The following is a 60,276-nucleotide window of genomic DNA, read 5'->3' as shown; positions in this document are numbered from 1 at the left end:
TTAAAAGAATGGATTGTATAGGATTTATAGGTACTAGGCTATAAATAACACATATATTTTTAATTTATTTTAAACCAGTTATCTTTATTAATTATTATTCTTAGTAATTATACTATTGATATACATCCTCGTTTGAATCACGCGATTTAGATACCTACATCAACATATTCAAAAATCATCTGACTATAAAAACGTACAGTAAAAAAGGTTGGTTCTCATATTTTAAAAAATGAAGTATGTATCACCATAGATGGCACCGAACACTAAACATCTAAGTGGTATAAACAAATCTTAGTAGGCAGGCATTCGAAAACATGACAGTCTACTTAGAAATACGAAAAAATCAGAATTTGAATAAGTGCATTTATAATAGAAAAATAGAGGTGGGTATGCTTGCTAATTGCTTGGTGAATTATTCGTCAGGATATAGTATATGTAGGTAGTATAAATGTATAATTATGTAATATTACTGTACCTACGTTGAATGTAAAACAAAAAATCTACAATAATATAATATAGATATGCTAAAAAGTATGTAGGAACACTGCATAAAACAATTAACCGTTACCTATTATGATATGAAAACGATGATAGTGATATGCTAACACACATGGAATGAACTAATCTAATTAAAAACAATATCCAAGTCTTATACTCTTATATAGCTACAGGTATTCGAAAGAATCAAGTGAATACAGTATTCGAATGAGAAACGAATTGATATACCTTACACGCAATTATTTTAATAATGTTTCAACGTTCACAGTTTCACACATAGGTATGTATAGAACCATAAAATATAATATATCTAATAATTTAATTTTTCTATTATTACCATAATATGTATTTTTTTTTAAATTTAAAACTTTAATAATGGTGTAAATTCTATATACAATACAATACTATACGCCGCTATAACTGCAGCGTGTGCGAATAATATTGTACTGCTAATATTGTTATTTGTTTTATATATACGTATTTAAAAGGAAATGCTTCATGTTATATTTTTAGTTTGTAAAAAATGTAGAACTGAAGTTTTGGTCTTGGTTTAGGTATGGTATTTATTCTAAATTTTTCGAATAATATTATATTATCAATAAAAAAACACGTGAGATAAATATTTATATGTATATACCTACATAGTATAATATTATACACATTTTGTTTCTGCAAAAATAACATGGAGGTATATTTTATTTGTATAGTCAATTAGTATTAATTATTTATTTAGAAAAATGTATTGATTTTACAGCCATTTATATTAATTTATTATTTATTTTCAATGTATATATGCAGTATAGATTTACCTATAGTGTCCTAGTTAATGCCAAGTTTTATCTAGGGATAATCCTGAGGCGATGATCAAGGCACCTTGCGATTTGGATGACCCTCTCCAAAAATGTTAAATATCATGTTTGAGTTTCAAAATCTCCTAAAAATGAAAAATATTTAAACAAATGTTGAATAATATCTCATATTGGTATTAGCCATTAGGTACACAAAAATAAGGTTTAATTAATTTAATTATAATTCTCGTTGAAATTAAACAAATCAAATCATAACCCCATAATATATTTTACAACCACATTGACTCTTTAAAGATATATGCATAACAATTATTATTGTATTTGTATAATATAAATGTGGCCTTGTAGAGAAATTACAATTTCAGAAAATAAAAATACACAATATAGTAATTCAATCAATTATTGCGTGCTCCTGTTAACATTGAGGCCAGCAACAAAATACACACTGCTATCAGAAGCTACGTGGTGGATTGGTCAAAATTCATCATTGATCGCGAGATTACTGTAACATATTATAATTTATAATATATATACCTACTAATGGTTTATTGATGAGTAGATAATCATATTTAACGGCAATTAAAATTATTATTCATTGAAAACCAATATAATATAATACAGCCTGGTTATAATATGTATAATGTGTATAATGTTTCGAATATCTTATACTATGGAGACTGAAACATCGAGTCATACTCTCATTCAGAAATTATTGCAGTGACGAATTGATAAAGTATGCATGAATATTAAAAATAATTGCAAACACCTTTAGTAATATATTAAATGTTCTACAATTAATTTAAATAAACACAGTTTTCGATTTATTTGCCATGTAGGGTAATACAATATAATATCGAGTTATTCGTTTCTCAGTTTCTATAATATTAATAACAATTTTTAATTTATGTACTTACAACTATTAGGCACCTATAATTTTTCAAATTAACTGGAAATAGTTCAATTCTTCAATGGATTCTTAGTTGAGTTGAATAGAAAAATATGAACTAACTAGTTAAGTAAAACAATTTTAAAAAGATTTACTTTTTTTAAATTTTTTGGATTCAGATTTCATAGCGCTAGACATCTTATATCGTTCGACGCTTATAGGTTATTCGGTAACAATTTACCATACTATCATATTCTTAAAAAGAGTTCAGGAGTCACCATATATTAAAGGAATTTTTTTTGAGAGAGAGAAGTATTATACATGTACGATGTATAGGCAACAATTTCTAAAAAATATTTTAGGTTTTTTTACGGGGAATGGCTCGTAGGTATCTACCATTAAATTTTTGTTGGCCACATCTGTAATAACTTTTAGAAACGCCACGCGCCTATGCACATGAATATTTATCATATCGTAAGTACCGATAAAACGAAAGTGTTTATTATAGATATGCAGTGTATTACGCTGTAAATAAATAATATATCAATGAAGAACGCAAATTGTATTATACTTTTAGTTCAGTAATTTTTAAATTTCCAGCATTGGCTGCAGAGTAAAACACAGGAGGTTAAAACCTTCCCCTATATTATGTGTCTCGTGGGGGGGGGGGGGGTTATGGGTTTAAAAAACTCCATAGTTAAACCATTTATATTTTTGGCCGCACATGTGAAAAATAGTTCTCACGCCTTTATACATATATCTATAATTATTATAGTAATTATTTACAATAGAGACAACTGCTCTTGCTGTCTCCCGCTATGTTTTGGCATTACTGGGAATATTACATAATATAGATATCATTTAATCAAGAATATTTCTTGATATATAGTGCGTCGAATAAATCATATTTCTATGTGTTACTGTAATAACTATTGTATTTTATCAAATAAATATTGTATTATTAAAAAAAATATCTTATATTTGAAAAGTATTGAAATACTTTTTGAAGTATTTGAATGATTTGAATGCCTATTCTAAATAACGTTAAAATATTTATATGTATCTTTATATATATATACCAATATGTGTGTGTGCACGTAATCAATTTATAGCCATATAGTCTATTGCACTCATGGTTCTGAAATTTGGTACATCGTACATAGGTAATCATAACCCGGGGGCATGGATGGGCCTTTGAAGCCAATTTTCTAATTATATTTTTTAAAGAGGAGCTCACACAGGGATTGGTTGGCTCACGAAAATTGAATATTTTTTGGTTTTATAGGGTTGCCATCGGAGAAAATAAAATAGAAGGAATATATGATTGGATATAGTTTTAGTTTTATATTTTGTACTTGGTTAAAACCACCCAAATTAATGTGTTAAAAATATGCGTAGCTTACATCTAACGGAGTTTAAAAATACTAATTCACGGGCAACGCCGTATAGGGTCAGCTAATGTTAAATATTTTATATTTCATATTCGCGACCAATAGTTTGGGAACCTCTGCTCTAGAAGATTGCATATAGATATACATTATACATTGATGCAGGGACTGCTGGGAGATTAGTGATGCTAAATATTTATATTCTTTATGCACTTATGACCTATAAAGCAATAGGCTATAATATATATATATATAGGCTATGGTGGCAAAACAACATAAGCGTATATAGCGTACTCTGCAGTATACTATAATATATATTATATATTTAATATTAGTTTCATCTTGGCGAGATTTATGACTATATTATATATAGTTTTAGTAGTTTAGAGTCTGTTTTTCAATGCCAAGATTTGGTAATAAATATTAAAACGCAATAGTATAATATGTACTTCAGTACTTCACCAACAATACTCTCAAATGTTATCGAATAATTTATTTTGCAATACAATATTTGACATTTGGAGACGTAGGTATTATAGACAGTTATGAGTTATGACCATTTTCCCGTTACAACTATCGCAAATATTTCCCTACGAACTATTATACTATACTTATATAGTTATATATCTATAGGTATATTACTTATGTGTTGAATATAATTCAATTAATACGAAACGAAAATATTTCATAAACTCTGCAAAATGCATAATTTTTATTATGGTGTTTAATTAAGGGGATTCCGTACCGTGATTTTCTGTATTTGTTTAACACACGCGTGACATAGGATTTCTGACGGATTCTTTGCCAAACATATCAATCGATCTAATGAAGTGATGAGAATTCTGAAAACAGATTTGAATTCGTCGTCAAGTCTACTTGAAATCGACTTTCCCATAATTTTGATTTTTTGATTTTAGCTTCTCCAAAAATTGAAACACAAAAATGTTTAAATACTCTTTTTTAATATGACGTTTTCTGGAATTTGGGGGATATTATCAAAAATGTGGGAAAGTCGATTTCAAGTAGACTTGACGACGAATTCAAGTCTGTTTTCAGAATTTGTATCGCTTCAATAGATCAATTGGAATGTTTGGCAAAAAAGACGTCTAAAATACTATGTCGCGCGTGTGTTAGACAAAAACAGAAAATCACTGTATCGAATCCCCTTAAGGTTACACAATATTATTTGTTCGTTATTTGGATATACGAACAGAACTACAGGGGTATATTTAGTCTTTTTTCTGGGGCCAATGGGGAGGGGGGCTTAATTTTTCTCTACCACTTACCCAGAGATAGTTAGAATATATTAAAGATTTTCAGAATATTTGAGCCATAATATAAACAGTAAACACACATTATATTGTATAGCCTAGCACCCACATTTATACTTTATAAACAACGGTTAAATTGTTTCGATTTTCATGATATAAATATAAGCAAATAGCACAAATAAATCAGACAGAAATAGAAATACAAACTTACAACGAAATCAAAAAACAAATAAAAATATAAGTAAATTAGAATGGGATAAAATATGGAAAAAACAAAACCAAAAACTCAGCGAAATTAAAAGATCAATTTGCAAATGGCCCTTAAACAATCAAAACAGGAAAAATGAAACAGTCTTAAACAAACTAAGTATTGGACACACAAAATTCACCCACGGGTTTTTATTGGCTAAAGAAAGCCCCTCAATTTTTACCACATGTGGAACACGCACAACAGTAAAACACATACTCACTGATTGTCTAAAATACGAAGACCTCAGGAAAAAAAATTATGATAAACAGATAAATCATACTTTTCAGTATTATTATAATATCACGCCAAAATACAAATCCATGAAAGGAGGTGATTGCTCCCATCACCACCACCCCACGACCTCTTTAAATATGCCCCTGCATACGATTTATTTATATTATAATTTTGTACTTAAATATAACTTATGCCTATATAGGTATATTATTATTTAATAGTCCATATCATATTATAATATTACTATAAATAACTAGGTAAGTACATAGGAAATAAGAAAAGTTTTTTATATAAAATCATATTTATATACATTCAACATGCTATTTTAAATTTTCGTATTAACAAAATAAATGATCACACTCTATGCAATTGTATTTTATTGATTTTGTGAATGTGTATTGTAGTACCTATGTGTTTATTAGGATTTTGTTCGTGACTCAACTAGTCAACTGCGTACTATAATAGCGTGCCATATACTCCTCATACTGCGTACTAATAAGTGCTTATACACCTGCCGTTGCTCATATTTATATATATATTATGTATAATTATTGTGTGTAGGTATACAATTCGGTATGTCGTGGTGAATCAACTCAATACTTTTTCACTTGCACCGTCTGACGATTACCGACCGGTGGCAGCAGACTGCATAATATAGCCAATTGCCAATATAGATAGGTATATCATAAAATATAATATTATAAAACTGCTGCAGTTCGCAACATAATAGCGGCTGAGAGACAATGTGCAGGTAACTGCATAATTGGAATTTATTACACATAGTATTATGTTATTAATTATTATAGTAGGTATCTATTCTCGTTTTTGTAAAGAACATTCGTAAACATTTTTTGTTTTAATTTTTTTTATAATAATAATGACACTATATAGTCATAATAATTACCTACATGTAATTACTAATTACCTACTTACATATTATTATTAACTATACGTGTAGGTACAGAGGTAGGTACCTACTAAAAAATAGAAAACAATTTTATTTTGACAATAACGTCCAACTGTTTTTAAATATTACAATATATTTTATTATTAATGCATCAATAGTCTTTGTCTTTTACAGTATTAACACAAACATATGGCTATGGACAAAAAAATAAAACCATTGAATCCACAAACAACACAATATTTAATTTATAATTATACGGTTAATATATATTGGCGTAGCCAGGGAACAAATATAGAGTTTGAGGTGAGTTTTTAAAAATGTCAGCAAACTAGTAAATTTATGTGCAACCAACCTTCAATTTTCATTATTTTTTTTCGGGTTCAAAACGACCTCTATAAAGTAAAAACTATACTTGTACTTAATTTGCTTAATATTATAATATAATGGGTTATACTGTTATAGATAAAATAATTGTAATGAGCGAAGCGATAAAATATTTTTTGACCATTATACAAAAAAAAAAACGTCGGTAGCATAGAATAAATTGATAGTATAAGTTATATACCGGACACCCATAATTTTTTTTAGCAATACGTCACTGACTGTTCACAGTACCTACACGGCTAAACTATTTATTATAGAATAATATAGTTTGATTACTCATTATTCATTAATGCTAATCGCCGATAGACGATATAGTAGATAATATTATGATTTACAATATTAACTCGTATATTTATATTATATTTTTCTACATTATGCATTTATGCCTATGGTAGGTAATTTAACTTATTAATTAATTAATTAATTAACTTATTATTAATGACGTATTGGACCGTATTTCGTAAACAGTTTTTTGTATTTTATCAAAATATTATGATTTTGATACCATTTCTTGTGGAATTTGTAATTTATTGCGGAAATAAACAGAATTATTGTTAAAAAAAAGTAACCAACACAAAAACTCTCCCTTTAAAAACCACCCATTTTCCTAACAACCAAACACATATAAACGTTAATAGATAAAATAACAAAACAAATACAAAGGTTTACATAACTCATGGCAGTTAAATAATATTAAGTATGTACATAGTTGATTGGTTGACCCCCCCCCCCCTGTTTGTACACCAATGAGTTGCCCCCATAGGCGCAAATAGCGTTTAGGATTTGGAGGGGGGCTAAAGCCTTACTTTGATAATATTAAATAAGCTTAAGACACAATGTAGGAAATGGTTGGGGGGCTATGGACATTTTTGGGAGGGCTTAGCCCCGAAGCTTCCCCCCCTGCTAGCGCTAATTTACAAAATACTTATCGTACCGTAGTAACTTTTGTTTACGTACGATGTGTAAAAACTTATTTTATTTTATAACCGTACAATTATTTAATAATTCACGTCGTAAAGATATTTTCAGATTATTCCGTTGTTGGCAGAGCTTTTACAGTTCTACATCGTAAACGTCACAAATAGTCACACGGGAAAACACATTTAAAGCTTTTAAAATAGGTACCATTGTAGAAAAATTCAAAAATATACCCTTTACCCATCAGTTTAGTGGGATCAATTTTTTTTTAAACATTATGGTTTATTTTTGAAATGTATACTATGGAACTGATCAGCCGCCTCTCGAGAAAAAAAAATTCCTGGACACCACTGATACACATCACCCAATATCATTACCTACTGCAATAGCATAATGCCATAAAATTTTCAATATTATATTCTGTGGCAATCAATGGCGAGAATATGTGCACGGCTAGGGACCATAATATTATAATAATAATAATAATTATTATTGTATCGCACGCTTATCGAGTCGAGTCACACGTATGTCGTATTGGCTGCACTGATCGAAAAGATGATGGATTTTATGGCAACTAGTAAGTTAAGGTGGGGATAAAAGATAGAACCGATAGATGTGCGAAATTGTTTTTTTTTTTCGTGGTTTCGTTCTTCAAATGATTTCGCGATATAATCTGCAAATTATTTTTCATAATATTATCATGTCGAGCGTCGACGCGTTTAATTAAACCGAACCGAATGGTCGTCGACGGCTGAAAATTGCGATTCCGAGTGAATTACGTCGGTCGTGGCATTTTAATGGCAATATTTATGATGACACAAAAGCTTGTGATAATGGTAAGACGTTTCGAGCGAACTTGAGTCAATTAGGTACACCGTTTATGTGATATTGTAATATTGAGTGGGCATTCCTCGACTAAACTATGTTTTTTCAGCAGTAAATTAATTAACAATCAATTACGTTACATCATCCGACGAGTTACATTTGGTAACATGGATGAAGTGTATTATTTTGTTTTTTATTGTTAAACGAAAATAAATACCTAAACGTTGACTTATTTTTGTTACGAATTTGTTTTATTTATTATAATTATATTTTTTTCTGTGTAGGATGTTCTCTGCTAGAATAAATAGTCGTGGTTCTCAATAATGGACGAGAAGTTATTAAACGATTTGCTCGAGTGTTCGGTATGCCTGGAACGGTTGAATACATCAAGCAAAGTGCTGTCTTGTCAGCATACATTTTGCAAAAAATGCCTAGATGAAATTGTAGCTACCCATAAAGAGCTACGATGTCCAGAATGTCGAACACTTGTCGATTGTCGGGTGGATGAACTGCCACCCAATGTATTACTCATGAGGATATTGGAAGGTATGAAGAGTAAAAATGCAACAATATCACCGCCTAAAAAACCTTCAGCTGTTGCATGTTCCGATCAAAGACCACCAAAAACATCGAAACAAGTTAATATTATTATGATTATTTTTGTTATTTTTTTTATTTATTTATTCTTTCCTAACCTTCAACTTTCAACCTGCCTATAACAATAAATAATTGTATGATTTCTTTATTATTGTAAATTTCTTTATCTATTTAAATTATAAAAAAATCAATCAATCTCATAAATGTTGAAAAGTAAAATAATTAACTAAAATTTCACAATTTAAACTTTCTTATAATTAAATCATTAAGTTTAATTATCATAAAGTTCTAACATTGGATGGATTCTTCATTCTTCTACAGTCCAATTACTACCCCTACATCTTTTATACTTATTTTAAAAAACATATTTTTAAATTAAATGATAAATATTTGAAATACGAAAAAAAAAGTTTCATTATAATTTAATTTTCTAGGTATATAAACTTATTGTCTAATGCCTAAATGTTTCTTAAACAAACCTAAACAGTTTATTTATATAAAAACATTATCAAACAAATAATTTTTTGGAGTTACACAAATTACAAAGAAAATATTTAATTTAAATTCTGGTATAGGTATTTCTATAATTTTGTACTTAAATTCCAAGAGTTAAAAGTATACTACATTTGTATTATTGTCTATGTCTTACTTACAAACACAAAACATAGGTACTAAATGTAAGTTCATCAGAAATATTTAAGGTATGTTAGTTTAATTATAAATACAAGTACCTAGATCTGTTATCAAATTTAAGGATAAAAACAATTGGTTTATTGATGATTTTTTAAATCTATATTCTAATTTTAAAATAAGTTTATAAAATAATACAAGAGAACACAGAGAATATTCTTACTATTTTCTTATCTTTAAATTGTGTAATAGGTCAATTTAATATAGTATTAAAATGAACAAAACGTTAGGTTTAGCTGCATTTATATTTATTATTTTCTGTGTTGTGCATATGTAATATTGAGATAACAAATATAGGTAAGACATCCCCTTAAATAAGTCCTAAATCATACTTCAAATATAATTTTATTTTTATTAAATTATGGATCAAAATTATTTTAAATACCTATTTATAATATTATATTTAATTTGAAGGTGCCATATCAACGTAATATGTTTGCAAGAGCATTATATGATTATTCTTCCAAAGAACCTGGGTAAATATTAAAGTTTATTGATTTTAAAATTTTTAAACTTTGTAAAATATTACTTTAATTCAATTCAGTATTTAAAAAAAATACTTGTGGATGATTAAAATATTAATACTTATTTCAGGGATTTAAGTTTCAAAAAAGGAGATATGATTATATTACGTCAAAAAGTTGATTGTAATTGGTATCAAGGAGAAGCTAATGGAGTAATTGGTATATTTCCTTTATCATATGTACAGGTTAGTTTCATTTAAAGAACCTATAGCTGCTCTAAAATTATAATAAAAATTAGTATTTACTGCATTGTTTATTGATAACATTTTTAAAAATGCTTAAGTACCATTGTTATGCAACTAGCATTTGACTCCTTTTTAAAGCCATTTTTATTCACTTAATAGTTTCAAATAAAATTTATAACAAAACTTAGTTATCTTAAAAACAATATCCTTACTGTGTATTACCTACATACAAATAAAATATTTCATTCATATTGATAATACAACTTATTGATCTCTTTAAGTGAATATAGCATAAAAAGTTCATTATAATATTTCAGGTTTATTGAATGCCTGATAATATAAAAGCATACTTAAGGAGTAAACAAACTAGTAGTTCATTTTTAAAAAATTGTGCAGTTTTCCCAAAAAAATGTGTTTTTTCCCTCTCCTAGAAAAAGTTTAGAGGTTGCATTCAGACATAGATCCATGAAAACAGTGAAACAGAATTTGCAAATGTGCTCTAGGAACAAGACAGTACATGAGTGAAAATAGGGAAGGATGTTGTGAAGTAGTAAATGCCTTAAATGGACTGTAAAGTCTAAAGAAAAAGAATTACTACATTGTTACTTTAATAATTTCTTGAGATTCTTTAGCAATGTATGTTAAAACACAGAATTGTTATGATTAACATTAGATCCATGTCATTTGACCATTCAAATATTTTGTCACATCTATCCTATATTGGTATCATTCTGGGAGGCTTAGCCTAGATTTAGTGTTGGTAACATTTTTATATAGTCATACCTACCATGCATAGTATGTGAATATGTAATATTATACTTAATGTTGATTTATTTAATTTAATGTTATAATTTATTAATCAACTAACTAATATGGTTTTATTTGTTTTTTAATATTAGGTGTTTCCAACGTCACTACCTAGTCATATACCACAATGTAAAGCATTGTATGATTTTAAAATGAATAAAGAGGACGATGAAGGATGTTTATCATTTTCAAAAGTAATTTTTAATAATTTATTAATTTAATGATTACTTAATATGCATTTGTAATTATGTTTAAAAAAATATTAGTTTTAAATTTATCAATAATGAAGATTCTAGAATGTTAAAATTAATTTTTATACTGTATTATTATTATGATATATTATTAACAATAATTGTTTGTTTATTAGGGTGATATAATTACAGTTTTAAGACGGATTGATCAAAATTGGGCAGAGGGAAAAATTTCTAATCGCATTGGAATATTTCCTTTATCTTTTGTTGACTTGAATCAAATAGCTCGGGCGTTAATGAAACTATCAGTTAGGTAAGTATTTTCAAAATAAAATAAGACAATATATTATTTACTATTTTTTTTCCAGTTCACAACCTACTCAAAGTAGAATAGCTCCTCCTACTCCCGAAGAAGCTGCTCCTTTATTGCCAATTGAACTATCAGCTGCTTGCCAATCAACAAATACCAAACACAATGCAACTGATGAAACAAAACATGTATTAGATAATACAAAGGTTACCAATGAAAATACTTCATCGTCATCTTCTTCTACAACTACCACATCTCCAAACACCACTTCTCCATCTGATACCACATCTAGCTCTCCTAGTCGGTCACCTTCACACGCTCCTTTTGTTGATAATTCAACAAATCGTTCTTTACCAACATCAAATCCAGATCCACCAAAACGACATAGTTTCACTAATGGGGTTGGGCCTCTTTCATTGGGACCTCATACATCAGAAAACAAGAGGTTAGTTTTAAAATTATAAACCATTTTTTACCATACAGATTCATTAGTTATTGTTATACATAAAAATATGAATGTACTTTTTCGTTTATTAGTAGTTTAGTACTTTCTTTGTTTTCATAGTAATTATTAATATTTGCACAATTAACAAAAAAATAGCAAATAAAATATATCCCTAATACGTAAAAAGTATATTTAAGTATTTTACTTTTTAGTAAAGAATAAAAATATACATATTTGTATGTACGATTCAATTTTTTAAGTTAATCGAGCAATTCATATTGCTATAAAAAGTAAAGTGTGAGCGGCGCTCACTATGTAGCAATTGTGTTACAAATTATAATTTAAAATTTAAAATAATTGTAATCAATTTAGTTAAAGTAAGGTACATACTCCATACTAAGATTAATTTTAATCTATATTAACCATGGTTTATTTTTTTAAAAGTTATATTTAAAAGTAACTGATTATAATAACAATGCAGATACATTTGATGTGATTCAATAAAGTATTAAAAAATAATATGATTTATTAAATTAATGAACTTATATGTATTTTAGATATTCGGCTGAGATCTTATCACAAGACGATATTGCTGTTTTTTCCAGTCCAAATACTAATTTAGAAATTCAATCCACTCAGGTAAATAAATAGCACTATTTTATACAAAATTCATCAGAAGATAATAACTTTTCTGGTCTTCATAGAACAGATTAGTAAAATAAAAAAATAATTGCTTTTAAATTAGAATGAAAAACATTTTTTGTCACACCTGCACTGTAAGTTTAATTTCGATGCCAGTTGAAGCGTTGGATAAATTGCCTTTTCCCATTTAGCTGGTAGTTAAAGATTTTTCTGCCTGCTACAAAAGTACAGTGGTTAATATATTTTTAGAAAAATTAATTGTAAAATATTTTTTAAAATAAGATTTCCTCACTGTCTGCTCAGAACTTTTAATTTTTTTTATCATAGAATTTAAATTTAACTAAATTATTTACTCATTTGTAACACCTACACTATACAGATTAGGTTAGAAGCGTAGAAGGATACAGAGAAGCGTCTACACAATATTTTTAAAAAAAATTTATATTACATACATTTTACTTAAAAGCCTAAAGTTAAAAACTATGTTTTAAAATCCATTAGCATTATCCATATATTTATAGTTATAATATATATAAATGGACATTTGTCTGTCTTTTTGTTAGCTAGAGAGTCAAAAACTACTGTATTGTATTCAATAAAAGATTATTATAGATTTCTTGCAATTTGGATGATAGCTCACTAATAAAAAATATTTTTTTAATTTAAGTTTGCCATTGGTTACATATTATAATTAGCGTAAATATTTTTTTTTTTTTTTAAAAAATCAAATTTTTACACAGGCAGCCAATACAAATATATATTATCTTGAAGTAACAAATAATAATTATATATATTTTTTTTTGTAGCCAGTGAATGGAGTGAAAGATTCTAAACTTCATCGTCATGGGAGTCTTAGAAGTCATTCCAAACCAATAGTTACCCAGAATGTAAGGTCTAAAATACCTATCCAACTGCCAGCCAAGTGAGTTTTTAACTATCATAATTATTATAAAATATAGTCTATAATGAATAATTGTGAGCAGGAGTGGATTGGGCTACTGGGAATTTGGTAGTTTTCCCGTTGGGCCATTTCTTCAAATTACTATGTATTTTAAAATATAAATTCTTAAATTCTTATTACTAGGGCCCGGAACTTGATAACCTAAAAATCTTTAAAACATGCACTAAAAAAAATGTTAATATAACTTATAAACATCAAAAAATGACTTCAAAAAATTACCACAAAAATTCCAAAATTATAATTATGTTACATAATAGTTATAAACTTATAAATTATTAATTTTATTTTTATACATTAAATATGTTTTAGATTCTGAGCAAAGCGATGAATGTATTGATTTTATAATGATGTGTGTGTTTTTTTAAATTTTTAAATTTTTTATTTTTGTGTCTGTCATCACCTTTTAGAACAGAAAAAATGCTTGGATTTTCTTCAACAATAACTTTTCTGATAGAAAAGTGAATCTAGTTGGTACTTTGGGGGGCCCAAAGTAAAAATTTTCCAGTAATTTTCAAAAGCGACATGAAAAACAAAATAAAAATTAAGGAAAAACAGGAATTTTTATGCAAAATCTGTTTTCGAGAAAATCGATTTTGGTTTTTGGTGCAACTCTAAAACAAATGACCGTAGGTACATGAAATTTTGACTGAATGTTTATATTAGCATTTTCTATACACCATAACATTTTCCTTGACTTATTTTGAGCTGTGTACGGCTTCAGTTTATTTTTTTATTTTTTTTCTATAAATATCAATAAAATTTTATTTGTTGGTTAAAAAAGCTTGAAAATTTAATAGAAGGCTCCTAGGTTATTGTTTCAAAGGCAGATGAAAAAAATTAAAAATCCATAGTCACAATTTTTTTTTATAAGCATTCAAAGTTCAAATATTGACAAAATACATAAAAATGACGAAAATTTGCAAATTATTTTGAGTTAGAAATTCATAAAAAATTTTCTTTTTAAATCTAAGAGATGAAAATGTAATACAAGATTCCTCATAAGTTTATCAAAAATAAAAATGTCTATAAGAAAGTTAAATTAAATTTTTATGAGCGTTTGAAATTCATATTTTTACAACATTTGATATTCACTCGATTTCTCATGTAACGATTTTCTTATTTTGTTGTAATTAAAAAACGAATGACTGTAGATACTTAAAAATTTCACCGAATGTTTATATTAGCATTTTTTATACACGATAAAATTTATAAAATAATTTGACTCTTTTTGAGCTGTTTACGGACATAGTCAGTAGTTTGTTGGGTAAAAAAGCGTGAACATTTAATGCAAGGCTCCTGATATAATGTTACAATAGCAGTTGAAAAATATTAAAACACATAGGCACAGTTTTTTTTTATAATCATTTAAAGTTCAAATTTTGACAAAATTTATCAAATTTAAAATTTAATAATTATTTTGTAGTTAAAAATGTATAAAATGTTCAACTCTTAAACCTATAATAATTGAAAATTTAAAACAAGGTTCCACGTAAATAATTTATATATAAACTACTTTATTCATAATAATATCATCAAATATACTTGGTAATATCATAGGCTTACTGACAGTTTTCGCTTAGAATCGTTTTTCTTATACAATGATATTATATCATTGAATTCAAATTCAACACGATCCATTACAGTGACCCACTTGTCACCTACTGTACAGCAGAGCAACATCCACTTACCCACCTTTTTTTATAACTTAAACAATTTAAATTGAATTTTTGTTAATACTGTTAAATAATAAATGTGTTACACTGAACGATTAAAGTGTGTTTAATATTTTCAAATAAAAAGATCGGCGATTGTCCGATAGTAAAGTTTTGTAGGTTAAAAATCTTCTTTTGACTTCCACAGATGTGATTGGCGCATGCTTAAAAAAAATGATATCATCTGTATTCAAATCTTCTGGCAATCCTTCTTTTGTCACTTCTTGTCCTTCCAATATTTTTGAAATAATCTGCATTGTTTTATAACCACTATTTTTTTCTAAAACAGTTTTAAATTTATGTTGAATTTCGCGCCCAACTATGTTTCGTGCTAAATTTTGCAGAAATTTTTTCTAATTTCTTCCGACACCCTATGTAAGGCATGAGCCAAGCATGTTACATGTTCCATCTTCGAATAAAATACCTTAATGGCTTTACCTGCTTTGACCATATAAGGGGCCGCATCACTCAATAAAAGCAGTACATGATCATGTTTAATACCATTTGGCCAAATAATTTGAAGAGATCTATCAAACAGTTTTGAAATTGTACAATAATTTATTTTTTCTAGGGCTTCTGTATTTATTAGGAGATGTTTCCCGCAGCCATTCAACTCTAGAGTTCCCACAACAACATTCGCTACATAGCGCCCTTCAGTATCCGTAGTTTATCAAATTTTATCAAATAATTGTAGATCACGACAACAAATGATAAAGATAATAAATGTCAAGCTAATGGAAACTAAATGTTTTACAATAAAATGTAACTTTCAACAAGAAAAATGCAAATATATATAAAAAAGTACAAAAATTAATAAAATGCACTAAAAACACTAAATAATGACCGTAAAGCATAAAATTCCCTAACCTAACCATTAAACTCTATATTCCATGAATCAAATTTCTGTAAAGACGAGCCTCGAATGTAAGCATTAAAAAAAAAGATGCAAATGCATCAAGTGCCGGGCCCTACTTATTACCCTCACGCGCAGGAAATTTGCATTTATTTTCCAATTTTTCAAAATATGATAATACAAATTAGATTATGTATAATATGCAACAGCATATCAGGTAGGCAATGCCTACTCTAGATTGCGGACACAACAATGAGCGATAGAAAGCAAAAATAGTATCTTGCAAAAAGCCAAAACAGCAAATGTAATATAATATAGACCCATCAGCGAATTTTCAATATTTTAATTTTCATGCAAAATGTATGTAAAATATTAAAAATCAAAAAATGCTCAAATCTTGAAAATAATGTCAATAATGTTCTTACCCGAATGTTTAACCCAATTGATAATAGGTCAATTCACTCTATTATTAAAACTATTGAAACTAGTCAATGGAAATTTAGTATGTCGTACATGTCTAAGACGAAGACAACAAATGCATGGGTAGAGGCCTCTTACACTGCTCTGATAAAAACCTATAACTACCCATAACCAGATTCGAATCGACAGCAGTGTGCATCAGAATTACCTTTTTGGTTACGGTTTCTGAGCTACAACTGACAGTTGCGGCTAGTTGCAATGACAACATAATGCTAGTGGACTAATTCAGTAGTTGGCCACAATAATTATATGACAGTTTCATAGCAGAGCAGTCACTGCAGCAAGTTACAACGACTAGTCACAGCTTGAAAACTATACTTTAAAACTACTCCGGTTTTAGACTTTTCATGTTCATTGAATATTTTTGTTAAATATTTTTTGTTCTATTTTAAAAACTAATTTTGATCTCACAAAAACTTGAAATAACGATTCTACATGTTGTAATATTAGTGTATATTTTGTGTGTACATCAAATTTTTCTTTGTTTTTAGGCATGTCTCATTATACCCTTATAAACCTCAAAAAGCCGATGAACTTGAGTTAAAACGTGGACAGTTATATATGGTTACCGAATGCTGCAAGGATGGCTGGTATAAAGGAACATCATTAAAAACTAATTGTTCTGGTGTATTTCCTGGAAACTATGTAACACCTGCAAAGTAATATAAAAATATTAATATTTTTTAAAAAAAAAGATTAATTTTAACTATTGATAAATTATTATTAGAATATCTGTTCGTCTACTTGGAAAATCTAGCAATAATTCATCTTCAGTTCAAGAACAAAAAGATGATAATTTGTCATTTAATGGTCAATTAAATGGTAAGTTTATTTTTATTGAACTGTACTTTAATTTATAGAACATACCTTCGCTCTTTGTAAACTAAAAAATTAATTTAATTTATAAAAAGAATTATCAAATCAATATAAATAAATAGGGATTGAATTTGAAGGAAATATATCAATGAAAAAAAGGTGGGCAAGTAGGTGTTGCTCTGCTGACTGCTGTACAGTAGCCAGTAGGTTACAAGTGGGTCACTGTAATAGATGTGTTAAATTTGAATTCAATGATATCATATCATTGTATATGAAAAAACAATTCTGAGTGGAGCTTGTCAGTCTAGAAATTTTATATTGTTATTCTATTTTATTAAGGCCTGTAAGTTGAATTAATATTATAAATTACAACAAAATACCTAAAATTGTTATTTTTATTTTTATTTTTAATCGTTTCTATGGTAATAAACAAAGCGTTAGAAATTAAAATTTTTCTATTTTTAGCAGTTATTTGTAATTTGTTGGTGGTTTTTCCTGTGGCATTAAATAACTTTTGAGAAAATCTAAAAATGACCTCTCAAAAGTACCATCTTGATCCAATTTTCTAAAAAATACGATACTATATGTTTAAATCAAAACACTCCTTCTGGTAAGAATTTTGTATACAGGATGAAAAAAAAAAAACATTGTAAAACCACTAGATCCCTTGATACGTTCAGAATCTAAAATAGTGCCTATGTATTTTTAATATATTTTTTAACCAAAATAGTCACAATATATCAGGAGCCTTGTATTCAATTTTTTCGCTTTTTACCCAACAAATAAATATTTATTGACAATTATAGAAAAAAAATTAATAAAATTGAAGACTAAAAATGTCCGCAAACAGCTCAAAAGAAGTCAAAATATTTTCAAAATTGTATAGTCTATAGAAAATGAAATTATAAACATTCAGTTAAATTTGCCTTCAAATCCGATCCCTATAAATAAATAAATAATTATTAACTGCAATTTATGTTAACTAATTGATCCAAGATTTCATCATATTTAGTAGCGATAATAATAAAAAATATTTTAAGTTAGTAAAATTAAACTAATAATATTGTAATCACATTTACTAATAAATACTAATGCTGATTTTATTATTTATAAATAAAACAATTTCAATTTTAGAATGAATTCTTAGTTATTAAAAGTTTTATTTTATATGATTGTTTATCATCAGTCTATATTTTTTATCTGGCAATTAAGAAATATTACTTGCATACCTATAATTTGTACATAATATTTATGTAAATAATATATTTTTATAGATTGTAGTTTTCAAAGTGATATAGACGAAAATTTACCTTTATATCCACCTCCTGAACTACCACCTCGTAGCAGTAGTCCTTCTGTACATAGTCGTGTATCAAGTTGGTTGTCTGAAATGCCATCAACATCCTCTCGAGTTCGATCAGCACCTACGCACAACATAAAATCTATGTGTTGTAATACAGGTATTATAAAATAAAAAAATTTAGTTGTTCGGTTGATTTTAATCTGAATGTTTATTTTCCTTCAATAGGTTTGCCAAATTCAACTAAACCTACACCAGCAGTATCTGACAAAGATTCAGTTGCTGCATGTGTGGTTAATACTGTCGCTGGCGCTGTTTCTCCTTCTACTACTGCATCACCATCACATTCCTTGAGCCCAGAAAATGTAATATATTAATAAGATGCCCATTTTTTTTTAATGAACTAAACATTAAAATAAGTACAATTTTATTATTATAGTTGGCTCAAAAACGTGGAAAGAAAAAATGCTTTCTTACAAATTCAGTGATGCGTAGTTTTTCTAACATAAAAATTAGAAAATCTCCTCCCCCTGTTTATTCAATGGATAATCCAGTATTTGATGATAATACTTCTACCAACACTATAGTTGCACCACCTCAACCAGTTCACACTAGGTAAGTAGATAATGATGTTATTTGAAAGTATTTTTGTGTTTGGCCGCCATTCACGCTTTTTTGTTGTATCATGTTGCAATTATTTGTGTTTATTTTTTGTTTATTGCTTTTGCACGATTCATTAAAGATCCGATTCTTGTCCATCAAAATTACTGAACGTAGATGCCATACAAAGGATTCCTGAGCAGCTACCATTAAAAGTCAGAGGAAATCATAATTTCAAAAGGTGAGATGACTAAAAAAAAAAAAAAAAAAAAGCAGTAGGTTATTGATATAAGTTAAAAGTATCGTATTACTTTTAAATAGCCTTAGTATTAACGGAATGGAGTTTAAAGGTCCTAATAAGGGAAGTTATGTTTGTTTGAATTTCCAATAGTGTTCCATACCATTTGCATAAAATAGAATTAAAGTTTTATAACATTTTTTTTTATGTTTGTGAATGTGAGTGCTTTAAATTTTGCATGTACTTTTCATATTATTTTATTACAAATATTCAAAGTTAAAACAAATGTTATTTGTCTTGCTTTTGGAAATATTTTAAGTCTTAGTAAATATATTTATATATGATAACTAGCTGACCCGGCAAACTTTGTATTATTTAAACATTTGAAATAATTATATAAGAATATACCAAAACATGTTTCAATCTTGTACATTTTTGGATGGGAAATATGTGAAAAATCTAAAAAAGAATGATAAATGATGATTAATACCTTAATTATTGAAATTCAAACATAATAAAATAAAATAACCAGGTTATATCCATATCAGGTAATAAATAGAAAATTTTATTTTATATATTTTGTGTTTAAAATTTTCATTGCTGTTTTAGTAGCAGTCTTTGGATATTATAAATTAATTAAAATTATTAAACAATTAAAACAATGAGTCCAGCGCTCTTTCCAAGTTCATAAGTGGCCTATAAAAGCGTTTATTGAGGAGCCCAAAAAGACATTTCTCAAATACATATTCGAACACTTAGATTCTGATGAATATATTGATTTTACAATGATATGTTTAACTTTTTTTTTGTTTGTACACGATTAGTATATGAAATAATGCATCAATTTTCAACTTAAATATCTTTTCTGTTGATAAAACGAATGTAGTTGGTACATTCGTGAGGTCAAAGTGTTGTTTTTAAAAGCTCTGGGAAAAACAAAAAATTAATTAAGATGATGTCAGCGCACTATTGTTTTCCTTCTGGCTCACGCACAACATAGACAAAACACATTAACGCAGAATCATTTTTTCATATTGATGTTATATTTTATTGTTATTCGATTTTCAAAATAAACATAAAAATTTTATAAATTTTAATTATGTTTAAATTGTTTTGAAATAATATTTAGACAAATTAATATGTCATTCCTTCAAAAATATTACTCTCTATCTTTTTTGTAACGGGTGATTTTACTCTAAAATTACTTAAAAACATAGAAAAAATGATTCTGTGTAAATGCATTTTTTTTATGGAAGATTCAATGTTTATAAAAAGACAATATTAACTTAAATGGTATAAAATATTAACCGTTCAAGAGGTGGTGGTATTTTAATTATATTTTAGTTTTTATTACATAGACAATATGTGTTTAACTTTACTTTGGCTTTGTATACACAAATGTACAAAAAAATATATTTAGGTATCCTAATTTTAACAATATCTTAAGTGGAAGGTTGAACTGGTAGTTTTTGATTGTGAGGTGCTATATTAGTCGATGAAGCCTTTTAACTTCTATAATTTTTATAATAAAATCTTATTTCATTTTAGTGAACAACAACCAAATGGATCATCGGTTTTAATACATCATCGTAAATCGCATAGTTTAGATACAAATAATGGTGTTTCGGTAGACATTAAACCACAAGATCGAAAACTTAAGCAAAGTTCACGTACTCAGCAAAATATGTAAGTTTAATATGAAGTATTGTATAATAATGAAAATAGGGTTCAGATCTAGTATTTAAACTTGAAAGTTAAACATTTTGTAATTTTATTATCAAGGGGCAGAAAATTATATGGGATACTTAATTTAGATGATCCAATAGTTCCGTATTTGTTAGGGACAGCAACGGATTGGCTAAACATTTCGGCTCGGGAAATTGCTGTGTGACAAGGCCCACCCAAAATATTATAATATATATGTACCTATTGTACCTAATTAACAATAATTTTCCATAAACAATTTTTTTTTAGGAATTTTCTTATTTATAATTTAATTTAATTAAATATACCTACGTTTAATATGTGAGTACGTAAATTTTGTTTATGATCACCCAAATTACCAACTAGATTCACTTTCTTACCACAAAAGATGTTAAAAAAGAAAATCAAAGCATTTTTAATACCTCAAAAAGGGGTGACAGTCACATTTTTTTTTTAAACACGTCATTACAAAATCAATACATTTATGATACATTGCTCCGCTCAGAATATAAAATATTAAAACAAATTGTATTAAATTATTTTCTAATATATTATGTTCTACGTTTGTAGAACGAATGACAACATATGTGGCTGTAACACCTGCTCTGAATATTATTTTATTAATAATGAAGTGCCATAGTAGTATTATATATTTAATCTGTGAGGTGCACAGATTAATTAATAATTATATAATTATGTTATCGAGCCAGTATTCAGCCAACGCTTGGCAAAACTTTAAGATACACTGGCTGGTACTTATTCACTATTCATTCCGCATCCGAAGTATGCCAGTACTAGTTTTCCTGTACTAATGTAGTACTAGATACAATTTTGGCCAGTACTGTGTCCGTAAGGGCTAGCCAACTATTGGGTAGCCAGTACAGGCGAATTACTGCACCCTTTGTGAGTGTCAGCGTAAGACATAAATTTCCGATTGGGATGTTGATGGTTTAAAATAAGTATAAAACTCATCAATAATTTTTGGTGCAGCCAAAATCACATTCAAAATCAGTGAAAATCGTGATACAAGTAAACAACAACAAACAAGGTAGACATGCAGTTAAATATAATCAAATAATTTGTAATCCAAGTACATTGGCTCAGAGTTTTAATACGAGGTTCGGCCCACAGGGAATTTCCCGGGTATCCAAGTGGGACAATCTGCCGCTAGTTAGGGATCTAAAAAATAATATTAATAAGGCTAAATTGGTTTGACAGTTCTAACACATTACCCATTAAGTTCATGTTCTCTTACTGACTAAACAGCTAAACTATAAGGTAAGAGATTTGCTTATAATTTTAAACTGACCAAGATTGTTCAGTCTGCCTCTAATTATTATATAGACATATTAGTATGTATGAACACTGATAACATTCATACTACAATAATTGTAAACGTTATATATAACTTATTTTAGATTTTGAGAGGCGCAATGAATGTATAATGTATTGATTTTACCATGATGTGTTTTTGTTTTAAAAAGAAAAAAAAATTAAGATTAAAAACGTAAATTATTACGCAAATATCAGTTTTCAACAAAATTGATTTTGTTTTTTTGTTATCAGTAATTCAAAAGCAGATAGTCGTAGATACTCTAAATTTTCACAAAATATCTTTATAAATATTTTCCATACAAGATCAAATGTTCAAAATATTTTGACTCTGCGTTATTTATAGGCATGAGAAATTTTTAACTATTGTTTACAAATAATTTTTTGCTTGTTTGAAAAACTTGAATGTTTAATCAAGGTTTTCATAATTTATTATTAGTGTAATTAAAAAAAAAAGTTGAGCATTATTTATGAGCGTCTAAAGGTGGCATTTTCTTAAAATTTACAAAAATTTGCAAACTATTTTGTGTTAGAAATTCAGAAGATGTTTCTTTTTAAATCTAAGATTCAAAAATTGAATACAAGATTCCTCATAAATCGTTATATTTTAACAAACTACCAGAAAGCAATATTAAATTTTTAATGAGCATTTAAAGTTCTAATTTCTATGAGCGGTGCCTACTTGCTAACCTTTTAAATCTTAATTTATGCAATGACATTTTTAAAATATTTAAATTAATTTTAAGTTATTACCTATTTATACTGTGAACCTTATCAGACGGTTCAACTGCAAGTTGGTACTGACTCAAAATATAATAACAATAATATTAGGTATTTAATAGAAATTATACATAATAATATAATAATATTTTAATAATGGACATGATTTTTGCAAAAACTAAATCAACCTACTGTAATACTAATAGTTAAATAAGTTACTTCAATAGCACTATCAAAAACATATCATGTAATATACTTGTTGATACAGACCATCATCTCAGTTAAGAATTTTTTTTTGTGTACAATAATAAATCATTGAATTAAAATTTAATACATCCATTACTGTGAACCACTCTACACCTACTGTTACAGCAGTGACGTACCCACTTGCCCACCTTTGTAATCTACAATATTATGACCACCTGACACATTAACAATTTAACTATAATGAAATTCATTTTTAGGTGCAGATGTATAGTTGCATATCCACCAAATAGTGAGTATGAACTAGAACTCCGAGTAGGAGATATTTTATATGTACATAAGATTAGACAAGATGGATGGTATAGAGGAACATTATTGAGAACTGGTAAAAGTGGTTTGTTTCCATCAAGCTTTGTTGAGAAAATTTAATATTATTTTTTGCCTAATATATCGTAAATAGTTTTATTTAGGAATATTAGTCATCGTTAATTTAATTTAACTTAACTATTAGAGTACCTAATTAATTATTGGTAAAATTATAAATATATCTCATCCAATTTATGTACCAGAATTGTCAATGGTGTAGTAAACATTTAGACTCTTAAAATATGTAATTCAATTTGTGTAATAATTTGTGACTGCTTCGGTTAAGTTTATTTTTATTTATATTAAAAACTCAATAAATTTAACCATATTCATTAATTAAAAGTTAAAACATTTTGTATCTTATGTGATATTATATATTTTAGCTATAGAAGTCAACTACATTAGGTATAGATTTTATTTTAAGTTTTAATAGAAATCAATACAATATTCAGATTTAATATTTGTATAATTTAAAATCTGTTTTAATATAATTCAAAGACGAATTATATTTTATTTGTTATAATGGATGTTAAAAACACCCATAATTACAGCGTATCCAAAATATTGTTAATTTATTGTTATTAAAGCTATGTTTTGTAGGTATACTCAAAATTGTCATTGAGAGGTTTTTAAAAACTAAATTTCTTTTTAATATATAATATTATATAATTAAAATAAACAGATCATTTTTTATTTCATTATGTATTTTAAGATCCAAGACTTAACTACTAGATAAAAGATACAATTATTCTTTTTATAGCATAATTATGTTATATTTGTCTTCAAACATATTCAAATACAATTGGCCATAAGTTGTGAAATTGTTTACATTTCCCATAAAAATGTAATTATTTATTTTAATATTATATAATTTAATAATGCTAAATTAGAATCATGCATTTATGTTGGATAATACTTGAACAAAATATTAGGTACCTATTATGTTTTTTTGTCAAATGTAGAGAAAACAAACCAAGTGACCAAGCCTATATAATCAAAAAAAAATATTATGGACATTTAAGCATGTTTCATATTTTTATTTTTATTGTCATATCTAAGTTTTATTAAAAATAAAATAGAATTTAGTTGTTTCAAACAGTTGTATTTATATTATTCAATTACATAGAGTGAAATGATCAATCTTGTTTTTTTAAATTTAAATGCATGTTTACATTTTTCCTTTTATCTTGTATTCAATACTTTATAACTATTGAGTATGTAAAATCAAGATATAGATACTTTTCTTGTGATATTTACACTGACTTTTATTATTTTTTATAAATGTAATCATAAATATTAACACCCATGTTTTGTTATAAATTGTATTAATTATGTAAATTTATTAATAACAATTTTGATAGTTAATATGTTTTGATATATATAATATATACCTATAACTATTTGGAGTAACTTCAGAATCAAATATAACATCACAATTTTAAATTTAAGATTATAAATATTTTAAACTCAGAAAAACCTATTTGATTGTGAAATAAAATTTGTCTATTTAAATATTTTTAAAATTATAAGAATATGTTAATTATTTTGATAATAATAAAAAAAAAAACTGCTGTATCCAGGGTTGTTGCTATTATAGACTACCACTAGAATTCCTATTTTTGTCTTTTCTATGAAAATGTTGATAATATAATTTAATAATAATAAATAATTTATAAATTGATATTAAAACAAATCTATTATTTGCTATTTTTGAATTTTTTATTAAATTGTTCATCCTGAAATAGAGTTACAATTTTGTTAAGTAGTGACAGCCCTGATTTTATTTAATTGATTTAAAAAAAAATTGGTGTGCTTTTAATGATATACTTAAATTAAATTATTAATATTGTTTGTGAAGCAATAATAAATAAATAATTGCTACATTAATCAATTATCTAGTTGCAGAATATTTAATTGTATTAGATTAAGAATACTAGTGTGCTAGACAAATATCATTTAAGTCCCGTTTCTTTAAACAACATTGCTTATAATTATTCATTTGTCTATACACCATGTAACAGGAAGACCTAAAAGATGAAATAATTTTTGTTCTAATTAAAATTTTTAAGTTTTTTTTACATAAAATTTAGTCACTTGCATTACACGTATAATATAAAAAATTCAAAATAGTCAATTTTAAAATCTGATTATCAGAACAATTTTGATGGTAAAAATATTGATCCAAGTCAAGTAGTTTTTTTTTTAAATATTTATATTTTGTTGAGTAAATTAATTTAGAACATAATAATTTTTTTCAAAATATTATTTTTGGGAATTTCCTGACATAAGTATATTTCTTAAATAATTTATTAAACACATAATGTTCAAAATTATTGCCATATGTTTTTAGTACCTTGCATCATTTTTTTTTTGTCAGATCTTCCTGTTACACTGTATAGATACAAATGAACGTTATTATCTGTTATTATTAGAAGATAAATAAAAGTTCTTAAGATTAGCTGTTTTCAATAAAAGTGATATTAATAGATTCCTTGAGACTTGGAGGGTGTTTATAGACTATATTTTCAACCACTAAATTTAGCTAAAAGGTATAGAGCACACATGATTTTTTTTTTCAACTCAGAAAAAATAATTATAATTTTTGTTTATTTAAATGGTGCCATTTGTTACATATTATATTACTGTTATAATTAGTAGGAATATAGCATAGGTATACATTTTCTTACAAATATTTATATATTTTTTTTTAAAAACATCCTTGGAAAAACCAATTTTGGTTATCTTTCGTAAAGTACGTATGGCACAACAGATGATTGTAATGTATAAAACCAAATTTTTCGTATAACCGGGTCTTCTGTTTAACTCTTAAAAAACAAGAACAATAGATGTGTTTGGTTTTCTTTGGTAAAATTAGTATCTTTCAAATCGAAAATACGCACATCACTATATTTATTGTTGATATGTTTTAATATTTCTGCTTCAGAATCTATATTCCTTTGGTATACATTTACAAATTTCTGGACTAAAATTGTGTACATTTTTGTGAATCAGATGAGTCTTTAAACACTTCAAATGTTCACTGTTAAAAACACAAAAGGTATATATTATACTATGGTATCCTGCAATTGATTTCCAGTCAAATCTACCTATGTTGCACATAATAATGTAAAATAAAGTATCTTAAAAATAAATTTTAAAAATATGAATTGATACTTTCTGTATCTTCACAGACTATTAACCTATTTCTTGGTTAAATTTTTGAATATGATTAGAAGACGTTATTGGTTTGGTATCAAAAGGAACTATTTGACCATATTTAGAACCAACTGCCTTTATAAGTAGAAACAGAGATAAAAATATTATAAAATTAAGAGATCTGATTTTAATTATTTATTTGTATACAGTGACAAAGTCACATGTTACAAAGTCTCACGGACAACAAAAAATATTTGTAATATAGAGAATTTTGTTAAATTGAATAAAATAAATTTGGTTCTAATTTGGTTTGGTACATATTTTATTAAACCAAAGTTTTACTGTATATATACTATATAGCTTTCCCACCAGGCGTCGCACATACCAACATTTGTATTATTATGTTTTGTACTATGGGTAACCAATAACAATCCTATATAAAAAAAAAATAAAATATGAACTTTTTTCAGCTAAAAAAAATTTCTTATTTGAGCTAGCCTTTAGTTACATACAGTGGTTAAAAAAATAAGCTATAAACACGCTCCAAGTTTCAAGGAAATCTATTCATAAAGTTTTTGTTGAAAACTGTCTAATAGTTTATGAGTTTATTGATTACAGAGTAGGTACAGACAAATAGACAGATGTACTAATATCTAATTTTATGTATTAAGATAAAGGTTTGTGATTTATGATGTATAATAGATTATTATAACTTTATTAATAAAATAATATGCTGATCAAAATTATTATGTATTTAAATATGTACAAATTAATTTAAGAGCTGTTCATTTTTCTTTCCTCAACACTATTTTCAACTTTTTTTCTAATTTGTTATTTATTTATTATTATTATTTTTTTTTTGATGTAATACAGAAAGTCTCTTTCTTTGAATTGTTTTTGTAATTTATTTTGTACCTATTTTTATTTATTAATTATTTTTATGAAGTTTAAGAGGACACTACCCATGCATTTGTTGTATCCGTCTTACACACGTACGACATAGAAAATTTCCATTCACTAGTTTCAATAGTGTGTTGTTAGTTTTGATATTAGAATGGTTTGACCTATTATAAAACTCTTAGGTAAAATAATATCATTATCTGTGACATATCTATAGACATTATCTGTGCCTAAGCATCGTAGATTGTTATTACTTAACCAAAAGTTTAATAATAAGTTATTTCACTCTAATATCAAAACTAACAGCACACTATTGAAACTAGTAAATTAAAATTTGCTATAGCATACGTTTGCTAAGACGGAGACAACAAATTCATGGGTTTGGTCCTCTGTCTAGAGAAAGAGTGCTCCATCCCCTTAGATCAGGCACGGTAGAAACCTAAAGGTGCTCAAATAAAAAATTGGCTAATCACAAACCTAAACCCAGTGTCAAAATGGCTACAAGTTGTCACTATTGTCGTTTCCTACGTGTCCCCAAAATGATATAAAACAATGGCAATGTGAGAAAAGAACATAATTATAATATTTTTATTATAGCAAAAATTAAATATTTATTGATAAAATTTGATTCAAGGTTCCTTATAGATTCCATGAATGGAAGTTCAAAAATATTAAAAATACATAGAAGAACGATTATTTTTTGTATGAATTTAATGTTAAAATTTTTTTTTTGGTGCAAGGTCTACATTTGCACTAATTTTTTTTTAAAACACCTTCTTTGGCCTGCCAAGAATAAATATAAGCGTCCGATATACCTAAGTGTTTTATAATTGATAAAATTGTAACACAAATATTGTGAAGAAGGGTACCCATAATATAAATTTCGGGTTTTATTAAGCTAGCTATACTAAATATTTTGAGTATGCAGGGAGAAAAAATGTGTATGTTAAGTTTGGTTAGGTATTTTATTATAAAGGTGTTTTATAACCATACATTATTTAACAAGTGTAAATACCACTGTACACTGGTATCCACAATTTAAAATAAATACATTAAAAGTAACTACACATAGTTTGTCAAAAATAGTAAAATTATTGTGATATTTTCAAACTAATATTAGTGACATATTCAATAAATGATACAAATATTCTATAGACTTTGTCCCCACTTGACCCCCCCCCCCCCCACAAAAAAAAAAGGTGAAATGACGCCCCTGATTTTCACCGTTAAATTAACGGTTTTTTGATATTTTGTTGTAATTCTAAAACGAATAACCGTAGATAGTGTTTGAATTGTTTGAAAATTTCAGTATTTTAATAAGTAACATTTGTTTTTACGTACATTTGTCATCGCCTTTATAAATGTATAATATTAGGTACAACAATTAATGATGATTGGGCAGTTAGGGCAGTCTTAAGTGGCGTAGCCAGGGGGGTTAAAACACCTCCCCCCTCAGCCGTATTAATTTCAAAAACATAATGTTTATTGTTTATGTACAACCTAGGTATATACAATCATTCGATCGTGGTGAAATGCATTCTGTTATATTCACACAACCACACACTACCACGGTTTAAGTCGGTTATCTGTTTAAGATACACTTTATTTTAAACAGTGCACACTCACAATCTTATGTCATATCACGATTGATTCACACTTAGTGTGGTAGGAAACTAGGAACTATACCAGCATGTGCAAGACATTTCATCACAAATGCAAGAAACGTGAATAAAAAAGATAAGTAAAAAATGTACAAAAAAACAGAGAATATTTGTTTTACCAAGTACTTGGATTATATGATCGTTCCACTACCAAGCTGGTTAGAAAAATATTATTTTACTGCAACTAGTGAAAGATCATTTTCGACTCTGAGGCGATTGAAAACATAATATCTGAAGAATACAGTAAGTGAAAATCAACTTAATGGGTTAACATTACTGAACATTCACCGTGACATAGAAGTATCTGTTGAAGAAGTTATAGAAAATATGGCTAGAAATGAGTTAGCTACATTAGACTGATATAAATACCTACTATTGTTAATATTTGCATTATAATTATTTATGAAAAAGTAAGAAAAAAAGTATTTTAAATAAATATTTGGAAGTTAAACGCATATTATAATTTATTTAAACGATTTATGACTATACATAGTAGGGTGTGTGAAATCCTTCACAAGTTACATCATTTTAGTACCAAACAGCCCAAACAGGGACTAAAATTGCAAGGCTGCAGCTGGGTAAGTTATCGATTTTTTTTAGCTCGTAAAGTTAACTTAAGTTAAAAGTTACTCGTATTTTTTTCGCTAACTCGTTAAGTTAAAAGTTAACTTTGAAAAAAAAGTAACCTAACTTATTGTGGGTAGAGTTAAAATTTGCTTATTTGCAAAAATAAAAAATTCCAGCCACATATTAATATGGTTTATTAGATAGTTTTTCTTTACGCTCAAGAAAATTGTTGGGGAAATTTAAAATGATACATCAAAGTAAAAACCTCATTCAAAAATTTGCATTATTCTTTAGACGAAAATTAACTTAGTTAATAAAAATAAAGTTAACACGTTAATCTTAAAAAATGCAACTTATTAAGTTAAAAGACTACTGTGAAATTAAATATGAATACGCGCCGTGAAACGGATGCAAAAAAATCTCAAACTCAAACGGTTTCAGTTGTGATTTATGAGTTTATGACTACAATTATTAATACATTTGAACTCAGATAAAACCTATTCTTATCGCCGAAACCCGAAGCGTACAATAATACATAATATTTTATTTAACGACCACTGAACTGAAGCTTAATTAAGTTTATTAATATTACAATGCATCGTCTATCACTAAGGATAAAATCCTTGTTTTGATAGACGAGAGTCTCTAAAGCATATTATAAACAATGTAAATATAATAATAAATGAATAGAACTAATAATAATTAAAAATATACTAAATGATATAGTTTATAGTTTATTTTATAAAATTAGTTCATATTGTTCAATAACCATCTCTTTATTAACAACTTAAAAATTATAAATGTTTCGTACCTATAATCTTAAACCAGTTATCACTACTTATCATATATCTGTTATAGTATTGGTTACAATTAGGGCTGGCAATGTAATTCCCTATAAAAACCTGAAAAATGCCCTTAAAGTGAATGCATTAATGCCCTAAAAATGTTTTTTTTCAAATGTATATAAGTTTTTTAGCAGGATACAAATTAGTTATTTTTCTGACCATAGCAACCAACAAAAAATTGTACTCCCAAAATCTGAAAACAACTTTTTTCCACAATCGGATTTTGTGTAAGGTATCCCCTAGCAACCGACGCCTAATTAATATAATTTTAGAATTTACGTCGAACAAAATCATAAGCGGCCCTACAATAGAAATAGGTATGTTATTAATCGGCTACTACATTCTCACAAATGCATGTTAAGAACCGGATCGTGAAAAACAAGGCGCATGACTTTGCACGGAGTGTAGAAATTAAACAGGTCAATACTAAATATCGGATTGTACGAGAGTTCTTAACTTTTTATTGTGACCCAGTGGCGTAGACATGATTTATGAAAGGGGGAGGGGAGATCAAAAAAATAAAACGTCAAACTGGAAAATCCCCCACCCTCTCAAAACTTTTCACTTAGGTACTAAATATTTAACAATAAGGAACGATGAATATATTTTGAATCGATTCCAAATTCATTTCAAACACAATATAGAAGATTATCAAATCCAAAGCCAATGGGGGGGATCGATCCCCCTACGTCCCCCCTCGTATACGCCGCTTCAGTGACCCACATACCTTTTTGACAAGTGCTAAGTGAAGTAACAAATTACGATTTGTGAGATTGTGTGAAGTATACTGATTATAATATCCTTTTTATTTAAAATAAAATAATCATATTAATAAAATGGTTACAATATGACATAATAATTATTATAATATTTGTGATCACGTAATTGTTTTCAAATTAGTTATTCCACAAAAAATCGATCTAGCACTTGTGCTCCTGTAATTTTAAGTACCTTTCTTATAAAATAAAAGGATTCAGACAATAAAATAATAATAATACATAAATATAAAATAATTAATTATAATAATAGTAATTTATCGATATTATATTTAATCTATCAAAAGTGATATTATTATATTTGAAGTTAGTAAGTACCTACTTTGGAGTTTGGAATCTATTTTTCGAATTTCATCTAAAATTTTAATTTTGACGTGCTAACTTTTTAGACATAATATGTAAAAATAACACCTACGATGATAACGAATCTGTAACAATTATTAATATGTTTTTGGGCTAGGTACACATATTTTTATTTTCTGTCTCGAAACCAAAAAACATTTTGTGTAACGTTTTCGTTGTCATTGTTACTTATTAGTGATATTAATATTAATACATATTTTTAATTCATAGAGTTTTTTCGAATTGGAAAATATCTAGTAGCGTGCTACGTTTGTCTTTAATAATAGTTATGGATTCTGAGCGAAGCGATGAATGTATTGATTTTACAATGATGTGTTTTTTTTGTGTTTGTCATCACCTTTTAGGACAGTAAAAGTGCTTGGATTTTCTTCAACAATAACTTTTCTGATAGGAAAGTGAATCTAGTTGGTACTTTGGGGGGCCAAAAGTAAAAATTTACTAGTAGTTTTCAAAAGCGACGTGAAAAACAAAAGAAAAATTAAGTAAAAACGGGAATTTTCACGCAAAATCTGTTTTTGAGAAAATTGATTTTGGTTTTTGGTGCAACTCTAAAACAAATGACCGTAGGTACATGAAATGTCGACTGAATGTTTATATTAGCATTTTCTATACACCATAATATTTTCCAAATATTTTGAATTATTTTGAGCTGTTTACGGACATTTTCAGTTTCCATATTTTTTAGTTTTTTTTCTATAACTATCAAAAAATTTTATTTGTTGGTTAAAAAAGCTTGAAAATTTAATAGAAGGCTCCTAGGTTATTGTTTCAAAGGCAGAAACATCAAATAGTAAAACAATTACTTTTTATTTTATAAAATCACAAAATAAATAGGTACATATAAGTGTATCAATAGAGTATTTACGATATTTACGTATTCAACTACCATTGTAAAAATATATAATAGGAGCCTTGTATTAATTTGTTCACATTTTTTGACCCAACAAATAAAATTTTATTGACATTTATAAAAAAAAAAACTGAATAAATTTAAAATTTAAAATGTCCGATAACAGCTCAAAACAAATCAAAATATTATGCTGTATAAAAAATGAAAATATAAACAGTCAGTCAAATTTTCATTTATTTATAGTCATTCGTTTTTGAATTACAATAAAATAAGAAAATCGCTACATGAGTATATGTTCTAAAAATATGAACTTCAAACGCTCATAAAAATTTAATTTTCTTGTAGATATTTTATTTTGATAAAGGTAGACAAACTTTCGAAGAATCTTAGATTTAAAAAGAAACATTTTTATGAATTTCTATAAATCAAAATAATTTGCACATTTTCGTGATTATTAAGTATTTTATCAAAATTTGAACTTTTAATTCTTATAAAAAAATTGTGACTATGTATTTTTAATATTTTTACAATGACAGTTTGAAAAAATCTCAAAAAATAGTTTGAAAAAATTGTGACTATGTATTTTTAATATTTTTCAACTGTCATTGTAAAAATATATTAAATTGCATTAAATTTTCAAGCCTTTTTACCCTATAAATACAATTTTATTAACATCCATAGAAAAAAAAAACTAAAAAAAAGGTGGGCAAGTGGGTGTCGCTCAGCTGTACAGTAGGTTTCAAGTTGGTCACTCTAATGGATTGTGTTAAATTTGAATTCAATGATATCCGCTCACTTTATTTTTGTCTGGTACGCTCTAAGTTAGAGTTTGGTGTTGAAGTTTGGCATACCTACCTAGCCAAAGACCAACTAAGATTGGAAAGGGTCCAAAATAAGTTCCTTTCCTATGCAGCTTTCTTATTGAAAATTGACCACCCTGCACACGACTATTCGCTTGTTCACCAATCGTTAGATATCCAAACACTGTCTACCCGTCGATTAACTGCTGGCGTTAATTTTGTTTCTTCTCTTCTTAATTCTTACTCTTCAATTTAGTATCAAGTTCCATCCTATCCAGTGTTGCGCAAAGATAACTAAAAATTTATCTAGATAAAGATAAAAGATAATTGGATACAATTTATCTAGATAAAGATAGAAGATAGTTAAAATCTAAATTATCTAGATAAAGATAAAAGATAAAACACTATTTATCTGGATAAAAAAAAAGATAAAATTATTTTAATATACCCGTCCCCCTCCAAAAAAAAAATCCTAGATCTGCCATTGACCATTGTGTACATTTATGTATAGAAAATAAGTAATAAATAATAAGTACTTAGTTTTAAAAAAAATACATTCTTTGTACCTAGGTTTATTATAATTTTATAAAACAATTCATTAATATATTTTAAAATAATAGTAATTAATTATTAAACATAAAAATTTAATTTGTTATACAAATAATGGTTAACACATAATTATATTCTAAAATATATAAAATAGTAAATATACATCATAATAAAATATTGAAAAAAAAACATTGTACCTTCAGTATAAAATGAAAAAAACACTGTACATTTATGAATGGGAAATAAGTAATAATTACCTAATAAGTAATTAGTTTTAATTAAGTACATTATCTTTGTAGTTATATTATAATTTTTTAAAACATAACATTACAATTGAAATAATACTATATAGTTAATACATATGATAGTAAAATATTGGAAAAAAAAAACATAAACTTCATGAAATATAAAAAAAATCATGATATATTTTACATATTAACATTGTTAACAATTATTAAATTCTTTCATTAAGCATTAAGCACCTACAACACAATAACATTTCAAAAGTCTTATCCTGAAGCCTGTTTCTTCTCGGGGTTAAGATTTGAGATCCACTACTAAATAGCCTTTCTACTGGTGCTGAAGACGGGAGAGTTGTATTATATTTAAAAAAGACCTTTTTGACAACTGGGAATGTGTTTAACATGTCAAGGTCTTTATTTTTAGAATCTAAATAAGATAGTGCTTGTACAGTTACTTCATTAGTACTATTTAAATTTAACTGTACACAGTGTACATTATCAGAAGCCGAACGATCAAGTGAATATTTACTTTGTGTTAAAATACCATAAAATTCTTCATCACTACCAGCAGAATCATTTTCAACGGAATTAGAATCTGAATTGGTTAATGAGTTTATGAAATTGCATTCAGACAAAAATAAATTTTTACAGAAAGTTAAATATCGACCAGGTATCCATGAAAGTTTAAACCTAGGATGAGATATTGAAGCAATGATATATGGCTTACCTTTTATGTTTTCTAAATCAAATATAAAATAAAATCTTTTTTCTAGGCTTTTAATAATTGATAACGCTAAATGTCTGCAATATATTAAATTTGTCTGTTGAATTAATAAAAGTCTTAACGATATTATAGTAGGTGCGACATATCCTAGAAAACAAGATTTTTCAGCTTGTAATTTGTCAAGTGCAATGGCAAGCGGTTCCATAACTGCACAGTATTCTTCTAAAAATACCCAATTTTTTTTTGTTAGTTGTTCAAGTTTCAATTCAGTAAATAAAGATTTTACTGTTTCTTTATGTGCAATTATTTTTTTTACAGCGTCAAATGAGGAATTCCACCTAGTTACAATAGGTATAGGAAATTTGCAATCGCAGATATCATATACCTTGTCTGAGGCCACTGTACTATGACTTAAAAGATTCCAAAAACTACGTAATTTATTAAAAGCATTTTTAGAAGTTAATTTATAAGACTGATCAGAAATTTTGTCTACATCAACAGTTGCAATCAAGCTAAGAGTATGTGCAGAACATGTTATATGATCTGGTAAGCATATTTCATCACTTTCCATATCTTCAGAATTCAAAAACAATGTGGAGAAATCTACAGTATCAAAATCTGTACTAGAATTATCAATTTCTACCCCAGTATTAGGATCATCACATATAGATTCATCAGCAAACCAGTTATCATTACCAATGTTTGAAAACTCCACACCAATAGATTTTAAAGAGTATGTTCTGAATGCCTTGCCAAAATTGCTAGCGTTATCTGTTACGGTATGTGATATTTTAGAGTTCTGGATATTATATGTATGAGTTATTTCATTCATTATCTCTGTTATATTTAAAAATGTATGACTTCCTTTAATCCTTCTACAACCAAGAATGTATGAATGTCTAATGTAGGTATGCTCATCAATAAAATGACCAGTCATACCCAAATAACTTTTGTTATTGCAAGACCAAATATCAGCCGTTGTACATATAAAATTTTGTTTAGCTATTAAATCAGTTAACATGGTTATGTATGATGTGTACTTATTATTTAACTCATTAGACATGACTCTACGATCTGGTAAGGCCAAGGCCAAGGCCGCATAATCCTTTTATGAGGCGTTTGAATGCTGGTTTTTCGCAAGTCACTAATGGCCTCATTTCTTCCACAATATATGCAAAGGTTAAGTCAGTAATCTGAAAAATGAAATAATAAATTACTTACAAAGTTACAAACAATACAAAAAAAATTTAAAAAAAAGCAAAATATAGGTAAACTTAATTGTTCTGTATATAGTATAATATTTACATTTAAAAAAAATAAATCTATAATAACTTTAGGTATTAATTTACCACAATTTGATCTACTTTTCAGTCATAAAACATGATATACTATATATTATTATCTTTAGGTTTTTACCATGAATTAATTATTTGTGTCAGAGTATTTAACCATTAATATACATCTATAATTTCAAAATATTTATTGAACAGTAATATATTAATCTATATTTATATTTTTTTACACTACTCGATAAGAAAATGTACCACATATTACCTCAATTATCTTTCAATTTCCAACACCGCGGTGGCACGGTTATAAAAACTGTTAACTAAATCGGTAATTTTTTATTTAAATAAATAAAAATTTTTTTTTTTAATATTTAAAAATCTTTTTTCATTACATTATTAAACACAAATAATATTTGAACAATTTCTATTTCAAATTACTCTGTATAAGAATGTATAAATTAAAATATCAATAAATAGGTATTAAAACAATTATGGAACTACCAAGTGACTTGAAAGGTACACAAATTATCATTAAGTAAAATCAAATAGTTCAGTGTAAATCATACATATAAAATAAATACTCACTTTTTGTTTTGATATTTTATTTGTATGCGATAACGGCAAGGTTTCTTGTTTTTTTATGGATTGTACATTTTTCTTTACAGTTTTAGCTGCTTTGACTTTTTCCATCAAATGTAAATGTTTAAACTATAACAGTAAATTTATAATAATACATATTATTAAATAATAATACGCAGTCGGGCAAAATTATATCTTGATAATTATTCAAATAAATATGTACCTATTTGAATAAAAAATTATCAACATATTATAATACCTAACCAATTATAATTAAAAAAAATTCAGACATTCAGGGCAAATAATTATTAATAGAGCCTAACAGGTGTTTTAGGTACCTATTGAAATCTATCATTGTTATTAATTGAACTAAAAGTGTGTAGGTACCTCGGTAGGTACTAACTACTATAGGTACCTATGTAGTATGTACCTACCCTGCAATTGGACATATTTTAGGTCTTGATAATAATTAATTAATTTTATTTAAGTACCTACTTTGATGTGACTTAAAAAATTTCCAGTAGAACCCTTATGACCATGCACGATTTTAGGACAATTTTGGCACTGTGCGGATATTTTATTTTTTTCATTGTCTTCTTCATTTATTATTTTGAAAAACTTGCCATTAAATATGTAACATTTTGATTTTTCTATTGTTTCCAAATTGTGTACAGGATCGTCTTCACACACAATGTTTTGTTTTTTTGTGCTTCGATTGATGAATTTTTCCATTATGTTAAAATTATAAATCAAACCAAAACTGAGGAAACTAAACAGTAAACACAATACTAAACAAAAATTATCGGTAACCAACTTTGTCGCACGGCACACTCACACCGTCATTCGTCGTCTGTGGTCTGAGACCATATGATATAATTAAGAATATGGTAATAATAATTGTTGTTTTAGTAGAAATGGTATTAATGTATATTTATGATTTATCAACAATTTCAAAACTAGTATACGTATTTAATAATAAACAGTGTACACTAATGTAGGTAATAGATATAGACGTATATTGAATTTGTACCCACTGTCTGACTGTTATAGAAATATTCAAATATAGAATATAAGGTACTTATAACTATTATAGCTTTATATGATATAATATATTATGGATTTATTAATATAAAACCATACAATAACATTTATAATATCATTATATAACTATACCATTTTGGGAAATCTGCATTCATTTATGTTACCTATATTTAGAAATTTAAAATTGAACACACAAGATTATAAGAATATAATATACAATATACATCAGTTATATGCGAGAGCTATTCAAAATGTCATTGATGTGTTATTGTGCCTGTTTGTGTAGGTAGTGTGTACTGTGTAGAGTGTAGACGTGTAGTGTGGTCTTGTACTCTTGTGCACATATTAATTATTATTATCCCCAATAATAAATTATGGACTTTGGATTATGGTGTACCTACACGGCAGTCGACAGACGACGAGTCGACGACACAACGTTGCAACATAGTATTCGGCCGTAGCCCGTATAAATCGGGATAATTAGAATTTAGAAATAACATAAAAGTGGCATGGAAAATTATTACCTATTACTTTGTTATTGTTCTGTATTTGTGCAAGGATGATTTATTAATTTAATAGGAATTTAATATTTTAAGACTTTCAAGTTCAATTTTTCGAATTTTTTGAATAAATATATTTATTTATCTAGATGAATTACGTTAGATAACTCAATAATTCATCTAAGATAATTCATCAGATAACTAATTTTGTTTATTATCTAGATAAGATAAAAGATAATTAATTATTTATCTAGATAAATTATTTAGATAATTTATCTAGATAATGCTCAACACTGATCCTATCCTACCAGAGATCATACTCCTCTTTACGTTCTATCCCACTCTTCTTCTTATGGTAACAATCACCCTCTGCATCGTATGCTTCGAGGTAACTGCTGCTTACTTCTTGGGCCACTATTATGTATATATATATATATTTATAATTCTTTTTTATCTGTATTCATTTTAATCCAATTAACTTCTGTAATTATTATATAAGTACTAAACATTGTATACATCCTTACATTATTTATCTAATTTCCCGATTGGACGTGAGTTAATTAAAATAAAATAAAATAATATCATTGTATAAGAAAAACGATTCTATGCGAAGACTTTTGTCAATTTAAGTAATTTATAATATAAAATATTTACGTATTTTAATATTTTAAATTGACAATCCTTAGCTATACAAGTTGAGCATTTGATAAAATGTTTAACAACAAAATTACTATTAAATTTTAAATTTGATACATTTAGTCAAAATTTGAACTTTAGATGATTATAAAAAAAATTGTCCTAATGTATTTTTTAATATTTATCAACTGGCGAAGTAACAATATATCAGTAGCCTTGTATTAAATTTTCACACTTTTTTACCTAAAGAATAAAGTTTTATTGACATTCATAGAAAAAATAAAATAAAACTGGAAACTGAAAACGACGGTAAACAGTTTTTAGATTTAAAAAGTAACATTTTTAGGAATTTCTAACTCAAAATAATTTGTACATTTTCGTGATTTTTACGAATTTCGTCAAGATTTGAACGCATATAAAAAAAATTGTGACTGTGGATTTTTAATATTTTTTTAGTGTCATTGTAACAATATATTACGAGCCAAGTATTAAATTTTCAAGGGTTTTTTAATCAACAAATGAAGTTTTATTGACATGCATAGGAAAAAAAAACTAATAAAATCGGAAACTGAAAATGTCCGTGAACAGTTTAAAACAAATCAAAATATTTTGAAAATTTTATCGTGTATAGAAAATGCGAATATAAACAATCAGTGAAAATTTCATGTATTTACGGTAATTTATACCCAAAACCAAAAAAGAAATTTTTTTAAAAACTGATTTTGCTTAAAAATTCTTGTTTTTCTCGGGAATTTTAAATTCGAAAGCGCCAGGAAAAACGTGAATTTTTAGTTTTTGGTATCGAGTGGGAAACATTTTTGGTTACACCTGCACCGGAAGTTTAATTTTCGATGCCGGTTAAAACGTTGGATAATGACCTTGTTCCAACTTAAAGACAGTTAAAGTTTTTAGTTTTTTAATATCTAGTTATTTGTTGTTATAATTATTAATATAATAATTAATATAATAGGTGGTATTTAAGCTAAAGCCTCAGTTAAAAATACGATATTTTAAAATCTATTAAAATTGTTCATAATAATATAATATATTCAAGTAATCTGTTTATTATTTTGTAGCCATGTAAATGGAGTGAAAGATACTAAACTTTATCATCATGGAAATCTTAGAAGTCATTATAAACCAATAGTTACCTACTAGTATTTATAAATTATATAATCCATGCCTATACTCTATGTTTCTATCACAAATAAGAACGGCAGACGGCTTGTGCGCATGGCATTATTTACTACACGGATATTTGACTATAGGCGGTGGCACAGAATAAATTAATAGGTGAGGGGCGACAAACGAGTTTTGCCTGAATGCCTCCCAACGAAAACTGGTTGCCGCCGCCTACCGTAGTTAGGATAGACAAGTAGGTAGTATTTGGGATAGACTGAAGCGTTTCTCCGCCTGGGGGTCGCAATTCGCAATCAATCCAGTGGCCGCTAAATAAGAAATTGGTTCTGGGGTGAGGTATAAGTTTTTATAATAGTAATTGTGGGGGGCTATGTCACCTGGATCCTCGCTTGTTCGTTAAATTTCATAGACCATAATATTATATTAATTTATTATTATAAATTAAATGAGGTAGATAAATGGTTTAATATTGGTTTTCAAAGACATTTAAGTTAACAATTAAATTAAATGTATTATTCATAAAATAATGTCCATCTTTCTTTTTTTTTTTGCTAAAATGTATCGTATGTGTTTGAAAATGTATGATAATTAGGTAGTAATAATTTGGCTGGGATTTTGTTGCACTTTGAATTGTTTTCTGAATCTAGCCTGATTCAGGTAAATTACCCTAGTACCACTAGGTCAGAATTTTCCACATTAAATATTAAATTATATAATTAATTAGTAACCATTTGTAACCATAAGTTCGGAATTTGTAACTTGATTTTTATCGCGGGAAATCCATTTTTCTCCCGGGGGTGCTGCGGTAACGTGACATCAACACCCCCTTAAAGGCAAGCACTTATTGAAATCGAAATATTATCAATTTTTTGTAATCAATTGGTAACTTGACTTTCACCTAAGAACATCCATTTTTCTCCCGGCGGTGCTGCAGCGTAACGTTACAAAGGGAAATTCACTTATTTAAATCGATGTAGCACCAATTTTTAGTAATCAGTTCGTAACTTTTCATAGCCACAAATTCGGAATTCGTAACTTGATTTCCACCTCAAAAAATCCATAAATAAAATTTTAATCGAAATAGATTTTTTTTATCAAATATAAGTTTTTCTATTTCTTTTTAGATTTCTTTTATTTTTTTCATATTTGTTTCATTCAATATCGATTTTTTATCAAATACAGATTATTATTAAATATAGATTTATTATTAAGAGGACGCTAAACAAATGTCGTGCACAATATATTAATAGTTTTAATATATTTTTTGTTTATACTTAAAATGTATAAGTTTTACGCGGTTAAAAATTATATCAGAAGTCGTAAGTTGTAAGTATTAATTAGTTTTATATTTTAACTGTAATAATAGTGAACATTACAGTAGTCCATTAATATTTATTTTATAATATTAAAATATTTTATAGCCAAGTGCTTTATTTACAGTTATTTAAAAAATAAGGCTCTGGGTGGTATATCCCCATATCCTCATATCCCACCTCCCAAATAATTACGCCAGTGCATCGGTCAGAAGCATATATAGTATAATCTAGACATCAGTGGCCAGTAATAATTAAACGCCATTGTAGATAAACAACCTTTTAGTTTCATTAAAAATAATAAAAAAGTGGGCAAGTGGATGTCACCCTGCTGTACAGTAGGTTACAAGTGAGTCACTGTATAATGAACGGTATTAAATTTGAATTTAGTAATATAATATCGTTGTATACAAAAAACGATTCTAAGCAAAGACGGTTTGTCAGTGTGGATATTTTATATTATATTTATATTATTATTACTTACTATTAATATGGGAGCCGGTAAGTTGAATTAATATTATAAAATTACAACAAAATAACTAAAATCGTTGTTCTTGGTTATTTAATATTAAATTATTATGCAATATTATCCAAATTTGAATTAAAATTAACTATAAAAAATTGTTTTTACATATTTTTTAATTTTCTTGGTTACAAAGGTAACTACTTACGTGGAACCTTGTTTTAAATTTTCAATTCTTAACTATAAAAGTTGAACATTTTATGAATTTTTTACTACAAAATCGTTTTTAGATTTTATAAATGTTGTCAAAAATCGAACTTTAAATATCTACTTATAAAAAATACCTATGTTTGGGAATTTACGTATTCGTATCATTTTTTTGACGGGAGCGTTAGGAATTTACCTATTCGTAAAACCTTTTTCATATAAGCAAACAATGTCGGAGTTACCCGTTTTCGCCAAAAGTCCTCCAATTCACTTTTCCGCCGAATGAAAAAGGTTGTAAGTACGAAATCTTGACAGGTTGTGTGACATAATTATAATTTACAAAAGACTTAAAAAATTATGATTTTAATTTGATTTATTAATAGTCGGTATAACACTTTTTAATAGCGGTAAGAAAAACTATTATTATGAACCATGTATTTAATTTACAAAATAATTTTAATTTTCTATGCAAATTATGATATGACTGACATGCCACATGCATATTAAATATTTAAATATTATTCGAATACTAGATTAATTTCGTGGAAAAGTGAATTGGGGGAAAAGGGAAATGTACAGTTTTGGCGGAAACCGGCCATGCCCGACAATGTATGGGAACAGTTTGGGATGCACCACCGGGCGTAGCTACCTACAGGCTCAGCGCGGGCAGGTGGTTGGTGATATGTTAGAGGGGTTGCAGTTATATACATACAAATATAATAACAGTTAATAGTTATAGTAAAATCGAAATATGAAGCAGTAAATTCACGCCAGAACGCTGGAACCAGTGGCGGATCCAGGATTGGTGGCAAAGGGGTGCATTTTCCCGCCCACCAATCGCCGTATTTTCCCTTTGTTCTACACTGTGTTTAGCCAATGTTTGTACTTTTTCCACCCCACCCCCACCCCAAAAAAAAAAATTAAGCCTTGGATTCACCACTAGCTGGAACTATAGTCATTCTTCGTAATAGCATAATGTTTATGGTTTACAAACATAATATTATTACTTAGGTATAGTGTATACCTACAAATGAACTGTCAATGAGGCGTCTTATCAGAGTTATCTGAAGGCCAAGGCCAATTATATTTCGGAGGCCTTTAAATACTTAAATTATTATGGTATTATATACATTTTTAAACACATATTATAAGGTATTAAATTCTATACTTCATCGGTAAAAAATAAATTTTTTTTGAATCTCTATTACATTATTGTTTACCTAATATAAATATCCACCTAGATAATAAAATATAATCCATGATATATCAGCTAAAATTTGTTGTTTTTAAGTCTATGCATCAAACAATCGAAAATGCCCCTACTAAAATCCAAAAGGAGGCGATCTAACTCAAATCCCAAATCATATACGACACGTCCACAGAATCGGACAGAAAAATGATAAAAGTGAATTCGACCATAACATTTATTATTTCGTGAAAATAAATTATTTATCACATATATTTTCTCGTCATGATTCAGTGCATCGCTTTTAGTGTAAACATTTTTCACAACAAACCATCATTTTTCTTAGTAATCTTTTATTAAAAAAAAAAAAATGTAAAATTCTGACAACAATGTTTTATTCGGATATTGGGCACACTGCATTTAACAAACACTCTTTTCTCTTTCACACCGTATATAGGACTTCTCTCTCTAAACGCATATCGATTTCCGTTGGTTTATAGCACTAGTGCACGGACAACTATTCATTATCTGGGCCCGTTTTACAATCATTTTGGTTAATTATAAGCCAACTAGTTTATATGGTCCATAAAAATAACCCCGAATGCCATATAAATAATGTTCTTAACCTCAAAATACGTCTAACCGGCAGAACCGTCTAACTTTGAAACGTTTTTGCCTCGTTGTAATTGGCGGGAGGGAGGGAAGTTGACCGATCTTGTCTTCTAACCGTGCACCAAATTATTTAAATGTCCCGCTGTTTATAGGTTATCACTTATCATGGAAAGTGATAAGTGGAAGATAGTCAAGGTTTAAGGTAAGCCTTGGACGATGGCGACAATTTTTAATTATCGTATCCGGTGTAACCGGTTTACGACTACGTCGCGTTTGACCGTTTCGTGTCGTGTCGATCAAATCGTATTGTGATTGGATATTACTACATTTTTGGTATGATGCAATAACCAAGTTGCCACTGAGTATACCAGGGGTTGACCAACTGTAACCATAGTTACAACGTCCTCGCACGAAACGCCACGTCGACACCACAACTCTAACCTAACCTGTTGCTGTGAAATCGGTTTGTTGTTGTGTTTTTTATTTTGCGTTTTGATCCGTGCATGCTGTTTGGGTTCTGTGTTTAAAATTATGCTGGTCGTTGGACCCCATGAAAATAAACATTTCTCTTCTCATTGTATCAGACTAAGTTATGTAACAGGACAGTGTTAGTTATCAACTAGTTACAGGTATGGTTGAAAATGTTTTCATTTAATTGGGTATTTAATATATAAATATTGCTAATGATATTAGTCTAATCGCAGAGGTTCACAACCAGGGTGGCGCGAACATTATTTACGGTTCAGCGAAATTATTTAAAATATATTGGGTATATAGGGCAATACATATTATATAGGGTGTCTCCGGATTTTAGAAAATGAATAAGGGTGCCGTGAGTCAAAAAAGGTTGGGAACCTCTGGTCTAATGATATAATTTCAATCAGTTGAATACACTTTTTTAGCATACTGCAGGTTTCTTTTATCTTAAGTAGGTACAAGACATACTTTATCGCTTTGTAATTCACTGTGTAATAAGTTTGTGTTCGGCAAGTTTTTTATTCGAGCACCAGTAGGTTTCTACCTTGCCTGGTCTAAGAAGATGGAGCACTCTTTAGACAGTGTAACTGCCCTGATAAAAATGACACCCATATCCAGGTTCAGTCAGGTAACAGTGGTGTGCATCAGAACTGCCTCCTTAAGGTATGGTTTCCAAGATGCGACTAACCGCTGCGTCCAGCTGACAACAAACTGCAACATGTTCCATTGTTCCTAATGGACTAGTATAGTCTCAACCACTAGTCACAGCTAGGAAACCGTACCTTTAGACATTACGCCCCAGATTTTTGTTGCATACCTGTTGAATTTATTGTGTTCTAATTTTGCTCTGACAAAAACTTAGAATAATTATTCTTACTGTATATTTTGTGTACTTATATAATTTTTTTTTGTTTTTAGGCATGTCTCATATACATTTGAAAAGTCATGAAGTATCTTGAGTCAAAGCGTGGACAATTATATATTATGGTGACTGAATACTGCTGGCTGGTATAAAGGAACATCACTAAAAACTAACTGTTCTGGTATACCCATTTCCTAAAACCAGAGTGACACCAGCAAATTAAAAATTGAAAAATAATATTTTTATTTTAATTAAAATATCTGTTTGTCTATTTGGAAAATCCAGAATTATTCATCTTCAGTTCAAGAACAAAAAAATGGTCATTTGTCAAATAATGTTTGATGTTAAATGGTAAGATAATTTTTATTGAACATCTATACTCTATTGGTACCCTAATTTATTTCATTTTCATAGTTCATGTTAGTATACAAGTGATTCCTTTGATTTTGGTGAACTTAAAAAATAAATAAAATTTATAAAAATAATTACCAAATTATAATAAATAAATAAATAATACATTTTTTCATTGAATTTTATTTCAACTAATTTAACCAAAATTTCATCACATTCAACATATGTTTTTCAATAATACATTGTTAATAAAAAAGTCAGAGATCAGCATGTAAATTTTCTTGTTTTTTAATTTTTAGAAATGTATTAACTGATATTATTACACCCAAGTGGTATAACAATTTGAATCCAGAAAAATGTCGGTGTGAATAGCCCCACAAAATATCATTTTCATATAGTGAGATAGATCTCCGAAACCAGAAAGCGGATTTCGCTGTTTGGGGTCTTGTTAGATTCACATTACTTAGGAGAAGAGCAGTGAACATTTTCAGAACTTTATCTTTAATAGTTAAATCACTACATTAAAAAAAATTAAAACAAATTTTATTGGACGTTTTTTGATGTTTTTCAGCTTTACAGCTTTGTTATGAATAAATGATTGGAGATAAAATTCTGAAAATCTTCACTGCACTTCTGCTAGCAAATGTAAATGTAACAAAAAATAACTCTTTTTTTTATCTGTGAAAAATTAAATAATTTTTTTTAAATATCTTAATTCCACATTAGTATCTACTTGATAATTCCTTTTTAATAAGTTATCAACCGACTTTCTAGCTATCATATTTTAGGAGAAAAGTTAAAAAATAGAAATTTTGGAACTGTTCACGTCGACGTTTTAATGGATTCGCGTGGTTATACTGTTTGGGTGTGATATCAAATCTCTCTCATTAATATTTTATATTAAAGCTAGCTAAATTACCTACCTACTCATAATTACTGAGTTACATTTTAATTAATTTCCTATTTAACACAAATTCTTAAAGTTTTCAAAATTTAGACTTTATTTATGTATTTAATATATTTTTATAGATTGTAGTTTTCAAAGTGATTTAAATGAAAATTTACCTTTATATATATACCATCTGAAGCACTCGTAGCAGAAGACCTTCTGTATATTTTGTGTGTCAAGTTGGTTGTCTGAAATACAATCAATATTTTTTCATGTCCAATCATCACCAACATATCATTTAAAATCTGTATGTAGTAATACAGGTATTATAATATAGTTCATTAACTTATGAGTTTTTATGTACCTTTGATACTAATCTAAATGTTTATTCTTCTTAAATAGGTTTGCAAAATGCAACTAAACTTACAGCATCATTAAATATTAACAATGATATTTTGACAATGATTCAAATGCTGTTGGTACTGTTGCTTGCTCCTTCTACTACTGAAACACCATCAAATTCCTTGAGTCCAGAAAATGTAATGTATTAATTAGATGGTTATTTACTTCTAATAAATTAAACAATTAAGTATATAAATGCAGTTTTAGTGTTTCAGTTGGCTTAAAAACATGGGAGGAAAAAATGCTTCCTTACAAGAAATAAATTCAGTGCATAGTTTTTTAATACAACAATTAAAAAAATCTACATTTTGATGTGGGTAATCTAGTATTTAATGATAATACACCAACATTATAGTTGCACCATCTTAACCAGTTCACACTAGGTAAGTTAATAATCATTTGAAAGAATTTTTGTTGGCAACCAATCACACTTTTTTTTACTTAATTTATCAAATTATTAGGGTTATTAATTTTGTTTTTTGCTTTTGTACAATTTATTAGAGATCCATTTCTTGTATTTTAATTTGCTCTTCAACAGACTCAGGATATTATAAATTATTTAACAATTAAAATATAAACAAAGAAAGGTCCAGGGTCTATTTCAAGTTCATTAGCGGATTATGAAGGCTTAACTAGGGGATCTAATCCCAGACAGCTATTTCTCTAATACATATTTGATCACTTTTTAAGTATCAAATACTTTTAGAGTATATAATATTATTTTCTTCGCACTAATAAGTAATTTGTGTCAGTTTTGGAATGGTTTAAAATTAACATTTGTAGTAAATATATCAAACTGTTAAATATACAAATAAGTCTAAAACTATAGTACAATAAATGGTTAAATTAATAATTATACAAATAAATTGATAAGAAGCATTTTGTAAATGTAAAGCTATTTTTTTAGAATTTAGAAAAAATTTATTTGGAATTTTCTAATTAAATATTTTTTTTAAAAATATTATTTGAATAATAAATAAAGTGTTAAAATTGGTACTTTAAATGACTGACAATATGTTATAGTATTTTCTTATTTTATAGGCAATTTTTGTTTAACTTTCCATTGGCTTTGTATACACAAATATAAAAAGAATATATAGGTATCCTAAATATTAACAATATTATAAGTAGTGTTAAAGGGTAGTTTGTTGAGGAGTTTTGACCCTGGTCATTTTTAAGGGGTTCAATACAGTTAATTTTCTGTCAGTTAGTTTGGGTTGTGTAAATGTGTTCGTAGTAAGTGATCATTAGTGTCAGTGACTGTGTTTTAAATAAATAGCAGAGCGCTTACACATGTGCATGTACATGTCAACAGCACATTAAGTAAATATGAATTTATTTGCTTGTTTAGGTCAAAAGTATACATTTTTTACCAATCATATTAACTATTCACCCGATAAAATTTCTGAAAACATATTTGAATTTGTCATAAAATTTAATTGTAAACGACATTTTTACATTTTTTTTTTAAATTTAGAATTTACACAATCTATACATAAAAAAAATTGTATAATTTGCACAACAGATGTTTCTTAAAATTATAATAACTATGTCAGTGGCGTATCTACAGGGGGTTATATGGGGGTGATATCCCTCGGAGACCAAATTTTGCGGTACATCCGAATTGCATGCCAAAAAAATAAATATAAATCGGGTCGTCCGAATTGCATGCCGTCTCTTGGAGGGGTCTGTCCGAATTGCATGCCGTCTCTTGGAGGGGTCTGTCCGAATTGCATGCCATCTCTTAGAGGGGTATATCCGAATAAATAACTTACTTTTCAACTGGAGGATCGTGATTTTGTTACATTACAATAAAACATATAAATATTGTAGAAGGTGACACTGTGAATAAGAATCATAAAATAAAACTCTTTACAAAAATTTAGTTTTGTTTATTTTGTTGTCAGCAATGACATGTATGCCAACTTTTCTACATATAAAAGTCTATTAATTTCATTATTTTGAAATTCCGTCATCACTTAACTTATACTTTTTTCTTTTTCTAATATTTCCCGGCGTCTATTACTTAAATTTGAACTACGCAATTTTACATATATATCACATTGTACTTGCTTTAAGACATCAACTAATTGAAAAATATTAGGACTTGGGGAGTAAAACATGCTATTCAGCTTGGAATGGAATGATAGTAAATAAACGTGTGGTGTACGGCATGCAATCCGGACAAAGCCCTCTAAGAGATGGCATGCAATTCGGACAGACCCCTCCAAGAGATGGCACGCAATTCGGACAAACCCCTACAAGAGACGGCATGCAATTTGGACATTTTTTTTTTTTGGCATGCAATTCGGATGCAGCCAAATTTTGTACACAATATAACATGTAAATGATAACTAGGAACATACCTACTCTCGATTTTCTCTTCCACATCAAATCTTCATGTTGCAGAGCACTAAAAGTACTAGGATTTGTGAAACGAATAGCTTCCGAATTCAAGCTCGAATCTTCAATAAAAGTACTTTATTCTTCCTTAGTTAGATCTATTGTAGAATATGGCTTAGTGTTATGGGACCCGCATACAACTTCTAGCTTCCTCCAACTAGATCGTGTCCAAAGTCGTTTTTTATCATTCGCTGCCTATGTATGCCTATATATCCTATGATGCGCATAGCTAATGAACAACCATCATTTCTTATTTAACCAAATCGTATTATTATAATTGTTATTTTTATTGTTCTATTAAATTAGATATTTTTTCAATTTAAATGTAATTGTATACTTAATGAACTCTTGTAATGTAATTGGGCTCTGCTCGTAGTGTTTGAAATAAATAAACAAATAAATATGAATATAATATACGTATACTCAATGTGCATTAAGAATTGTATATCCACCCCTTGAAAAAATCCTAGATGTGCTACTGAACTGTGGTTATTATTTATAACTTCAATATTATTAACATTTCATAATAACTAATATTCATAATTAAAAAAACTAATTTTGAATTTTGAAAGAGTTGTGGATTTTCAATGAAATGGTGAAATATTTTCAAGAAAACTTTATGTACAGTTCAGCTATGTTTTCCAAAGTTTTATCTGATGACAAGGAAAGACGGTAAAGACTAGGGAACTTGGCATAAGATAGGTCTATTTTGGTAGAAAACTAACTGGATCAAATCTCCTTAAAGTGAAGTGCTTTTATTAATTTTATGACCTTGTATAACTTTTATAATGTTCCTTTCATTTTTTTTAAACAAAATGTTATTTGATTTTAGTGAACAACAACCAAATGAATCATTGGTTTCATTGTTAATCGCATTGATTAGATACAAATAATGCGGTTTGTTTTAAGCCACCAGACTAAAAACTTAAACATAGTTCACATACTCAGCAAACTAATATGTAAGTTTAATAGTATTATATACTCTATTCAACTTAAGAAACATAGTCAGCGGCGACCAGTATTTGACAGCGGCGGTCATGTACCTCCTATTGTTCTCCCACAGTTCACGTTCACTACCTACCCGCTACTAGATTATTCACAGTACTATAAACTTTGCATACTAATGTTGTTAAAAACTTTACTTGTCCAATAACATTATCAAAATATTTAAATTAATTTTAAGTTATTATCTAATTTATACAGTGAACCTAATGAGTCTGTTCAATATTGTAAATTGGTATTGACTCAAAAAATAATATTATATGATAGAAAAAACACTATAATAATAATCAAATATATTGATATAGAATTTTATTTATTTATTCAATTTAATGTTCAATAACTGCATATTATATACATATTGAACATACTAACATAGTATAGGTAATATAATATGATTAATATAATAATAGTAGCTTAGTTTATATCTATAGAATAATAATATATTCAACTTATTTTATATTAATTATATTAGGAACATTATATTGACATTTTAAATACGTTTATAAATAAATAATAACGAATTTACGTATTATAACTTGAAATAAATTAGGACCCCAAGCGAATAGTGGCGTACTCTATTGAGAGATATCTGAACTCATGAATTTTTGTTCATTTTGGCATCCGATTTTTTAAATGGTGGAATAGGGAAATCTTATCTTCTCTACATCGTGGCTGAATTTAATTAAAAAATTAACCTATAATTTACAATAATATTAATACATTGTTTTATTAAATGTGTGTACCATAAAGTTGTCTTAAAGATAATATATAGTCATAAAAAGAGTAGATACGCTTTATGAACAAAAAGGGGTCATAATTAGATATTCTAGTATTTCAAAGGTTAAAGAAAAAACAAAGTATCCCCCCTCAAAAAAAAAAAATTTCTAGCTACGGAACTGGTCACAACTGAATATAATCGTTTTATATTATAATATTGCAATCAATGTTATGATGTTTAATTCAGTTTCGAAATATGCAACTCTATAGAATTTAATAAATCATTTTTTTTATGCCATAAAAAATAGCCGTTTTCTAATTCGGAGGACGGTCTAGCGTCCAACCGTTGCCGACTACCACTAGTCACGGCATAAGTTATTCAAACCATAACGTAATACTTCGTCTTGATTCTTCATATCGAACACATATAAGAAAATGTCAAAGTTGTCGAATGCAACGCAATCGTGGAACACCAAATAATAATTTTATGTCTGCTCGTGTATCAATCTTCCGACATATTGTCAAATTGCTACTTTTGATAAATGACTTGTCCCATACATCGACGTTGTTGTTGAATAATTCAACGTACTTGACTTCTTTTAGAGGTGTACCCCCTCTCTCGTTATCTTCCGACATGCTGTCGATATGATGTAGTTTTAAATTTTTATATTGCTATCAATGGTGTTTATAAAATATATTGATATCGAAGTGTCGATACCGAAATGGTACCGTCGTTCAAGCATTGTCTTAAATAATGTTGATTTATTATTTTCATTATTCTTATGAATATTATCTTCATAGTTGCGTACTACCACTAGTCACCGCCTAGGTTATTCGAAGCGTTAGTTAGTTCTTCGTCTTGATTCTTCATATCGAACACAAATATGAAAATGTCAAAGTTGTTAAATGCAACGCAATCGTGGAACACCCAAATAATAATTTTATGTCTGCCCGTGTAATGTCAATTTGCTACTTTGGCTAAACGATTTGTCCCATACATCGACGTTGTTGTTGAATAATTCAACGTACTTGACTTCTTTTAGAGGTGTACCCCCTCTCTCGTTATCTTCCGATATATTGTCAAATTGCTACTTTGAATAAATGACTTGTCCCATACATCGACGTTGTTGTTGAATAATTCGACGTACTTGGCTGCTTTTAGAGGTGTACCACATCTCGCGTTATCTTCCGACATGCTGTCGATATGATGTAGTTTTATATTTTTATATGGCTATCAATGGTGTTTATCAAATATATTGATATCGAAATGTCGATACCGAGCTGGTACCGACGTTTAAATATTGTCTTAACCCTTTGACGAGTAAATTATTTTCCATAGTTGTACACCCAGAGAGTGAATTGTTTTTACCAAAAAACCGCACTTTTCACCATAGTAACGACGGAAATTTACGTCGCAATTATTGTTACGTAAAAGAGTAAAGACGGATAAATACGTCCTATTAATTTGTACAATAAGCGTGAAGACGGAAATAGACGTCATTAGAAAAAGTATAACTCAAAGAGGAATGACGTAAATTTCCGTTTAGTATATACCTAATTTAATAAAATTTAAATTAATTTTAGTATTTACTTTGCGTAAACGATTTGTCCCATACATCGCCGTTGTTGTTGAATAATTCAACGTACTTGACTTCTTTTAGAGGTGTACCCCCTCTCTCGTTATCTTCCGATATATTGTCAAATTGCTACTTTGAATAAACGACTTGTCCCATACATCGACGTTGTTGTTGAATAATTCGACGTACTTGGCTGCTTTTAGAGATGTACCACATCTCTCGTTATCTTCCGACATGCTGTCGATATGATGTAGTTTAATATTTTTATATTGCTATCAATGGTGTTTATTAAATATATTGATATCGAAGTGTCGAATTGTCAGTTAAGTTATTTTAATATAATTAAGTTAAGTTAAAAATCGTGTTTTCTTTCGTTAACTCGTTAAGTTAAAAGTTAACTTTGAAAAAAAAGTAACATAACTTAGTGTAAAGTTAAAATTTGCTAATTTTCAAAAATAAAAAATTCCAGACACATTGGTTAATTAGATGGTTTTTCTTTACGTTCAAGAAAATTACTAGGGAAATTTAAAATGATACATCAAAGTAAAAACACATTCAACAATTTGCATTATTCATCGAACGAAAATTAACTTATTTAAGATATTTTTCAAATAAAATTAACTTGAAGTTAACACGTTCATCTTGAAAAATAGTAACTTATTAAAAGTTAATTTGAAAAAAAAAGTAACGATTTAATTAATTTAACTAAAATTAACTTACCGTTTTAACCAATTCTTAACTTTTAACTCGTCAATGCCCAGCCGTTCAAATATTGTCTTAAATAATGTTGATTTATTATTTTCATTATTCTTATGAATATTATCTTCATCGTTGCGTACTACCACTAGTCACCGCCAAGGTTATTCGAAGCGTTAGTTAGTTCTTCGTCTTGATTCTTCATATCGAACACAAATATGAAAATGTCAAAGTTGTTAAATGCAACGCAATCGTGGAACACCCAAATAATAATTTTATGTCTGCCCGTGTAATGTCAATTTGCTACTTTGGGTATACGATTTGTCCCATACATCGACGTTGTTGTTGAATAATTCAACGTACTTGACTTCTTTTAGAGGTGTACCCCCTCTCTCGTTATCTTCCGATATATTGTCAAATTGCTACTTTGAATAAATGACTTGTCCCATACATCGACGTTGTTGTTGAATAATTCGACGTACTTGGCTGCTTTTAGAGATGTACCACATCTCTCGTTATCTTCCGACATGCTGTCGATATGATGTAGTTTTATATTTTTATATTGCTATCAATGGTGTTTATCAAATATATTGATATCGAAATGTCGATACCGAGCTGGTACCGACGTTTAAATATTGTCTTAACCCTTTGACGAGTAAATTATTTCCCATAGTTGTACACCCAGAGAGTGAATTGTTTTTACCAAAAAACCGCACTTTTCACCATAGTTACGACGGAAATTTACGTAAAAGAGTAAAGACGGATAAATACGTCCTATTAATTTGTACAATATGAGTGAAGACGGAAATAGACGTCATTAGAAAAAGTATAACTCAAAGAGGAATGACGTAAATTTCCGTTTAGTATATACCTAATTTAATAAAATTTTAAATTAATTTTAGTATTTACTTTGCGTAAACGATTTGTCCCATACATCGCCGTTGTTGTTGAATAATTCAACGTACTTGACTTCTTTTAGAGGTGTACCCCCTCTCTCGTTATCTTCCGACATGCTGTCGACATGGTGTAGTTTTAAATTTTTATATTGCTATCAATGGTGTTTATAAAATATATTGATATCGAAGTGTCGATACCGAAATGGTACCGTCGTTCAAGCATTGTCTTAAATAATGTTGATTTATTATTTTCATTATTCTTATGAATATTATCTTCATCGTTGCGTACTACCACTAGTCACCGCCTAGGTTATTCGAAGCGTTAGTTAGTTCTTCGTCTTGATTCTTCATATCGAACACAAATATGAAAATGTCAATGTTGTTAAATGCAACGCAATCGTGGAACACCCAAATAATAATTTTATGTCTGCCCGTGTAATGTCAATTTGCTACTTTGGGTATACGATTTGTCCCATACATCGACGTTGTTGTTGAATAATTCAACGTACTTGACTTCTTTCAGAGGTGTACCCCCTCTCTCGTTATCTTCCGATATATTGTCAAATTGCTACTTTGAATAAATGACTTGTCCCATACATCGACGTTGTTGTTGAATAATTCGACGTACTTGGCTGCTTTTAGAGGTGTATTACATCTCTCGTTATCTTCCGACATGCTGTCGATATGATGTAATTTTATATTTTTATATTGCTATCAATGGTGTTTATCAAATATATTGATATCGAAGTGTCGAATTGTCAGTTAAGTTATTTTGATATAATTAAGTTAAGTTAAAAATCGTGTTTTCTTTAGTTAACTCGTTAAGTTAAAAGTTAACTTTGAAAAAAAAGTAACATAACTTAGTGTAAAGTTAAAATTTGCTAATTTGCAAAAATAAAAAATTCCAGACACATTGGTTAATTAGATGGTTTTTCTTTACGTTCAAGAAAATTACTAGGGAAATTTAAAATGATACATCAAAGTAAAAACACATTCAACAATTTGCATTATTCATCGAACGAAAATTAACTTATTTAAGATATTTTTCAAATAAAATTAACTTGAAGTTAACACGTTCATCTTGAAAAATAGTAACTTATTAAAAGTTAATTTGAAAAAAAAAGTAACGATTTAATTAATTTAACTAAAATTAACTTACCGTTTTAACCAAATCTTAACTTTTAACTCGTCAATGCCCAGCCGTTCAAATATTGTCTTAAATAATGTTGATTTATTATTTTCATTATTCTTATGAATATTATCTTCATCGTTGCGTACTACCACTAGTCACCGCCTAGGTTATTCAAAGCGTTTGTTAGTTCTTCGTCTTGATTCTTCATATCGAACACAAATATGAAAATGTCAAAGTTGTTAAATGCAACGCAATCGTGGAACACCCAAACAATAATTTTATGTCTGCCCGTGTAATGTCAATTTGCTACTTTGGGTATACGATTTGTCCCATACATCGACGTTGTTGTTGAATAATTCAACGTACTTGACTTCTTTTAGAGGTGTACCCCCTCTCTCGTTATCTTCCGATATATTGTCAAATTGCTACTTTGAATAAATGACTTGTCCCATACATCGACGTTGTTGTTGAATAATTCGACGTACTTGGCTGCTTTTAGAGATGTACCACATCTCTCGTTATCTTCCGACATGCTGTCGATATGATGTAGTTTTATATTTTTATATTGCTATCAATGGTGTTTATCAAATATATTGATATCGAAATGTCGATACCGAGCTGGTACCGACGTTTAAATATTGTCTTAACCCTTTGACGAGTAAATTATTTTCCATAGTTGTACACCCAGAGAGTGAATTGTTTTTACCAAAAAACCGCACTTTTCACCATAGTTACGACGGAAATTTACGTAAAAGAGTAAAGACGGATAAATACGTCCTATTAATTTGTACAATAAGAGTGAAGACGGAAATAGACGTTATTAGAAAAAGTATAACTCAAAGAGGAATGACGTAAATTTCCGTTTAGTATATACCTAATTTAATAAAATTTTAAATTAATTTTAGTATTTACTTTGCGTAAACGATTTGTCCCATACATCGCCGTTGTTGTTGAATAATTCAACGTACTTGACTTCTTTTAGAGGTGTACCCCCTCTCTCGTTATCTTCCGACATGCTGTCGACATGATGTAGTTTTAAATTTTTATATTGCTATCAATGGTGTTTATAAAATATATTGATATCGAAGTGTCGATACCGAAATGGTACCGTCGTTCAAGCATTGTCTTAAATAATGTTGATTTATTATTTTCATTATTCTTATGAATATTATCTTCATCGTTGCGTACTACCACTAGTCACCGCCTAGGTTATTCGAAGCGTTAGTTAGTTCTTCGTCTTGATTCTTCATATCGAACACAAATATGAAAATGTCAAAGTTGTTAAATGCAACGCAATCGTGGAACACCCAAATAATAATTTTATGTCTGCCCGTGTAATGTCAATTTGCTACTTTGGGTATACGATTTGTCCCATACATCGACGTTGTTGTTGAATAATTCAACGTACTTGACTTCTTTTAGAGGTGTACCCCCTCTCTCGTTATCTTCCGATATATTGTCAAATTGCTACTTTGAATAAATGACTTGTCCCATACATCGACGTTGTTGTTGAATAATTCGACGTACTTGGCTGCTTTTAGAGGTGTATTACATCTCTCGTTATCTTCCGACATGCTGTCGATATGATGTAATTTTATATTTTTATATTGCTATCAATGGTGTTTATCAAATATATTGATATCGAAGTGTCGAATTGTCAGTTAAGTTATTTTGATATAATTAAGTTAAGTTAAAAATCGTGTTTTCTTTAGTTAACTCGTTAAGTTAAAAGTTAACTTTGAAAAAAAAGTAACATAACTTAGTGTAAAGTTAAAATTTGCTAATTTGCAAAAATAAAAAATTCCAGACACATTGGTTAATTAGATGGTTTTTCTTTACGTTCAAGAAAATTACTAGGGAAATTTAAAATGATACATCAAAGTAAAAACACATTCAACAATTTGCATTATTCATCGAACGAAAATTAACTTATTTAAGATATTTTTCAAATAAAATTAACTTGAAGTTAACACGTTCATCTTGAAAAATAGTAACTTATTAAAAGTTAATTTGAAAAAAAAAGTAACGATTTAATTAATTTAACTAAAATTAACTTACCGTTTTAACCAAATCTTAACTTTTAACTCGTCAATGCCCAGCCGTTCAAATATTGTCTTAAATAATGTTGATTTATTATTTTCATTATTCTTATGAATATTATCTTCATCGTTGCGTACTACCACTAGTCACCGCCTAGGTTATTCAAAGCGTTTGTTAGTTCTTCGTCTTGATTCTTCATATCGAACACAAATATGAAAATGTCAAAGTTGTTAAATGCAACGCAATCGTGGAACACCCAAACAATAATTTTATGTCTGCCCGTGTAATGTCAATTTGCTACTTTGGGTATACGATTTGTCCCATACATCGACGTTGTTGTTGAATAATTCAACGTACTTGACTTCTTTTAGAGGTGTACCCCCTCTCTCGTTATCTTCCGATATATTGTCAAATTGCTACTTTGAATAAATGACTTGTCCCATACATCGACGTTGTTGTTGAATAATTCGACGTACTTGGCTGCTTTTAGAGATGTACCACATCTCTCGTTATCTTCCGACATGCTGTCGATATGATGTAGTTTTATATTTTTATATTGCTATCAATGGTGTTTATCAAATATATTGATATCGAAATGTCGATACCGAGCTGGTACCGACGTTTAAATATTGTCTTAACCCTTTGACGAGTAAATTATTTTCCATAGTTGTACACCCAGAGAGTGAATTGTTTTTACCAAAAAACCGCACTTTTCACCATAGTTACGACGGAAATTTACGTAAAAGAGTAAAGACGGATAAATACGTCCTATTAATTTGTACAATAAGAGTGAAGACGGAAATAGACGTTATTAGAAAAAGTATAACTCAAAGAGGAATGACGTAAATTTCCGTTTAGTATATACCTAATTTAATAAAATTTTAAATTAATTTTAGTATTTACTTTGCGTAAACGATTTGTCCCATACATCGCCGTTGTTGTTGAATAATTCAACGTACTTGACTTCTTTTAGAGGTGTACCCCCTCTCTCGTTATCTTCCGACATGCTGTCGACATGATGTAGTTTTAAATTTTTATATTGCTATCAATGGTGTTTATAAAATATATTGATATCGAAGTGTCGATACCGAAATGGTACCGTCGTTCAAGCATTGTCTTAAATAATGTTGATTTATTATTTTCATTATTCTTATGAATATTATCTTCATCGTTGCGTACTACCACTAGTCACCGCCTAGGTTATTCGAAGCGTTAGTTAGTTCTTCGTCTTGATTCTTCATATCGAACACAAATATGAAAATGTCAAAGTTGTTAAATGCAACGCAATCGTGGAACACCCAAATAATAATTTTATGTCTGCCCGTGTAATGTCAATTTGCTACTTTGGGTATACGATTTGTCCCATACATCGACGTTGTTGTTGAATAATTCAACGTACTTGACTTCTTTTAGAGGTGTACCCCCTCTCTCGTTATCTTCCGATATATTGTCAAATTGCTACTTTGAATAAATGACTTGTCCCATACATCGACGTTGTTGTTGAATAATTCGACGTACTTGGCTGCTTTTAGAGGTGTATTACATCTCTCGTTATCTTCCGACATGCTGTCGATATGATGTAATTTTATATTTTTATATTGCTATCAATGGTGTTTATCAAATATATTGATATCGAAGTGTCGAATTGTCAGTTAAGTTATTTTGATATAATTAAGTTAAGTTAAAAATCGTGTTTTCTTTAGTTAACTCGTTAAGTTAAAAGTTAACTTTGAAAAAAAAGTAACATAACTTAGTGTAAAGTTAAAATTTGCTAATTTGCAAGAATAAAAAATTCCAGACACATTGGTTAATTAGATGGTTTTTCTTTACGTTCAAGAAAATTACTAGGGAAATTTAAAATGATACATCAAAGTAAAAACACATTCAACAATTTGCATTATTCATCGAACGAAAATTAACTTAATTAAGATATTTTTCAAATAAAATTAACTTGAAGTTAACACGTTCATCTTGAAAAATAGTAACTTATTAAAAGTTAATTTGAAAAAAAAAGTAACGATTTAATTAATTTAACTAAAATTAACTTACCGTTTTAACCAAATCTTAACTTTTAACTCGTCAATGCCCAGCCGTTCAAGCAGTGTCTTAAATAATGTTGATTTATTATTTTCATTATTCTTATGAATATTATCTTCATCGTTGCGTACTACCACTAGTCACCGCCTAGGTTATTCGAAGCGTTAGTTAGTTCTTCGTCTTGATTCTTCATATCGAACACAAATATGAAAATGTCAAAGTTGTTAAATGCAACGCAATCGTGGAACACCCAAATAATAATTTTATGTCTGCCCGTGTAATGTCAATTTGCTACTTTGGGTATACGATTTGTCCCATACATCGACGTTGTTGTTGAATAATTCAACGT

The 60,276-nt window shown here is 28.1% G+C and overlaps 1 protein-coding gene and 1 long non-coding RNA gene across 8 annotated transcripts; both read left to right on the top strand.

The window, feature by feature from the left end:
* Positions 1–6,466: 6,466 nt before the first annotated feature.
* LOC132944466 (E3 ubiquitin-protein ligase SH3RF3) lies at positions 6,467–28,094 on the top strand. Of its 6 annotated transcripts, none has more exons than XM_061013824.1 (17): positions 6,467–6,546; positions 8,655–9,008; positions 10,072–10,133; positions 10,252–10,366; positions 11,266–11,367; positions 11,541–11,677; positions 11,733–12,119; positions 12,677–12,758; positions 13,568–13,683; positions 17,259–17,426; positions 17,495–17,589; positions 18,858–19,043; positions 19,112–19,248; positions 19,323–19,498; positions 19,626–19,724; positions 21,270–21,407; positions 23,942–28,094. In XM_061013824.1, the coding sequence occupies exons 2-17, from the start codon at positions 8,694–8,696 to the stop codon at positions 24,108–24,110; spliced, it is 2,484 nt and encodes an 827-aa protein (XP_060869807.1). In that variant the 5' UTR covers positions 6,467–6,546; positions 8,655–8,693; the 3' UTR covers positions 24,111–28,094. The 6 variants fall into 6 exon arrangements, with proteins under 6 accessions (XP_060869807.1, XP_060869809.1, XP_060869810.1 ...); XM_061013823.1 differs by lacking the exon at positions 6,467–6,546 and adding an exon at positions 7,926–8,381; XM_061013826.1 differs by lacking the exons at positions 6,467–6,546; positions 21,270–21,407 and adding an exon at positions 7,924–8,381.
* Positions 28,095–44,930: 16,836 nt separating this feature from the next.
* LOC132945328 (uncharacterized) lies at positions 44,931–51,169 on the top strand. Of its 2 annotated transcripts, none has more exons than XR_009664548.1 (6): positions 44,931–45,075; positions 45,842–46,136; positions 47,166–47,332; positions 47,428–47,564; positions 47,635–47,810; positions 50,663–51,169. It is a non-coding gene; the product is annotated as an uncharacterized LOC132945328 (long non-coding RNA). The 2 variants fall into 2 exon arrangements; XR_009664547.1 differs by having other exon boundaries at positions 47,166–47,348.
* Positions 51,170–60,276: the final 9,107 nt, after the last annotated feature.

The sequence above is a fragment of the Metopolophium dirhodum genome, chromosome 5, assembly GCF_019925205.1.
Source record: "Metopolophium dirhodum isolate CAU chromosome 5, ASM1992520v1, whole genome shotgun sequence".
Taxonomy (NCBI): domain Eukaryota; kingdom Metazoa; phylum Arthropoda; class Insecta; order Hemiptera; family Aphididae; genus Metopolophium; species Metopolophium dirhodum.
This window is presented reverse-complemented; position numbering and strand designations above follow the sequence as displayed.

What these genes read in the sequence shown, in the direction of transcription:
- LOC132944466 (XM_061013824.1), top strand. Translation starts at nt 8,694, where the DNA reads ATGGACGAGAAGTTATTAAACGATTTGCTCGAGTGTTCGGTATGCCTG. An exon ending in GATGTTTATCATTTTCAAAA is followed by an intron (nt 11,368 to 11,540) that starts GTAATTTTTAAT and finishes TTTGTTTATTAG; the next exon opens with GGTGATATAATTACAGTTTT. An exon ending in ATTTAATGGTCAATTAAATG is followed by an intron (nt 17,590 to 18,857) that starts GTAAGTTTATTT and finishes ATATTTTTATAG; the next exon opens with ATTGTAGTTTTCAAAGTGAT.